At 41.7% G+C, this 72,089-nt stretch overlaps 1 protein-coding gene across 2 annotated transcripts; it reads right to left on the minus strand.

Annotated features, from left to right (window-relative positions):
* Positions 1 to 610: 610 nt before the first annotated feature.
* On the minus strand, positions 611 to 50,484 carry LOC149467580 (dimethylaniline monooxygenase [N-oxide-forming] 2-like). Of its 2 annotated transcripts, none has more exons than XM_089671552.1 (9): positions 50,327 to 50,484; positions 34,549 to 34,695; positions 34,277 to 34,465; positions 29,924 to 30,086; positions 21,880 to 22,022; positions 5,123 to 5,319; positions 2,580 to 2,935; positions 2,405 to 2,477; positions 611 to 1,238 (listed from the first exon to the last, which is right to left on the minus strand). In XM_089671552.1, the coding sequence occupies exons 2-9, from the start codon at positions 34,678 to 34,680 to the stop codon at positions 893 to 895; spliced, it is 1,599 nt and encodes a 532-aa protein (XP_089527678.1). In that variant the 5' UTR covers positions 34,681 to 34,695; positions 50,327 to 50,484; the 3' UTR covers positions 611 to 892. The 2 variants fall into 2 exon arrangements, with proteins under 2 accessions (XP_089527678.1, XP_089527680.1); XM_089671554.1 differs by lacking the exon at positions 50,327 to 50,484 and adding an exon at positions 44,115 to 44,141.
* Between the last annotated feature and the right edge of the window lie 21,605 nt (positions 50,485 to 72,089).

The raw sequence follows: 72,089 nt of genomic DNA on the forward strand, positions 1-72,089 counted from the left end.
CAAGTTTCAATGTGTTGTGCGTTCAGAGATGGCATTTTGCATACCTTGGTTGTAATGAGTGGTTATTTGAGTTACTGTTGCCTTTCTATTATCTCAAACCAGTCTTCCCATTCTGCTCCCACATCAACAAGGCATTTTCGTCCACTCAACTGCCACTCAATGGATATTTTCTATTTATTTTGGACCATTCTCTGTAAACCCTAGAGATGGTTGTGTGTGAAAATCCCAGTAGATCAGCAGTTCTTGAAATACTCAGACCATCCCGTCTGGCACAAACAATAATGCTATGTTCAAAGTCATTTAAATCTCCTTTCTTCCCCACTCTCGGCTTGAACTTCAGCAAGTCCTCTTCACCACATCTAGATGCCTAAATGCATTGAGTTGCTGCCGTGTGATTGGCTTATTAACAATTTGTGTTACCAAGCAATTGAACGTGTGTACCTAATAAAGTGGCTGGTGAGTGTACTGTATTTGTATGGGAATATAATTATAATTATTCATGAAGAAAGCTACAAAGAAGTAACTTAATTTTAAAATAATATACGTTGAGTATAAACAGTGGGAAATATAGGGAAAGTAAATGTTAAACAAATAAATATTCAATACCATATTTTATATTAACAGAGTTTTATTGATTTAAAGCAATACAAATATATTTATATATTGGTTTCTATGCAGAGCCACGCCAGACCTTACATTATCCAGTTTTAGTAAATCAACCCCCATTTTATTGTTTTTTTTACACCAGATTAGCATGGGATTGATTTAGCTCAGTTAGATTGCTGCCGGAAATATTATTTTTATCTCAGTTTGTGTATTTTTTAAAATAAAGTTGAGCCAAACCCATTAAAATTCACATGCTTCCTAATGGACACAACAGTGGCACTGAATTTCAGTCTTTTAGCCAAACAGCTGCAAACAGAGTCACAAAGCAGAAAAACAATAGCATAAATAAAGTCAGGGGTGATTTAGAATTCCTCTTTGGCACTCGTGTTCTTAGTGGTTTTTCAATGCGGTCCCACTGGGTAAGAATGGCTTCACGTGCTCCGTCCCACTTTGCTGGGCCACTTAGACGGAAATGGTAAGAATTGAAGGTTCCAAAGACAAGCTTAACGGCTAAAACTGGATCTGTTAGAAATAGCTTCAATATATTTGGCTTTGCACCTATATCTGAAGCAATGTCATCATTGTACGAAATGTAATTTATTCGTCGAAAATTGTTTTCAGATGTTGCAAACCTTAAATAATAAAAATGGGTTATTTTACTAATTGCTTTTTGTTACCAACATAGACTATATTTTGTGAAGTATGGCATTAACTCACTTAGTATATCTGTTTAGCCTGATATTCTTGACAGTCTCAAATCTTTAGTCATAGAACATGGGAGAAAGAATGCAATAATTCAGGATACTTAGGGCTTCCTTTTTTAAACCGTTCCCCAGAAGGTTAACCTCTTCGCATCGCCACCTCCCGGCCCTTTAAGGGGTTTCTGATGCTTGGTGGCGGAGCGGGGTTTGGAGTCATATGACCGCCATGATTAGCTGTCACAGCAGTCACATGATTGGAAAGGTCCCGATTGCAAGGAGAGATCTGGACCTTTCCGTGGGACATCGACACGTGCTGAGAGCGTGCAGTGCGCGCACTCTCAGCACATGTTTGTTTACAAATGGTACACAAATGTGGCTGCTCGGCATAAAGACCCAGCCACCGAGAGGCCACATATTTAGCACTATCCCTCCCATTTCTTTTGACCACTAGACATCCTCAGTCTTCCCAGTTGAATAACGTCCAGTAAGTGATAGGTGTCATGGACGTACTCCCAGAGGGGGGCATTAAAATGAGGCCTTGCACTCAAACACAATGCCAAGAGTAGCAATAACTTTTTCAGATCTGTGGTGCTCATTATAAAATTTAGGACTGTCCAACATCAGAGAGGAAATGATTAGTAAGAGGAGCCTATGGGGGAGATTTACTAAAACTGGAGCACTCAGAATCTGGTGTAACTGTCCATGGTAGCCAACCAGCTTTCAACTTCAGTTTGTTCAATTATGCTTTGGCAATAAAACCTGGAAGCTGATTGGTTTCTATACAGAGCTGCACCATATTTTGCAAGCTCCAGTTTTAGTGAATCCCCCTCTATGTGTCATGTAACTTGCCTGAAAATTTCAAAACAGGAGAACAGTAAAGAGAGCCAAGAGCATGGTGATTGGCCAGAGACACAGAGAGCAGTACTGTGCTAGAAAGACAGAAATGGACTCCAGATGTTTGGAGTCTTGTACTTGGATGCAACCTACCTGGCTCCCAGAAACATGAGAAGCGGCTTGTAATCCCTTAGCAAAACAACACTTATCACTTATCAATAGTGTATCACAATGTATGTTCATTAATGTACTATGCATCCTACCATTTCTTTCGTAGTTTTGCATCCCTGAGCATGTCTTCTTTCATTCCCTTTCCATCTGGAAGTTTTAGCAAGCCTAAAAAATAATTTGGCATCAGCTGCTGTATAAGGTAAAAGCTATTTTCTTTTAGATGAAATATGACCCATGGTTTTTAACTTACATGTTGTTTGTTCTTACCTTTAAATACTCTGGCGGCCCATCGGCACTGAAGCTCTGCAGTTACCATGGTTGGTCCAATCGGTAGGAGAAATGCAATAAATGCAATTGTGGGTTTTTCAATACCCAAAGGAATTATCTTTTTATATAAATTTCCTGTATTTTCATCTCTCTTGAAAACTGACTCGTCCAAAAAAGGGAAACTGTAGTCAAATCCAGTGCACAGAATGACAACATCAAGATCACGCACTATAGAACCATCTGAAAAATGTGCATCTGTTTCAGTAAATGTTGTCACTCCTGACTTGATGATAATTGAGCCTGACAGAACACGACTTGCAATCTCATCATTCACCAAAGGCTCCTTCCATGCAATTCTATGAATAAATATAAATGTATTTCACTAACACAGTCAGAGATGAATAAACTCCTTAAAATTTGCTCTATCAATAATTCACATTATCCCCTCCCCCAAAATCTGCTTAGATCCACATTTTATGGAATTAATTTTTATCTTGGAAAAGCAAACAAAACAATCCCCTATTAATTAGACCTATCAATAATTTTACAAAATCCAAACAAATAAATTCTTGAGGTGTTAAGATCTACAGCACAGGGATATATTTTTTTAATAAACAATATATTTTATCTAAGAAAGAACAATAATTAGGTTCTAGTCATGTGATTGTGCCTAAGATATATTGTGGGGAAATTATGTCAGCCATCTGCTGATATCAAGAGGAACCAATTATTAGTGTCCCTTCCCATAGCGTCCTTTCACACAGGTGTTGACAGTTCAGTCATGTTTTTTGCTAAGAAAAAATTGAGGCTACATTCACACATAAACATCACGTGTTCAAGTTTTCTTTTTTGCAAGCAGAATTGCAGGTTCTTGCAGCTTTTGTTAGGCATTTTTCAACTAGGCGTTTTTTTATTTCGCCAATGGAAAGGGGCAGAGAGCTGCTGTTTGAGCTGAAAACACATGCCAAAATGCTTGAAAAAAAACGCTCAAATGCTCATGTCGCACAATTCAGGCATCTCCTTTGAGGTCTATGGGGAACAAAATGGTCAAATCTGCCTGAAAAGTAGCTCAAGTACTTTTTTGAGCATCAGGCATTTTTCTAGTGAGAGAATGCTCAGATCTGAACAAAGGCTATTTCCGATTTCCAAGGACAGCCATCCAAAGCAGTGTGACTACAGTGAAGCACACACATCCCGCCCCCTAGTAAAACACTCCCAGCACACAGTTAACCCATTGATTGCCCTCTTGTTAACCCCTCCTGCCCAGTGCCATTAGTACAGTGTCAATGCCGTTTTTTAGCTGATCTCTGCTGATCACTGTATTGGTGTCACGGGGGATGTCAGGGACACCAAGTCAGTTCCCCCCAGTGTCAGAATGTCCTCCGCAGTCCCGCTATAAGTCGCTGATCACCGCCATTACTAGTAAAAATAAAAAAGAACCCCAGTATATATACCGTCATTTGTAAACACTATAACTTTCACGAAAACCAATAAATTTACACGTATTGGGATTTTTTTGAGCAAAGACATGTAGCAGAATACATTTTGGTGTAAATTCATTTTTACTGGGCATGTTTAATAGCAAAAAGTCAAAAATATTGTTATTTTCTCAAAACTGTCATTCTTTTTTTTCTATAGCGCAAAAAATTAAAAATGCACAGGCGATCAAATACCACAGAAAGAAAGCTCAATTCGTGGGAAAAAAAGAACATAAATTTCATTTGGGTGCAGCATTGCTTAACCGCGCAATTGTCAGTTAAAGTAATGCGGTGCCGTAATGCAAACAATGGCCTGGTCAGGAAGGGGGGTAAATCCTCTGGAAGGCAAGTGGTTAATTGTTGCAGAAACCAATCATAGGTGACAATGTATAAACAAAAAAGGTTTCTTGTCTGAAAAAAAAAATGAAGCAGCCTTGTTTCATTTAAAAAACAGACCTAAATGGACACAGATATAGGCAGATGTAAACAAAGAATCATCCATTTACATTCACTCACCCAATGACATACATTGGGGCTCTGTCCGGATCCCCTGAAAAATTGACAGACAGATCAAGGCTGAACACCCGTGAGAAAGGACCCTTGGTCCTCATTCATACTGTACATTGTAAGAAAGTGAGACAGTCCAGCAAAGAGCTGAGTTGTGTGAAACCTTTTAACTCATAGTCAAAATCATAAAGCTTACAGCACAGGCACTCAATTTACAGAATGACCATGCATGGCTAGCAGCACAATAGCAGGACAACACCAAGAGCGGGAAACCGAAATGTTTTTCTTAGTTGATATTTCTGGTTGGGTGTTAAGCAGCAAAAAACTGTCAAAGGCTAGCATAGGAAAAAAAAGACATTATTTTTGTATTGGGAAAAAAGTGGCTAGATATGGAGATATTATTTATGTCAGCCTTGATGTGGCAGTGTGGCATCGCATACGTTATTCGTTTGAATGACTCTCTGAAAATTACTAGTTATTCTCTTAACAAATATATGTACATATGCACAAGAACATTATACTTTTAGGAGTAATGTATAAAAGTATAAGCATTTTTACCCCTCAGGTTGTATGTTGAACAGATCATGGTTAAATCGATTGTTCAAGTATCGTTTCAACATCCATCTGGACACTGATCGTGGTATGGAGTTTTCTATCCAATTGTTAATACGACGTAGCATAAACAAATCAAAAGGGTAGCCATCCTTCCCAAGACGAGGGAATATCCATACTCCTTCTCTAGTTGTAAGGTATACCTAAAAAAAAACGTGATAAATAGGTTTAGAAATACAAGCATATATAGACAGGTAAAATGAAATACAATCTGATCAGCAACAGGCTTGATATATAGGGGTGCTATTCTTTTCTCATTTGTGAATACAGTTAATCAAGAGATCGCATTTCCTTTTTTCTCTTACTTTGGAAAGAAATTAACATAATTCCAGCATGCCAGCCAATGCCCAATCAGATTAAAGAACATTAAAATGAATAAATAGGAATTCATCATGACCATACTAAGTACTTAACTACCTCAATACTGAACACTGTAACCACTTTCCTGATCAGGTAATTTTTATGTTTTCAGTACTGTCACATTTTAAATGGCAGTTACTCAGCCATTGGGCGGAGAATCCCTTGTGACGTCATCACGTAAGAATCACCATTTCTACCGTTTCTTGCGGTTTGATGGTCTATGGTCGTTATACATTTCATGATGCTTGTAAGTGCGTTTTTGTTTACTCAATAAATGTTTTTTTAACTTTCGGAACTATTAGAGGCACCTTTTTTATTTTTATATGAGCGTAAGTCAATCCCACAAGATCGGGACAATTTGAGGAGCCTCTGATGATACATGTAATCTGTTTTGAGTCAAATGAGTCTGGATGGAATTATATATATCAGGCGTTTATTGACCCCCCTATAGTTAAGGGGCCAAAGGATCTGGTAAGCCTCCAATTTGTCATCACAGTGGTGCAACATTCACATTGGTGGTTATATTGGAATGAAGATTTTCAGCTACTCATCATGGAATAAGGGGACTGTTCTATACATCCTATAAGGACTGTTCTATATATGTTAACCTGTTTTCACTTTAATTTCTGGCAGTGGTTCACTATTGAGCACTTTTATCCCTTTCCTTTATTGGATATATATTAATTGTATATCATTTATGAGAATTTTTTTATTTAATTTATACTTAACTTAGCGCAACACTAGAGATTTATTTGGAGTTACTCAGTCATGCAACACTGTACCCAAATGAAATGTTTATCCTTTTTTGAGACAGATAGAGCTTTCTTTTGATGGTATTTAATCTCCACTGTGTTTATTTTTATATTTGACATATAAAAAATACTGAAAATTTTAGAAACAAATGTTTTTCATAGTACAGTTTTGCAAATAAGTAATCTTTCTTCTTAAATTTAGGCCAAAATATATTCTGCTACAATTCTTTGGTGATAAAATACACTGTAATGTCAGGAACACTGTAAGGCCCTTTCATACTGCTGAATTCTTGCTGCTGGAATGACTGGGTTATGCAATCAGCAGTGGCTGCTCAGCCCTTTTAAGTTAATAGTGGGCAGACAGCGGCTGCTGCTGTTCTTATGTAGCCGCACACAGAGCAGTTAGCTTGGATAGGGACAGATGTCCAAGCCTGGACATCTGTCCCAAACAGCTCTGTGTGCGGCTACATGCGAACAGCTGATAGCATAACCCAGTCATTCCAGCAGCAAGGATCCATAGATTCTTGCAACAGGAATCCAGTGGCCACACCAATCCAGCCATAAGAAGGGGCTTAACTGGTGTGGCAGTGATCAGGGACACTGCGACTGGTGACACTATACTGAAAACAAAACATTTTTTACAATTATTATTTTTATTTTCTTACAATTTTTATTATTTTTTTATAATTCTTTTTTTTTAACACATTGTCACCAGAGTAGTGCAGTGTCACCATAGTGACACTGTACTACTCTGGGAATGTGATTGCTTATTACACTACTGATAACTGTAGCAGCAATCATTTTAACTACTTCAATACTAGGTCAATTCTGACACTTCAAACAAAGATTTAAAAATCAGCATTTTTTTTTGCGAGAAAATAACTTAGAACCCCCAAAATTGATATATTTTTCAGCAGAGGCCCTAGAGAATAAAATGGTGGGTGTTGCAGCATTTTATGTCACATGGTATTTGCACCGCGGTTTTTCACACTCAATTTTTTTGTAAAAAATACACTTAATGAATTTTAGTAAATACAAACCAGGGTGGGTAAAAATCAATGATTTTTTTAAAAAAATTAAAAAAAAATTGGATTTTTTTGATTTAAATCGGATTTATTTTATTTAAATCAGATTTTTTTAAATAAAATGCTTTTTGAGGAAAATATATTACTATCCAAAGGTTATTCCATCATGAAATAAAGATTTGTTTTTTAATTATGTAGAACAAGGCTGTATATGTTTAATTTTTTTGGTAAATAAATTCCATGAATCCATTCACAATGTCATGCTCTTCCAGAGGTTTTTGTAAGATTATTGGGCAGTTTCTCTGCCTACAAGATATTATCACAGATGCTTGGATTACTTTTGCAGTTCTCAAAACTGAATTTGACTCAGCGGAGATCACATGTATCTTCTTCACAGCAAAAATGTTATAACATGAACAGAGTTAAGAAAAAGACCTTAATCCTAACTTCTACAAACCTATGAATACAGAATCAACCCCTTCAGTGCTAAGTTTCAAGAAGTTCAGTGAATAGAATAGAAACAATATTTTTCTGATTGTTTGGAGTAGAATAGATCTGCACAAGAAGAAAGTGAAACTAAGTGTGAGGAGGAAGGGGCTGACAGTCTAAGTTTCTTAAAATATATATATTTTGTTTAGCCAAATTAGTTAACAAACATGGATGTTTGTTTAAGCAAATAACATATGCTGGAATGTTATTGTTTCAGTTGAATAAATCTATTTAAATTGTTATTAAGGTAATGATTATTTTTCTCCTTCCTAAGTACAACAGAAAAGTTGTCCAAATATGAATGTTTAACCTATTAAACTGGGGATAAAAAAAACTAATATGAAAAGTTGTTATTCTAAAAATCTTCATCTACTTACATATTAAAGTTATACCAGCAAGATTTAGTCTTCATGTAGAAAACTATGATTTAAATCAAGCCTTACTGACTAGTGATTTAAATCGTGATTTAAATCGTGATTTAAATCAGTTTGATTTAAATCAAATCCACCCTGATACAAACACAATATAATACCCAATTTCTGGTAAAATATTAACAATTATGTTACACTGAATAAATACCTAACATGGTTTCTTTTAAAATTGTGTATACCTGTGGAAAGGCGCCAAAATTCGGTACCTAAAAATGTCCATAGGGGACACTTTAAAAGCCTTCAGGTTACTAGTTTAAGGTTACACAGAAGGTCTGCTGCTAGAATTATTGCTCCTGCTCTGATGTTCACAACAATAGCTCACCTGAGTGGTGTGATCACCATTTACATATGCGTGCGGGACTTACGTTTGCATTCTCATTTCAGCATGAAGGGGACAGAGGTGCTTTACATTTCTTTTATAATTTTTCTTTTTTAAAACCTTTTTTATACAGTAAATTTTTTTTCAACTTTATTGCTATCATATATGAACAATATCCCTTGTGATGGCATGGGCTGTGACATGTGCTCTTTATGGACAGATCTGGGGTCTATTAGACCCTATATCTCTCCTCTGACTTCCAAAGCATCTGATCAAACAGAGATCAGTTAGATCAGATGCTTGTAAAAGCCAACAAAGGCTGATAAATTAAAAAAAAATTCCAATGGGTCACTAGTTCTGGTTACCCTGATGACACTCTGGGATTCCCCCACTTTGGAGGAATTTCTTCTCACTTTGTACTTTGATGAAGTGAAGAGAAATCTCCCCTATGGGACACAGATGGCAAAAAAATGACAGAACTTCTAACCATTGCTTACTCTATCCAAAAATGAAAAAAAGTTTTGCCTTTAGTTACACCTATATAGGTATTACATACCTATATACACCTATATAGGCATTATTTACCTATAGTACAAAGGATTTGCACTATAGGTATGTAATAGGCAAATACAGGTATTGATAACTGTGTATCCTGAGATATCTATAGACAAGCCCAAAGTGTTATTTATAGTCATCTGTAGCTGTCAAGAGTTTTTTAAAAAATAAAAATGGCTGTAATTTTAGTTTGTTATTCATACCAAAGGAATTCAAAGTATTAAGATTATAAATCCAACTTGCCCCTTTTTGTTTTAAGTTGGTGAGGTGGACTAGTGCAACAACTTAAAATGTTCAGCTAATGGACTTTTTTCTTTCTGTGTCAAAATATCATATGCATGTTTGCCTACAGTACATGTATTCTCAATTCATGCTTAGTCTTTCCTATGTACAAAATTGTACATGGACATAATGCATGATCATTTACACTACAAAAGAGGTGAAACAGCTGATAATGACCCAATAGAGTAGGACTAAGCAGTGTACTAATTGGCTATGAGCCAGTATATCCCAAAGGGTGATGGCCTGTTCAGATTTGTCTTATCCCGCAGAATTTTGGTCAACCTACAGTCCAGTATGAGCACTGACCAATGTTTTCTAACATTGTTTATAAATAGTTCCAATATGACCCAAAACCTGTCATGCCAAGCCTATCAGATTTTTCCTATTTTCTTTAAAATTTCAGGATAAATGATCATTACTGCACCAGGGATTTAGCCTTATTCCTTTCAAGAATACAATTAGGGTATCTCCTTACCTAAATCTGTTTTTTTTACTCCCCATTTTCTTTATGATAGAAAAAGTACTAAAGAGAGCAACAGGATTTTAAAAAGGAGGAGATTTTTGATCTGACAGGACGTAGGTGTAAAAATAGATCCAGGTGTATATATAGAAAAAGAACGTCAGAGGTGAGGGGAACATAATTGGATATGAAAAATGTGTTTCTTTTTAGAAGTTCAAAGGAGAGAACAGAAAAAGAAAATGAGATAGACCCAGGACAAGGTAGAAAAAAACAGATTATGATTCAAAAAACTTCTCCCCTCTAGAGATGTCCAGTAGAACATGCAGAAACTGATGTGCAGTCATGGAGACACCAATAACACCACCATCAGATTGACAGAAACAGAGCTACAGTACCTGATGATTACATTTCACTTTTAAGCAAGGACCTGAGCTTCTTCCCCTCCCCACGGAAGTAATATTTTGTATATATATATATTATATATATTGTGTGTATATATATATATATATATATATATATATATATATATATATACACACATATCATACATACTTATGTAACAAGGTAGTACATGTCTATCTATATGTTTTCCCTCTCTCTACGTCCATTCAAAGTCCAGAATTTATAAAGCTCGTTTAGGCTCTGATAAAAAAGGGGGAGGAGAGCTGAAATTACATACTACAGAACTCAGTGAAGAAAGCCCTGAGAGCTGATTGGAGGGAAGAGATATACACCCCTCCAAACCCCCCTCCAAGAGAACTGGGGCTGTCAATTCGCTGGAGGAAACTCCCCGTCACCATTTTTCTCATGGAATCAGGAAAATTCATTAGAAGTGATTTATGCTGATAGCAGGGCAACGAAGCAGCAGACAGAAATGACACTTATTGCTCATAATTGAGACAAGTACACACTTTAGAGCAGCGTTTTTCAACCACTGTGCCGCGGCACACTAGTGTGCCGTGAGATATTGTCTGGTGTGCCGTGGGAAAAATTCCAATTTCATCTGTAACATGTGGCTTCGGCTCACAAATAGACCAATCATTAGAATCTAATGATTCAGTGGTCGGCAAGCCGCGGCTCGCGAGCCACATGCGGCTCTTTACCCAGTCTAATGCGGCTCTTCTGTGTGCCGGGCGCCTGCTCCCCTCCCTCCTCTCGGTCGGCCGCTCCCCTGCCTCCTCTCGGTTGGCAGCCCCAAAAGTCCGCGCGGACCTTTTAATCCGGCTTGCGGATGTGGCTGTCAGGATGTGTGTAGGCGGGGCAGCGTGCCGAACGTGAGGGGAGGGGAGCTAGGCTCCTCTCACAGTCCGCCCTGAAGACCCGAACGGCGCGGGAAGACAGCGAGAGGAACGCAAAAGGTAAGTGAATTGACACGGGGGACTTGGCTTACTAGAAGGGGGGGGGGGGAATAGTACTGTGGGGGATGAAATACTATATGAGGGATGAATTACTTTATGAGGGATGAAATACTATATGGGGGGATGAAATACTATATGGGGGATGAATTACTATATCAGGGATGAATTACTATATGAGGGATGAAATACTATATGGGGGGATGAAATACTATATGGGGGGATGAAATACTATATGGGGGGATGAATTACTATATGAGGGATGAAATACTATATGGGGGGATGAAATACTATATGAGGGATGAAATACTATATGGGGGATGAATTACTATATGAGGGATGAATTACTGTATGAGGGATGAAATACTATATGGGGGGATGAAATACTATATGAGGGATGAAATACTATATGAGGGGATGAAATACTATATGGGGGGATGAAATACTATATGGGGGATGAAATACTATATGAGGGATGAAATACTATATGAGGGATGAAATACTATATGAGGGATGAATTACTATATGAGGGATGAAATACTATATGGGGGGATGAAATACTATATGGGGGGATGAAATACTATATGGGGGGATGAAATACTATATGAGGGATGAATTACTATGGGGGATGAATTACTATATGGGGGATTAATTACTATGGGGGATGAATTACTATATGGGGGATTAATTACTATGCTTACTATGGGGGAATATTACTATACTTACTATGGATGACACATACACATCATTCATCTACTCTTGGTCCGGCCCCCGGGTCCAATTATAAAATACTTTATTATTTCATAATAAAGTAATTATAAAATAATTTCTTTGTGTTTGATTCCTATTCAAGAGAATTACTTTATATATAGTCAATATAGGCACAGAGGTAAATTTTTTTAACATTTTCTAATGGTGGTGTGCCTCGTGATTTTTTTCATGAAAAAAGTGTGCCTTTGCACAAAAAAGGTTGAAAAACACTGCTTTAGAGGGATATGCTTTTTTCATATTTCATGTCTGAGGGTTACAACCACTTTAACTGAAATAGGAAATTATATTTAAATAATTCTGAATTATCTCGAGAGAATCCAACCGAACGTGATCAAAGGGATTTAGATAAATTGTAAAATTTCCAAGACTAAACTTGGTTTGTCACAAATACTATATTAGACCCTGCCTCGCCCTCTGCCCTAAAAACAAATCTGAAAACAATTTAAACATCTGCAGATGCTTCTTGAATGTATATCACTTAAAATCTGTGAAATCGCCAGGGAAATTATAGGCCATGATAACTTGACCCCAGGCAAAAGAAATGCCCTTTGGAAACTAAAACATGTCCATGACATTATTATGAAGTCAAGTGTTAAGTGGGAAATGTTGTTTTACAAAAAAATCTTATACTCTTGATGAGATGTATTAGCAAATAAATGATGAAAGATGTGCAACAAACCAATTTCCCATTTTGGTTAATAATCTCAACTCTGCAGTATGCTTGGCATTCTAGGAGGGTGTTCTAACTACGAATGGGCATAAATATTTTAAAGTGGTTGAACATAATCCCATTTTTATGTTCTACCAAAAGTACATGAAAATGCCCCACCCCGCTTGAAGAATGATCATGTCAGGGATGGGAATTCCTATGTAAATTGACAAAAGAATTAGATATCTTGTGGTGGATATTACATCATTCATTCATGTTAGACATAAATTATGTGTTTCACAGGCTGGAAAATGTATTGATTCCAGAGTAATGCTTCTTCGGAGGGAGGGGGGGTACAGGTAGTAGGTCAGTGGTTGGAAACACAACACCCTGTGGCTGGATCCCATAATATTTCTTTGATTGAACCTATTGAAATACTACTGAATAAGAACTGTTTTTGTATTTAACAACCAATATTTTAAACAAAAAAGAGGTGTTGTGATGGGCGCTGCATGTGTCCCTGAATATGCATGTCTCCATCTGCAACAAGTGCAGGCTCTTTCAACACCTTTTACATCAGAAATTGGTCAAACCATAAAGTTCTTGCCTTGTCACAAAATCCCAAGGGCAGGTGGATTTTGTAATGAGTGCTATAATTTGTACCAATCTAGCTGTTCTTTTAAACCATTCAACTTCAATCCCAAAACCGGAAAAACCACCCACATTACCAGGCAACTATAGACCTATTTCACTTTTAAATTTGAATGTTATTAATTTATGCCCAAATGCTGTCAGAGACTACTGACCATTCTTTCTACCCTTACCAGACCAGGTAGGTTTTGTGAAGGAAACATCAGCTCCAGACAAAACTAGGAGGCTTTATTTAATAAAGAATGTGGAGCTCAGGAGAGAGTCTTCTTTACTCCTGACTCTGGATACAGAAAAGGCATTCAATAGGGTACATGGGCTCTTTATGTGCCAGATCCCAGAGAAATTTGTCATATCAGGAACAATCCTTTTAGCTACAGTCATGGCCAAATATAATGGTACCCCTGCATTTCTGTCAGATAATGCACCACTTCACCCAGAAAATTGTTGTAATTACAATTGCTTAGCCATGTTTATTTCTTTTGTTTGAATTGGTATAACACAAAAAAAGTGGAGAAACAAAAAGTCAAATTTGACACATTCCACCCAAAACTATAAAAATGGACTGGACAAAATATTTGGCACCCTCAATTTAGAATGATGGGCTTTACCAAAAAGCTGAAATTTTGTTTCGTCTGTCCACAGCACATTCTTCCAAAAGGATTTTGGCTTCCTCAGGCAAGTTTTGGCAAACTCCAATCTGGCTTTTTTTTATGTTTCTGTGTCAGCAGTGGGGTCCTCTCTGGGTTTTCATTCAGATGGTGATGTATAGTGCAAGCTGATACAGGTGTACCCTGTGCCTGAAGGTCAGCTTGAATTTGTCTGGAAGTTGACCCTCTTGCAATCTTTGGTTGTTTTTTCTCTTTTGTCCATGTCCAGGGAAATTAGCTACGGTGCCATGGGCTGTAAACTTCTTGATAATGTTGCACACAGTGGACACAGGAACAATAAAATCTCTGGAGATGGACTTGTAACCTTGAGATTGTCCATGCTTTTCCCCAATTTTTGTTCTCAAATCATAAGACATATCTGTGCTGCTGTTTCTCTTTTCCATGCTCCATGTGGCACACAGAGACACAGAGTCAATTTTTCACCATTTTAACTGGTTGCCGGAGTGATTTCTATATTGTCAGTACATGTTAATTGATACAGGTGAGTTTAATTACAAATTACAGGAGCATCATAAACTTGGAATGCAATGATTTCTTACAAGGTGCCGATAATTTTGTCCAGTCCATTTTTTGGGGTTTTGCGTGGAATGTGTCAGATTTGGCTTCCTGTTTCTCCACTTTTTTGTTTCATACCAATACAAACAAAAGAAATAAACATGAGAATGCCTAAACATTTGTAATTGCAACAATTTTCTTGGTGAAGTGGTGCATTATCGGACAGAAATGAAGGGGTACCAATATTTTTGGCCATGAATGTATATTCTCACAATACTGCAATCCCTCAGCCAGGGTAATTGGTAAAACAATGCTTTTTGAAGAACTTAAAATTACTTATGGCTAGATAAGGGTATATGCTATCCCCACGAATATTTAAAATTAGAAAAGATTCAAATAATAGAAAGGGTTACTATGAGGGGATGAGAACATAAATTAGGCATTTTTGCAAACTACATAGTCTAGATCAGGGGTCCTCAAACTAAGGCCACTTTCAACCGCCGAGGACATTTATCCGGCCCGCTGGGCAGGGGCATATCTGCCGCAAGGCAAGGGACTAGGGTTTGGCAGGTCGGGAGAGCTTGGCAGGGCTCGGGCGGAAGGCAGGAGGGCGGGATCAGCAATTCTAGAACAGGGGAAGGTGGGCTCGGCTTATGAACCTGCACCACTCAACTGGACTCTCTGCAGCCAGCCGGCCATCTATTTTGATCAGTGCATGCAAACGTCACGGCCAGAGGGCGGAGCCTATAGCTGACCATGAAGATGGGGAGCAAGAGAGGAGACTCCATCGCTGCATGTCGGGTATCACAGCCACGGACTCTAGATAAGTGCAATAGATGATCGATCTCCTCCCTCTCTCTTTCCCCCATCTCTCCCTCTCCCTCCCCCCTTTCTCTCTCTCTCCCCCCCCTCTCTTTCTCCCCCCCTCCTCTCCCCCCCTCTCTCTCTTTACATTGTACACAGATCTGACCCAACAAGGTGTCCTGCATTTACCGTATATTTCGCGCCATAAGACACACTTGGGGGGAAATGTCTGTGTGTCTTATGGAGCGGCCGGCTCAGTATTCCTGCCACTGTTGTATGTCCGCAGTCTCTGGTCATCTCCTGTACTATGTCCGCAGTCTCTGGTCATCTCCTCTACTATGTCCGCAGTCTCTGGTCATCTCCTGTACTATGTCCGCAGTCTCTGGTCATCTCATGTACTATGTCCACAGTCTCTGGTCATCTCATGTACTATGTCCGCAGTCTCTGGTCATCTCATGTACTATTGCCGAAGTCTCTGGTCATCTCCTGTACTTTCTTCGCATTTGTACATAGTTTTTTTTTTAAACTATAGTCCAGCCCTCCAACAGTCTAAGGAACAGTGAACTGGCCCCCTGTTTAAAAAGTTTGAGGACCCCTGGTCTAGATGGTTACTAACTCCTCATAATTTGTGCACCCTATGATCCCAAAACCAGGAAAAGCAATGCTACCGTCCAGCCACCTACACATGTACATTTGAAGAAATATATTGTGAGCAACAAAGCGGCACATACAGCATGTTGTGCTGATAGGTGGGTATGGCCAGATTGCACTAATGGGAGGGTCTTAAAGAGGCATGATTAAATAAAACCTGAGTCTAACAGACACAAACAACACTCAGTGCAATGAAAACATTTTTTAAGTGAAACACTCCCATCACATACTTTTCAGCCTATCTTAAAGAAGACCATCACACATTGGTCAGAAATATTGCCATTTTAGCTGGCTGTAAAAACATTCCCCCCCAGCATTAGTTGTCAGTGCTTGTATACTGCTTGTAAAAATAACCCTCCCCCTTCCTCAACATTGTCGGTCAGTAGCAGGCTCTAAAAAATAACCCCCTTCCAGCATTGGTTGTCAGTAGCTGGATGGGACAAGAACCATCCACCCCTCAGCATTGGTGGTTAGTGGCTGTCTGGAAAAATAACCCCACCCCCCTCCCCCCAGCATTAGTGGTCAGTGGCTTGCTGGGACAGACACTGCCCCAAGCATTGGTGATTAATGGCTGGCTGGAACAGCCCCCCCCCTTCACATTTGTGGTCAGTGGCTGTGTAGGCAGTAAGTGCACAGGAGGCCCCATCCTTCTCAGGGCCCATGTGCGCTGTACGTACTGCACACATTATAGGTACACCCCTTGCATAATTCTAGCCTACAGGGTATCCCTAATATATGGTGTCAAACACAAACATCTTCTTTCCAATTTTCCTCTTCCTCTCAATCATTTATCAACATAGATCAAGTTATATTCTGGTAATCCCTTACTACTAATAAAATCTAGTCTATCATGGAAAGGTAGCACTAACACTATGTCAATATAAAAGCCTTTCTTTTAGCCCTTTAAGGTGGAGGAAACACCACTTCCATTAGCATCCCCACTATATAAGCCACTAATACAGCCTGAAAAAACACAGATCTTTGCCGATCCTCTATTGGCCCCTTTCAGAAAATCCAGTTACCACTGGACTGTTTGATCTTTTTAATACCAGATCTACAAATCCACACTTTGGAAGATCTGGGGACCGCCACTTTCAGTGATTTATGCTCTGCCATCAGTCAGGTGCATGCGCCGAGGTAACACATGTCAAGCTACAGGCAGCAGTTCCACGGCCAGTGTCTGTGTGAAGGAATCTAGCCAAATAGCACCAGCTTTGTCCTCAGCCAGGCGCATGCACAGTAGGTCCTGCATGCTTCTGAGAGTAGCAGTGTCTTCACTGGCAGGTGCTTGTCAGACTTATTTGAAGCACATTGTATATTCATGTCTGACTGATCCATCTCCCCTGCTGACATGAATTGTGATTAGCATGGAGAGGCGGCGAGGAGCAGCCTGATGTACTTTACATTCCTTACCTAACGTGAGTGCATTAGAATTTGCTTGTAACCATGCTTTATTAAATGATTTTACACTAGATAGAGTGATTGCGCTGTCTTGTTTTTAATTGATCCCATCCATGTCACCACCATCACTGCTGCCACTGATCCCAAACCCACACCCCCACACCTGTGCCACCATCACCACTGCTGCCACTAATCCCATCACCCCCCACCATCACCACCACTACCACTGATCATATCCCCCCAACCGTCAACATTGCTGCCACTGATCCCATCCCCCCCAACGATGAACACTGCTGCCACTGATCCCATCCCCATCTCAGCATCACCTCTGCTGTCACTGATCCCACCCCCCCCCCCCCCACCATCACCACCTCCCACCATCACCACCGCTGCCACCTGTCCAATCCCCTCACCTTCACCACTGCTGTCACTGATCTCATCCCCCCCACCATCACCACCGCCCACCAACACCGCCACTTCCACTGATCCCATCTCCCTCACCATCACCACCACTACCACTGATTTTATCCCCCCAATCATCACCACTGCTGCAACTGATCCCATCCCCCCAAACCATCACCACCACTGCCACTGATCCCATCTCCCCAACCATCACCACTGCTGCCACTGATCCCATCCCCCCAAACCATCACCACCACTGCCACTGATCCCATCTCCCCAACCATCACCACTGCTGCCACTGATCCCATCCCCCCAAATCATCAACACCGCTCCCCCTAATCCCACCCCCCATCACCAGCACCACTGCTGCTACTGATCCCATCCCCCTCACCATCATTGCCACTGATCCCATCCCCCCCTACCATCACCTCCTCTGCCACTGATCCCATCCTCCTCACCATCACAGCTGCCACTGATACCCTCCCCCCCGCCACCATCACCGCTGCTACTGATCCCATCTCCCTCACCACCATCACCTCTGCCACTGATCTCATCCCTCCCTCATCACCACTACTGATACTGATTTCATCCAGGGGCATAACTACAGGGGTTGCATGGGTCACAGTTGAGACCCGGTCCCATGCTCCAGGGGGCCCATGTGACCCCCTGTGCACCTGGATAGGTGGGGTGGCAGGGGCAGCATATAGAGGAACTGATCACTCCATTTCCCTCCTGCAGCTACTGATTGCCCACTTCTCCTCTTCTCCATCCTGCAGGCATTCAGCAGCTGTAAGAGGAAAATGGAGAGATCTGTTCCTCTTTATGCTGCCCCACTTATTCAGCTTCTCTCTGCTGCCCCTGGGCCTTCTCTCTGCTGCCCCTCCGACACCAGTGGCAGAAATACCAGGGTTGCAAAGGTTGCACTTACGACAGGACCCTGGTGTTCCACCACTGGGCTCAGAGGGAAGAGCCCCAGCCCCATAAAAAAAAAAAAGGAACATTCATCAGCTGCTCTTTATATGCCCTAAATGCAGTTAAATCATATAAACAGATAAAAGCAATTAGATGGCCAATGGGCAGATTTGGTGGGACGGCCAGTGGGCAGGCCCTAGAAAATGTTGGTAGTCAGGCCCGGGGGGGCCCAGGCCTAAAGCTGTGTAAGGGGCCCCAAAATTTCTGATGGCTGCCCTGGCTATCACTACTTCACACTGTTTAAAACACCAGGAGCTCTGTCTATACATACACAGATGGGAAAATATAAACTGTCTAAATAATCTAATTCTATCTCACTGCTGTGGTGGACACCATGTGGAGTGACGCCACTGATCTGTATCCTATAGTACTTTTAATCTCTGAGTTGTCTGTGGGGACTGGTGTTTAATTTCAGAAATATTTGGTCACTCAATATTCCTCACAATTGAACTCTCCCTAATGACAATAGGTATCAAAGTAATCAATAAAGACCAAACAGCAATTATTATTCATACTTCGTTATCTCGCAAACTTAATTTTACTAGGTGCTGGAAGTCCCCCACATCTCCTGGGATTAGAGAAATAATTGACAATCTCAACATCCAATCTGCAATAGAAAAAAATTATAGCCTTGAAGAACAGCTCTTATGTTAATTTCTAATAAATCTTGGAATACATGGTTTAGGCATCCTAGTTGTGAACTTTCTTAGACTGACAATCTCATTTTGTACACTTTGGACTGGTTAGCTCATTGTTTATTATTATCTGCTGTTTTCTTCTGTATTTTAGATTATAAATGCATATTACATCGGTATTATGTTCCATTGGTGGAATACAACATTGGGATGTAATGGTGTCGCTACATATCAATGCAACTTAGATGTTTTCTTCAAATATGTCACAGAATATCATGATGGATTGAGATGTATGATGTAGCTTACACTTTCTGAGAAGCTGACAACAGTTGCCAATAAAATGCCAACTTTGGTATTGTTCAGTTTTAATTGGTAAAGCAAATAAAAAGAAATGTTTCTAAAGCCTATAATTTTTGAATTGACTGCAGAACATCAGGATTTGGGAAATGTGTAAGAGAGAATTTCCCTCATTTTGTAGGGGTCTCCTTTCACCTTTTGTTGTGTGTACATGAAAAAATAAGTTAAGAAACATCTCCTGGATTGGATACAGATGGCAAAAAAGTATGGGTTTTAAGCATCCTACACTATCTGAAATAGAAAAAAAATGTGGTTTCAGAAGTCCATGACAATTTTTATAAGCTTATTGAGTTATTTTCTTGCATGGAGAGACTGGCAAGAAAAGTTGCGCTCTGTATGTAAGGAAACCTGAAATTGTTTTATATGCAAAAAATACCTTTTTCATAAAGTATTTGTAAATTTACTTTAGCTGTAAATAATAGTAGGTTTCCAGAAGAGAGAACAATTGATGCAAGACATCCAGGTTTTATGACCCACAAATGCTAAATTAGATGCAGCCCCTTGAAAATTATTATTATTATTATACAGTGTTTATATAGCACCAAAAAGTTTGCTCAGCGCTGTACAATATAGTGGGGGACAGTACATGAGAGAATACAGTAACAAAACAATATACGAGAGGTTCGAGGGCCCTGCTCTTTCGAGCTTACAATCTAGGAAGGAGGGGATGGTGGTACAGGAGGAAGTGGCTGTGGGGGATGGAGTGGTGGGAGGAGTGGAAGAGATCGGCTGTTAGGTGAGGGTGGGATAGGCTTCCCTGAAGAGATGGGTTTTCAGGGTGCACCTAAAGGTGAGGAGGGTAGGTGACAGTCTGATGGATTGGGGTAGTGAGTTCCAGAGGATGGGGGAAGTCCTGGAGAAGTCCTGCAGTCGGGCGTGGTAGGAGGAGACCAGGGAGCTAGAAAGTAGAAGGTCTTGTGAGGAGCGAAGAGTACGGGATGGGTGGTATTTGGATATCAGGTCGGTAAGGTAGTTTGGGGCAGTGTTATGAATGGCTTTGTACGTCATTGTTAGTAGTTTGAATTTAATGTGTTGGGCAATTGGAAGCCAATGGAGGGAATGACAGAGGGGGGTGGCAGATGCGGAGCGGTTGGTAAGATGGATGAGTCGGGCCGCTGAGTTCAGGATAGACTGAAGCGGGGATAGTCTGTGATGAGGTAGGCCGGTGAGGAGGGAGTTGTAGTAGTCGAGTCGTGAGATAATAGGGGAGTGAATGAGTTGTTTAGTAGTGTCTGGGGTTAGGAACGTACGTATTTTGGAGATGTTGCGGAGGTGGAGCCTGCATGAGGTTGCCAGCAACTGGACATGGGGTTGGAAGGACAGATTTGAGTCTAAAGTGACACCTACGACTTTGGCTTGCGGGGTGGGACTGATGGTGGCATTGTTGGTCGTGATGGAGAGGGTGGGGGGGGTGCGGGCTGGGGGGAAAATTAGGAGCTCGGTTTTAAAAAAGGTTTAATTTGAGGAAGTGGAGTGACATCCAGTCTGATATGTTGTTCAGTAGGCAGGTGATTCGGGCAGAGACTGAAGGGGTGAGGCGAAGGGTAGAGAGGTAGATTTGCATGTCATCGGCGTAGAGGTGGTAGTTGAAGCCGTGGGAGTGTATCAGTTGGCCAAGGGAGGAGGTGTAGATGGAGAAGAGGAGGGGCTCGAGGACAGAGCCTTGGGGGACCCCAACAGAGAGGGGCAGGTGGCAGCGTTATAGGTAACGCTGAAGGAGCGTTGGGATAGATAGGAGGAGAGCCAGGAGAGAGCGGAGTCTCTGATGCCAAGGGAGTATAGTTTATTAAGGAGGAGGGGGTGGTCAACTGTGTCGAAGGCCGCGGAGAGGTCGAGGAGTAGGAGGACTGAGTAGTGGCCATTAGCTTTGGCGGTTAGCAGGTCATTAGTGATTTTGAGTAGGGCAGTTTCGGTGGAGTGCAGGGGATGGAAGCCAGCCAAAATAACTCTGAACAAAAATCTTTATACCCTTTAAAGAAATAAAAACCATGTCGCAGGAGTAATAAGGTCCAAACAAAAGCTGCCCATTTCCCCAACGCAGCTCCGTTTTTAAGTTTTACCTGTAATTTACAGTTTACTTTTCCACCAAATCTAAACAATATTAAGTGAAAAAAGTTTCTCTGCTAAAACTGTTTAACAATAAAGGTCATTGACAAGCAAATCTCTTCAGTCACAGGATAAATCTATACCTCTATACCTCTATCTATATTGATCTATACCTGTGAGGCAAGTGTGCACAGTTCAGTTGAGATGTCGACTCCAGTATTACCCATTCCAACAATTAGCACTCTTTTTCCATCATAACCAGCTGGTCTTTTGTACTCTCTGGAATGTAAGACTTTTCCTTTGAAATTTTTAATACCTTATGCAAACAAAGAAAATAATTTCAGAATAGAGTAGGCTGAGGTTACAAACATAAAAAACACCAGATTATCAATCCAAACTGTACTCGTCTCTCTGTTTTTCATATGCTAAATTAGCCTAAAATGTTGGTCATTTTAAACATTGTAAAACCCTTTTTATGGAAAATCAAGCAAAAGTCAATAAACATTGTTGATATTTCTATTCAATTATCCAGCCAACTTTGGATTCAACTTTGCTTTTTGAATTCTCATAGTATTGCTTCACAAAAGGATCTGTAACCACTGAAGAACATACGTTTTCTTGTACTTTTGTTGTCTACTCTGTTGTACAGTATAGTTTGGCTAGTGTTTTTTTTGTTTTGTTTTGTGTTTTTGCTGTATTCACCATTGCTTTTTTGCTTATTATTTTAGGATCTTGTGACAAAATGTAGTGGTATGCACCTTCTGCTCTGTATTCAATAGTGAATGCACAACCTTCAGCTCTGTGTGTACAACTAGACATAGTTCTTGATGCTCTGTGTCCACCACCTGTCTACCTAGTTCCATTCTTTTTTGCACAACTCTGTACTACTGTATGTCCATTCCATCAACTCAGGAGATAGCAAGTGGCTTGAAACCAGCTTCTCTTCCCTCACTCCAGCTATTACACCACACTTGCATTCCCTCTAGAAAAACTGTGTGCATTTGCCTTTACATTGCAACCCCTTTCAGCTACCATACCTATAAGAATGAGTCACAAGTCAAGAGCATTAACACCTCTGTGTTGTCAGACATGCTTTTCTAGCCATCAAAAAGTCCTCTGTGGTCTCTTAGCAAGTTTGTAATTATCACACAGTTGACATAACATCTATTATGACATTACAACATACTCCCTTAACTCTGCAACTGATCACATATTTTAATAACATATATTTAAAAGGGCTTTTTTCTCCAGCACTTCCAAAAGGATGCATGGTTAGTAAATGGGTTACACAGCCAAATTATTTTGTGTGATCCATGTGTGCTAGCGATATTAACTCTGTTTAGTAACAATAAACCATAACAATTTAAAGCAGACCTTGAACTAAAAAAACAAAATCTACTTACTTGCTTACACCTACAGCATTCTTCTTCAAGATCACAGGGAGTGCTGGATAGCCCACAGCTCACTCCAGCTCAGTGCAGGAGTATCTTCTCACAAGATCTGGGCTATTATCAACTATAGGGAACATTACTTTGGAATGCAAGGTCCCAGGGGCGGACTGACCATTTGGAAACTCGGGCACGGCCCGAGGGCCCGGGGTCAGTAGGGGGCCCCATGAGATGCCCCTGGTACCTTTTTCATAGGCTTTTTTGAGTTTGGGCAAGGACACAGGGGCCCCATGATCCCCTATTGCCCGGGGGCCCCATGAGTTGTCAGTCCACCCCTGCAAGGTCCACTTTTATTCACACTCACTATTAAGGGTTGAGATCAATTTCATTTTAATTGTTTTAGGTTTATACCTGTTGTTATAGCTCTGACGTTATTAAAGAAAGAAAATGTGTTCAAACACACTATACACTCCCTTCAAACACACCACAGCTAGCTCAGTTCAGTATAGAGGTAAACCATAGTAGTTGTTTGTAAAGTTCAGTAACCCAGAGCAACAAATCAGATTTCACCCTCAGGTGTTATTGAAAGATGAATTCTATTGGGCATCCCAAACTTTACCAGATATTTCTTGGCTGCACAGATTACATCATTAATCTCTATAATTACTCTATATTTGTATATCTCTATAAATCTCTATACCACAAAATATGCTCCCTTATGGGTTGATTTGGAAGCATTTCTCCATTCCCCAGTTTCTCATAACTCACTCCCATGGCTTCCTCCAAAATCCAGGCCTACATCTATAAGTCCTTTGTTGAGCTATTTTCCAAGTTTGGGACTCTATCAAGCACTCCAGCAACTTAATATGACCTTGTTTGCCTCTCCTTCCTCTTCTGGGCAACCCTATAATTACTAATAGAGACCTTTTGACTCAATTCTTGTTCGAACATATCTGCCACCGTACACATCTTTCTTCCACAATTATCTCTATTATCTACTCACAGCTGAATTAAACTTATGTTTAAGTGGGAACATGACCTTAAAGGTGCTAAAGATAGAGAAGATTGGGTACAAATTTGGACCATGATAGCTTGCTCTATCAACATGCTCAAACTTGAATCTGCCTATACATCTGTCTCCAGATGGTATTTGGTTCCTACCCACCGAGCACACCTTTACCCAAATTTCTCCAGCACCTGTTTTCGGGGCTGCTCCCTTCCAGGAGATGTATTTCATACATGGTTGTTGTGCTCCATGAGCTGTAGATTTGGACAAAGATCCTTAAACAGTTACAAATGTTACTATCCTGCCCTTCTCCTAGCAATCCTTGGTACATCCTATTGCATCTGAAACCTCCAGATCATATGAGGTCCCAGCTTAAACTGGCTTCCTATATTTTATTAGCAGCAAAAACAGCCCGTTGCAAAAGCCTGGAAACAATAGTATGTTCTGTTTTCGGAAGTCCATCGCCACATAGACACCTTTACTAACAAAAAGCTCACTAGCATTCTCCTAGATACATATAATAAATGTCTTAAAACCTGAGCCCCATGGATAGAATATGCTCACCTCTTCATGGCCCCAGTAAGCTATGGACTGCTATAGGCATTGAAGCCCTAGGTTTCTGGTTAGGGTGCTCCCAATGTCCTCTCGTTCTATTTTCAATTTTCTATCCAATTTTACTTCCTTTTCTTTTTTTTTTCCTCTTGGCCCCCAGGCCAGGGAGGCCTTTGTTGATATATTTTTTGACTATCCTCTATATAGCAGACCCAACTCTCAGTTTATGGTTAACTCATGATTTACACCCCCCTTTTATTTCTTCCCTCCACCTTTTTTTCTTTTTATTTGTTCTCCTGTTGTTTGTACAATGTGAATTGTTACCGTAAAACTAGTATAAAACTTGCCATTCTCACTGATCTTTATATTAATCTCCACTATTGTCTCCAGTGACTTATGGATGCATTCTGGAATTCTCCCATATGTTGGTTACTTTTCTATATTTGTACGGGTTCTATTTTGTATCCTATAAAATGTTAATAAAAAACTTATTGACGTGAAAGATTCATTCTAATTGGATCCTATGGATTGCTGCTTTTTATTTGAAAGCATATTACGGGGTACACATTAAAATAGTCCACTTTTTATTTTGTAACAACAACAAAAAATCATGATAAGGGTTTTAAGCCTTCCCTGGGCTACCCAAAACTAAAAAAAGTTTTTGCTTTTGTAAGTAAACTCCAATTAACCTAATAGAAAAATGAGATGATTTAAAGCTGAAGTTTAGTGAACATTGTTTTTTAAACAGCATCAGGGATTACAGCAATGAAGTGTGTCCCATGTGTGGGTGGCTGCTGCTTACAATGGAAAACCTCAGCCCTCTGCTATCGGATAGCTCAGATGAGGGAAATTTTTGGTAATATCAGCAACTGCACCTGTTATAGGTCCCAGTCAGAAGTGCCAAATATGCCGTCCATACTATATTCCCACAATGTAAAGTATTCTGTAATTGGAGGAGGCAGACCTTTCATTCACCTAACCATTCTTCAATCACAGAATGCTTTGCATTGTGGGAATCTATAGTACGGGTGCTATGAATGGAGTCTGGGGTCAAAGGGAGAACATCATTTTTGAGACGTGGCTGTCACAGGCGCAGCCAATGATATTAAACCCCACAGCACTAGAGGATCACCACTGTGGGGGTATTTAGGGGCAAACTAAGGATTGAGGAGACTGAGGATTTCTACTGTAGTACATGAGACACATTTCATTGCTTGCGAGTAGCATCCCTGGTGCTGTTAAAAAAAAAACATTAACTTTAAATACATACTTATTGTAATTGTGTCACCTTTTAAAATTATTATTTCTGTCATTAGAAGCAGAAGTAGTAAAATTATGTAACGGCGACAATTAGTGAATATTGACTATTATATTATCATTTTAACTGATACTGCTTGATAATAGATATTTTATATACTTGTAAGATAAACTTCTAATAGTGTACCTTATATAGTGTACACATTTCATGTAAGGATGAGCAAATCTGAATAGGCTCAGTTCACCAAGGGCTCTGTCCATTTTTTGGGGTAATAGGCAAACTACTGTCAAAATAGGCATGGGAAACTGGGTACTGCCATGGGGGACATGTATTAATGCAAAATACATGTCAGAAGGGAGATGGTCCACATACAGAAGGAGATGGACTTTTCATGTGGTGTCACTGATTTCAGTCTGATTTATTGCATATTGAAGAAAATTCTTTTTCTATGTAGCTTTAGCAGCAACATAAAATAAAAAAATGTATGTGACTTGCGAGCCAAACTATATATTCAATCAAGTGTTTCTATGGATCGCCAACATTTAACACTTAACTCAAACTGTGCAACCTAATGATACATTTATAAATGTAGCGATCCTTAAAAATATATTAATCCATGCTTGTGATTTGTGATAAACGCATAACATAATCAAATCATACTTTTATAGATAAAACAATTATAGTGACATGATTTCAATAAATAAAAATGTCCACATATAAAAAATGTGATTATTACTTTGCTCTAAAAAATATAGTCCCATTACTCAATAAGTGATCCAAAAATCGTGACGTTGTGACTTATTAATCATAAAATAGTGACTTTCCGTGATCCTCCAACCAGTAAGATTGTGCGCTCACCTCCTTCTATGCCTAAAAAGTAGGCTACACATGCTTGTGGTGCACACAACCTGGAACCTGCTGGAACAGCTGTAGCATATCATGGATATGTGATCTTTCCTATGGATACCTCGATAAGCCCCTTATTAGCTGGATATCTTTGCAGGGATTAATCCCTCCTTGATCTGCCAGAAATCACCTGCTTTTCTCCTCCTGATTATCTCCTCCTCATTCGTTCCTCAGCTCCTTCTGTGCCTAAAAAGTAGGCTACACACGCTTGTGGTTCACACAACCTGGAACCTGCTGGAACAGCTGTATCATATCATGGATATGTGATCTTTCCTATGGATACCTCAATAAGCCCCTTATTAGCTGGATAGCAGCAACATGTTTTTCATTAAATAGTAATAGGACTGCTTTGATTGTCTGATAGAAATTGAATAGTAGTTCACTGATGTTCTCATTAGCACAACTGTCCTGTGGCTGGCCAATTTCTAGCACACTCGCATTAAGAATTTAGAGATGGCAAATACTACAGCAGTGTAAATCTAGCCAGCAGCAGGACATTTTTAATGAGGGAGAATTGGCCAAAATGTACAAGGGAAAAGTAATACAGGCAGGTGTTATTCTACAAAAATTAAGACACTGCCAATGACACAACATTGTAAAATTGGCCAGCACTAGGACCAGGGGTGTATTTACCACAAGGCAAACAAGGCATTTGCCTAGGGCGGCATTTTGCAGGGGGGTCAGCACTGCCCCTCGGAAGAAGGGACACATGCGGCATGGGGACTTGGTGGGTCCGGAGACAGGCTGAGAGTTTCATGATGGTTTATGCACAGCCCAACTCTCATTCCCGGGGATATCCGGAGCTGTGAAGGTGAGTGTCTTTCTCTCAAGACTCAGGTGGGAGGCAGGAGTGTTGTTGGTCAATGTCAGGCTCTTTCTACGGGGGGGTGCCAATTTTTGTGTTGCCTAGGGCAGCATAAAACCTAAATACGGCACTGACTCGGACCATTAAAAATAGGGTAGGTCCATATTTATTAGAGACAAAGACCGCAAGCTGGAAATTTGCTATAGGAATAAGGATACTTCAGAAGATAGAGAAGTTTAAAATTGGCCAGCAGCAGGACAGTTTTAATAATGGATAATAGAGCTAACCAGTATGTCTAATTGTTATTTATGGGGATGAGGGGGTACAGTGAATGTAAACAATATAATGTACAGTGATTAAGGTGCACATTGTTCCTCACTTAATTTTTTTTTCCTTCAAACAATGCAGCTATGTACAAAAGGCAGCTCCAAGAACAGATGGTCAGTAACAAATGAATCCTGCACTTTGAGCACCACAAATGTTGAAAAAAAAAAACCCCTACCAACATAAAATAAAATTTCAAAAAAAGAAAAACAAAATAAGAAGAGAACTAAAAAAAACACCTCTGAAACAAAACCCTCAAAGGCACCATTTTTTAAGGGAATCCATGCTGCAAAAAAAAAAAAAGGGTTTAACTTAACCCCTTGATGCCGATCACACGCAAATATGCGGCCTCTCGGCGTCTGGGCCTTGATGCCGAGCGGCCGCATATTTGCGTGCAATTAAAAAATATATATGTGCTGAGAGGGCATGCCCTGCACGCTCCCAGCACATATGTCCGCTACTCCCAGAAAGGTCCCAATCTCCACTTTGGATCAGGACCTTTTCAGATCATGTGACCACCGTGATGGCGAATCATGGCTGTCACATGACCCTAAAACCCCACCCCTCCTCCTGGCTTCTGAAACTCCTAAAGGGCCGGGAAGCACCAGCACCAAGAGGTTAAATAAAGCCCCTATCTGCATAAAATAGTAAACAATATCCCTCCTGCCTAGTAAATGAAAGCTGGAAAAATAAATTTGCAGCAAAAGAAAAGTTTGCAATTGACAGGACAGCAGCTAAAAGTAACTGCAGACCTCAATCAACCACAAAATAAAAGACAAAAATGCCCACAGTATTAATAACAATAGTAGGAGAAGGAAATGCAGCAAGAAGGTTGATTGTCCAAATATTCAGAATTAATGTACCGTATTTTCCGGCGTATAAGACGACATTTTAACCCCTGGAAATCGTCTACAAAGTCGGGGGTCGTCTTATACGCCGGGTGCTGTGCTGAAACCTTACCGTACTTCCGGGTTGACGCTACTGCGCATGTCTTCGGCAGCAGTAGACGATCGCGGATCACCATAGCTCGCAGAACTGCATGAGACGTCGGATGCAGCAGTGCTCGATTGAGCTTGACTGAAACTGTGATATGCAGAGAAGGGATACACAGTGATTCTGCGCATGTCACAGTTTCAGTCACGATCAATCGAGCACTGAACGGCTGCATCCGACGTCTCATGCAGTTCTGCGAGGAATGGCGATCAGTGATCGTCTACTGCTGCCGAAGACGTGCAGAAGCGTCAGCTCGGAAGTACCGGTATGGTACTGCTGCATCCGACCTTGTCCCCTTAACTTCTATGAGATACGGTAATTAATTATTAATATTATAATGTCTGTGGCAGTTCTGTGCAATTTATGGTATCTTGGAGACAGGCAGGGCTGGGCAGGCAGGGAGAGCTGACCCACCCAATCCAAGCAGGCTTTGTATGCAGTGTGCACAGTGTGCACAGAAAATACTGGTACATTGCTTGCCGTGATTGGTTGGAAGAGGGGGGTAGTCTTATACGGCGAGTATAGCCCAAACCCTATATTTTAACAGAAAAAGTAGGGGGGTCGTCTTATACGCCCAGTCGTCTTATACGCCGGAAAATACGGTATACTTTCCTAACTAAGACAAATCTCTCCCTAAACAGTTTATCAACTTTCCCTAGCTTTTCCCTACAGCAACTATAAATACACTTACACTATAACTGCCATGTGCCCACCCACCTACTTGTTATAGAGAGAGAGCTTGCTTATACAAAAGCCCTTCTTGGCCTTTCTAAGCCTACTAGTCATAGTGTAAACGTTATCCTGGGGGAATTTACACATAAATTTGCCACAACCACAAATTGCGAACCTGCCGACACACTTGCAAACTTAACTCTATTGACAAACTTGAACTTCATCCCTAATTGCATGCTGGTCATGTTATGTATAATAATTTGACTACATTCACATGAAAAGATATATTCAGTAAAATCCTTGTACACATTACCTGGAAGACTGTCTATTGGTATCTCAGCATCCACATGTTGACCAGTGCAAACTAAAATTGCATCAAAGATAGCAGTCTTTTTTTCACCATCACTTTCTGTAGTAACATTCCACTGACCATTTACAGGAAAGTCTGGATGTTTCTCAACTTGGCACACTGTTGTCTATGTGAAAAACACAAAAATATATGTCTTCTGTATCCAGTAGATGTCAAAGCATGAATATTAGCTGGTTCAGATGAAGAACAACGAGCAAAATGTATAACTAGTAAAAATGTAGAAATGAAAGAGGCTCAAATCCAAATATATATATATATATATATATAGAGAGAGAGAGAGAGAGAGAGAGAGAGAGATACATATACACATACATACACACACACACACAAGCACATATTGATTGTGATGTTTTTTAATATCACAATAGGTGAGCATCACTTGGTGCAGTCTTTTGGGGCTCATCAGTTCAGGAATGGCTCAATGTAACGAACCGCCCACAAGGAAGCCATGTTACCAACCCACATCGCAAAAATATAATCTATAAATCTATACTAAAGATGACACTGCACATGTAAAACATAATCCGCATAGCTTTACTTTTTTCTATCATGTTCATAAAGGCATTAGCATAGGGTGGTCGACATGACTTCCCATAGCTGCTCCACTCAATTGCAAAACTTGTCTCTTCACGTACAATAGTTATTTTCCAAAACCAAACATAAATGTTCCAGAAAGAATTGAATTTGTTATTTAGTATACATTCCGTTTTCTTTCAGCAAATCTTTCATTGCTATACACCCTTCCATGTGATTAATAAATTGGCTCACCTGAGATTGCAAGACTATGTCTTATCACTAAAAATTCATTGCAGCTCAAATAAAGGATTAAGGTTGATAAGATTTTGTCCAAATGCTTTGCTGTGTCTAAACATACAAAGCTCTAGAATTGTATATGATTCTGGATCTTTGGTAAGTTGTATATTACCAGAGCAATAGAGTGTTGAATATATGCATACTCCTGTAGCTCTTTATATATTTAGATTTTTCACTGATCAATTTGATTTTACACATACATTATGCTCAAAACCAGATTTCCTGACAATTGTTTAAAGGTAGCTGTGTCATCAAACAGTTTCATTACCTCTTTCATATTATTCAGAATCTAATTTTTAAGTCCACAAACGTGCAAAAAACGAAAAAACCCGTAAGTGTTCACAAAAAAAGTGCAAGTGCAAAACACCACACGAAAAAGTGCACTTAGGGGTCTGCTTTGTCCTTCCCCCGAAGGGGATGTACCTCTACCCTGATCCCCCAGGGCACAAAGCTCCTGACAGGGACAAGGTTCCCATTTGGTCCACCTAGCCAAAAGGCCTGGCGGACCCCGTTCCTTGTGGCCAGCCGAAGCCAGCCACTCAGTACTTGGCCAGGGGGTTCTCCCGAAGAGAAAACCCCCTAGGGACAGGGGAGGAAGGAACCAAAAATTGCCAGAAGGCCTGGTCCTGAGGGCGCTGTGCAGAAAAAGTGGTAAACACAGTGGCCATGTGCCTTTTCACACTGTGGGGTCCCACACCCAGGTGTTATTCAGAATCTAATATCACAGCCAAACCACCCTAATCGTCTGGTTTGATTGTCATATCCACTTGGCCACGACTCCAATGCATGTATTTCCTTCTTACCATGGTTATGGGTACATGATCCATCAAGCTATTATTGGTTAACAGATCCTCATCAAATATAATTTTCTCAATGAACATCTCAGCTGGTGGAAATGTAGTAGGTGGTGGCAGTGGTGCATTTTGGTTTTGTGCTGCCCTAGGCAAGACTAAAATCACCCCCCCCCACCCACGCATCTAGATTTGTCCCACTCCTTCCTGTTTAAGATCCACCCCTTCATCTGGAAACTCTACCCCTTCCTCTTTAGGCTCCATCTCTTTCTATTAGAGCTCGGCCACTCCACAGCACCATGGTAATTCATTGAAAACTGCAAGCCAACAGCTGCTAAGGCTTTCGGGACTTGCAGCTCATTCATTCACGAAAGTCCATGAATTCCTCCCACTGACACCAACGATGGAGCACTATTCCTCCCACTGGCACCAATGATGGGAAATTATTCCTCTCACTGACACTAATGATGGGGCACAATTCCTCCCACTGACACCAATGATTGGGCACTATTCCTCCCACTGACACCAACGATGGGACACTATTCCTCCCACACTGACATTAATGATGGGGCACTATTTCTCCCACTGACACCAATGATGGGGCGCTATTCCTCCCACTGACACCAGTGGGAGAAATAGTGCCCCATCATAAGTGTCAGTGTGGGAGGAATAGTGTCCCATCATTGGTGTCAGTGGGAGGAATAGTGCCCCATCATTAATGTCAGTGTGGGAGGAATAGTGTCCCATCGTTGGGGTCAGTGGGAGGAATAGTGCCCAATCATTGGTGTCAGTGGGAGGAATTGTGCCCCATCATTAGTGTCAGTGGGAGGAATAGTGCCCTATCATTGGTGTCAGTGGGAGGAATAGTGCCCCATCGTTGATGTCAGTGGGAGGAATATTGCCCCAACATTGGTGTCAGTGACACCAATGATGGAGTACTATTCCTCCTACACCGACACTAATGATGGGGCACTATTACTCCCACTGACACCAATGATGCTTACATTGCTGACCCCTGCTCCAGCCTGGGCTCTCTTCCTCTCCCATCCACAGCCAGCATATCTGGCTGCAGCAGCACCCTCTGCTCTGCCAATATCCCGGCCACACGGCACAGACACTTACCTTACCAATCAGACACTTACCTTACCGGCCGCTCTCCTCCTCTTCGCTAGCTCCGGCCAAACCCTCACTTTCCTTGATCCTCGTGTTGCCGCTCGGCTCCTCCTCTCTGCCTGTGTGCTTTCCCTAAGCTACAGATCCGGTGGCCAATCACCGACAAGGAGGTGGAGCTTGCAGAGGGAGAGACAGACTGCCATAGGCCACCCAGTGATCCTGGGGGTGTGGCCAGATGAGTGGGGCAGCATGTCACCCAGAAGGAAAATTCCCGCCCACATTATCATGCAATCAGTGCATATTTCTTCATGCTTTCAACAATGTCTTCTGCTTTAGATTCATAAAATAAAAATATAATTTTATAAAATAATTACAAATTCCAGGTGCACATTAACCACTTTAGCTCACACGCTTGTACACACCCTATGGACTGGAGTCATTTTTACATTTCTGCTATGGACCTGTGTATTCTGTCTATGGGCCTCTCTGTGTAATTTTAACTTTTTGATTACTTAATATATACAAGGTAATATATTATTTTTTAGAACAAGCAAAACCTTCTTTTGATGGTATTTTCTGGCAAAAAAATTTTATTTTTAATGTAATCCACAAGATTATAAGAAAACAAAAAAAACACACTTTCCTTCAATTTGATCAGCGCTGGTTTAAAAAATAGTGTTACTGTATATAAAAAAAAATATATTTTATTTTACAGTTCATCCTGTTTACAATGATGTAAAAATGTGGTTCAGGTGCAAATCATTGCAAAGGTATTTACAAATGAAATAAAGACTGTATCCAAGCCTTACATCACCAAGTGTAATGCAAAGGGTCGGATCTAGTGGTGTAAAGCATGCTGCCACTGGACTCTACAGCAGTGGAGACAAGTTCTCTGGAATGACAAATCACGCTTCTCTGTCTGGCAATCCGATGGACGTGTCTGGGTTTGGTGGTTGCCAGGAGAATGGTGCTTGCCTGACTGAGTTGTGCCAAGTATAAAGTTTGCTGGAGGGGGGATTATGGTGAGGGTTTGTTTTTCAGGTGTTGGGCTTGGCCCTTTAGTTTCAGTGAACGGAACTCTTAAGGCATCAGCATACCAAAGACAATTTGGACAATTTCATGCTCACAACTTTGTGGGAATAGTTTGGAGATGGCCCCTTCCTTTTCCAACATGACTGCACACCAGTGCACAAAGCAAGGCCCCAAAAGACATGGATGAGCGAGTTTGGGGTGAAGGAACTTGACTGGACTGCACAGAATCCTGACCTCAACCCGATAGAACACCTTTGGGATGAATTAGAGCAGAGACTGCAAGCCAGGCCTCCTCTTCGGAAATCAGTGCCTGACCTAACAAATGCGCTTCTGGAAGAATGGTCAAACATACCCATAGACACACTCCTAAACCTTGTGGACAGCCTTCCCAGAAGAGATGAAGCTGTTCTAGCTGCAAAGGGTAGGCCAACTCAATATTGAACCCTACGGACTAAGACTGGGATGCCATTAAAATTAATTTGCTTATATATATATATATATATATATATATATATATATATATAGTATAAATGTATGTATATCTTACCTTGAATTGAATGTATTTTGTCAACTTAAAATTTTCTGCATATAACTTGATGTATTCAAAGTATTTCCGATTAGGTAGGAAATTGGGAAAATCTGAGGGCATTGGAAAATCACTGAAACACATAGTTTCTTTGGAAACATTGGTAACCAAAGAGCTATAGATGCTGGCTCTTTTATCCTCCAATTCATCCTGGAATATATAGAGTTGATTAACATAACATTTGTATAAACATTCAATACAAAAATGTTGTAAAACTATGGAAATTAACTCACTGTAAACCTCCAAAGACCTCCAATATCACAACTTTTTTCAAAACATGTGGGTTCCAATCCTTCTTCCAAGCATGCTTTGATAGCAGTCAAGCCACTAACTCCTGATCCAATTACTGCTACTTTCTTAACCATTGTGTTATCTACAAACTAGAATAATGGAAATGTCATTAATAGTCAAATTTAGTAATAAACACATACTGTATATGTAGTTAGTATTTTGAATTGCACAGTAATATTTGTTTACTGTAGATAAGCATTTGTTCTCCAAGTCACTGTCAATTTATTTTGTTTCTGCATGTAGCAAGTCTTCTTATTGTAGGATGGAGCTATACAAGAAGGTTTTCAAATACTGGTTAAAAGGAAAACCCATTGAACTAGTGCACTGTGTGTAATAGTATGTCACTCTAGATCTGTTCTGACATGCGCTCCTAAACTAGGGCTGCTAGAATATTTAGAGGCACTTGGTCTTGTAGTTCATGGTAAATCTTCTGCAGCTTCTTCTTATGCATATACAAGGTTTGAGTAACATATTTATGTGAATTAGCTTGCTGAATAAATGTAAACGATCCTGTGCTTTAGCCATGTATGTTCTCATTTTCCCCTATATACAGTTGCAAGAAAAAGTATGTGAACCCCTTGGGATTACGTGGAGTTTTGCATGAATTGGGCATAAAATGTGCTCTGAACGTCATCTAAGTCACAACAATAGAAGAACACAGTCTGCTGAACATAATACTACACAAACATTAGATGTTTCCGTGGTTTAATTGCACATAACATGTAAACATTCACAGTGCAGGGAGGAAAAAGTATGTGAACCTTTGGACTTATTAACTGGTTGACCCTCCTTTTGGCAGCAATAACCTCAACCAAACGTTTCCTGTTGTTGCAGATCAGACCTGCACAACGATCTGGAGTAATTTTGGACCACTTCTCTTCACAAAACTGTTTCAGTGTAGCAATATTCTTGGGATGTCTGGTGTGAATCGCTCTCTTAAGGTCATGCCACAGCATTTCAATCGGGTTGAGGTCAGGACTCTAACTGGGCCACTCCAGAAGGCGTATTCTGTGCTGTTGCAGCCATTGTTTTGTTGAATGACTTGTATGCTTTGGGTCATTGTCCTGTTGCATCACCCATCCTCTGCGGAGCTTCAGTTGGCGGACAGATGGTCGTACGTTTTCTTGCAAAATGTCTTGATAAACTCTGGAATTCATTTTCCCATCAATGACAACAATCCGTCCAGGCCCTGAGGCAGCAAAGCAGCCCCAAACCATGATGATCCCTCCGCCATGTTTTACAGTGGGGATGAGGTTTTGATGTTGGTGTGCTGGGCCTTTTTTTCTCCACACATAGTGTTGTGTGTTCTTCCCAAACAACTCAATCTTGGTTTCATCTGTCCACAGTATATTTTGCCAGTAATGCTGTGGAACATCCAGGTGCTCTTTTGCAAACTTCAAATGTGCTGCAATATTCTTTTTGGACAGCAATGGCTTCCTCCATGGTGTCCTCCCATGTACTCCATTCTTGTTTAATGTTTTCCTTATTGTAGATGTGTCAACAAAAATGTTAGCATGTGCCAGAGATTTCTGTAGGTCTTTAGCCGACACTCTGGGATTCTTCTTTACCTCATGCAGCATTCTGCGCTGTGCTCTTGCAGTCATTTTTACAGGATGACCATGCCTAGGAAGAGTAGCAACAGTGCTAAACTTTCTCCATTTGTAGACAGTCTGTCTTACCGTGGACACATGAACATCAAGGCTTTTGGAGATACTTTTGTAACCCTTTGCAGCTTCATGCAAGTCAACAATTCTTGATTGTAGGTCTTCTGAGAGCTCTTTTCTGCGAGGCATGGTTCACATCAGACAGTGCTTCTTGAAACCAGTAAACCCAAAACAGGTGTGTGTTTTTTAAGGGCAGGACAGCTGTCAGCAACACATCCAATATCATCACACTGATTAGAGTCAAGGTTGGCTCACTCCTGGCTCCAATTAGCTCTGGGAGAAGTCATTAAGCCAGGGCCTCACATACTTTTTCCTCCCTGCACTGTGAATGTTTACATGTTATGTGCAATTAAACCATGGCAACATCTAATGTTTGTGTAGTATTATGTTCAGCAGACTGTGTTCTTCTATTGTTGTGACTTAGATGACGTTCAGAGCACATTTTATGCCCAATTCATGCAAAACTCCACGTAATCCCAAGGGGTTCACATACTTTTTCTTGCAACTGTACATACAATACTTTCTTTAACTTTCTTTCCACTCTATGTGCATTCAGTCCCAATGTTTTAATAAGGGTGCCACTTTTTAGGGTAAAACTTTTTAAAGCCAAACTTACATTTTTCCATATTTGCTAAAAAAGAAAAAGTGGAACAATTTCTGAACCACTATAGAAGTGGTGCTTGTTTAAAAAATGTGTTTTTTTAAATCAATAGTATTTATGGATTTAATTGTTTGTTTTTTGTTTTTTTTAATGCAGGTTTCTGGGGCAATTCAGGCTGAGTATGTGATGAAGAATACACAGATTATACAAACACAATAAATGGTAACATAAGTCAATGCACTAAGGCCGATATCAAATATGTGTTGTTTTCTCTAATTGTTTTTGTTTACAAACGATTTTATTGTACATGAGTAGACAGTAGAACAACAGCACACTTTAAAAGTGATATAGTCAGCAAAAACAAGGCACTTTTGAAAAGTACAATACATAAAGGTATATTAACATAACAAAGAAGATAAGAAAAAAAAGAGGAAGTTACAAGTGCATGAAGTACGTAAACGACAAAGTAGGTTAGGTGATACACCTGTCAATAGTACATGCCAGCCAACTTTTACTGGGGATGTTATTAAGCATGTAATAAGTGTCTGCAATCTCTCCATGACTCCCATTTTTTATCGTATAAGTGCATCTTATCCAGTAGGGTATAATGAATGCGTTCCATAAGCATTACAGTGTCAATTCTGTGTAAAACGGAGTCCAAGGGTACAACATTGGACCTCCAATGTAGGGCAATAGACCATAAAGTGGCAATACATAATGTGTGTATCAATCTCAGATTGGCATCAGAGACCCCTGGGATATGGGCCCCCAATAAACAGGTCTGCATGGACAATCGTATCGGGGCACCCGACAATAAGGCAGCGACCTCAGAAATCCTACGCCAGATCAAAGATATGGTCGGGCAATCCCAAAATATATGAACCAAAGTACCCGTGCAGTCACAGCCCCGAAAACATAGAGGGGACGTTTTGTGGAAACAGTACATGTAGTCTTGACGGGGTATAATACCATCTGGTTAGAACTTTAAGGGCCGTCTCACGAACCGAAAGAGATCTAGAGCTCTTGCATATATTATCCACCATGGAATCCCAATCCTCATCCGAAAAAGTGACGCCACAATCCTCCTCCCATTTTCGTCTGTACAAAGGGGGAGCATGAAAAAGACAGATCAAAAATTGGTGATAAAGATTTGAGATAAGACCCCTACCCCTGGGAGAGTCACGGCTGATACGTTCAAAAAAGGAAATCGGAGAGGATGGGGTAAGGCCAAAGTGCGCCTTAAAAAAGTGCCTAATCTGTCTATAACGAAGGTACTCACGAAGAGGAACATCAAACAACACGCGCAGCATATCAAAGGTAATATAAGATCCTCCTCTTTGGAAATCAGATAATCTGATAAAAGATCGATCATACCACCAACGAAACATATGAGGGGAAGAAAAGGCTACAACAAAAGTAGGATCCCCAAAAAATGACACACCTGGGGGAATAGAAGAGACTAAACCCAATTTAGATTTGTGTTTGGACCAAAGCGTCAGTGAGCGAGTCACTATGGAGTTATGAAAAACAGTCGATCGGGGGGAGATGTTAGACCATAAAATTCCCGGTAAATAAAAAGGACGTATCGACTGAGACTCAAACTTGATCCACGGGATTTGAGAGTTAATAGTAGCCCATTGTGACAATTGCGCAAAACGAGCCGAGAGATAATATAGCCAAAAGTTAGGAAGACCGAGACCTCCCGACCGTTGTGAGCGATACAAAATGGATGAGGCAAAACGTGGATGCTTATTTCCCCAAATAAAATTATTAATAGTCCGCTGAAAATGATCCAAAAAGGTTTTTGAGACCGGAACTGGAAGTGCTCTAAAAAGATAAAGCAATTTGGGCAAAATATTCATTTTAACCGCCGTGACTCTACCCAGAAAGGAGATATGATAACCGTGCCAGATCTTCAGTAGAGTAGAGAGACGCGATACACATGGTGGATAATTAGCCGCAAATATATCCGAGTATCTGGGAGTGAGGTTAATCCCCAGATAGGATATCCTGTCCTTGACCCAGCGAAATGGGAAAGAACTACGGAGAGATGCACTTAGGGAGTCAGGAACATTAACAGGCATGACCACAGATTTGGTAAAATTAACAGTGAGACCGGACACTTTGGCAAAATCGTTCAATACAGCACACAAGTTAGGTAAAGAAGTCAACGGGTTAGTAATAAAAAGCATAACATCATCAGCATACATGCTCAATTGAAAATGTGAAACTAATAATGAATAGCCAGAAATATCCGAATGTGATTTAATCGCCAATGCCAAAGGTTCCAACACCAGCGCAAATAAAAGGGGTGAAAGAGGACAGCCCTGGCGGGTACCTCTACCGAATGTAAAGAAGTCAGAGTTACAGCCAGGAAGCCTAATTCTCGTTTTAGGAGAGTCATACAGGGCATGTATGCCTGCCATTCTCTAATTGTTTTATCTAATGTACAGCTACAATATAACATCACTTGTGATATGCACACTTCAGGTTAGTGATGCTAACATTATTGAAGACAGGAAGAGAAGGGCAGCTAGCATCTTCATTATCAGGTCAGCATTGGCAGTCCACATATTTCTCTCAGTACAGATTTCCTTTAAAAATACTGTGTTGAGGGATCTTTGTTAGTAATACTTTGACTTTATGAACATTATATAGTGCAAACACAATGAAACTGATGTACTAAATGAATACATTTTTCACTTAACTCAGTCTGATATAAAGCTTCACCCCAATCGCCTGGTCATGTGAAAAAGGAATTTCTATTTATTTTCATGTTGCTACACAGGACAAGATGTTTATAGTGAACATAGGATCACTTGGTTAAATAAAAAATATACTCCTTTCGTAAATCAGCTCCAGTGTGCCTGCCTTTTCTAGGAACAGAAAATACTGTAACAGGAATTATAATATTATACAGTATACGATTATTGGACCTTGCAGAAATATTCTCATAAAGTATATGTCTGCTTATAGTTTACAGTATAGTTACAAAGTCTAAAAGTGATTATTTTTACTGTAAGCATAGAATGAGTATAAACATGATGATTTGAATGTTGAGTCATTTTTTACTGCTTCCAAACGGGCAAAGGATAAGCCATAACGATGAAAATTGAATATCTTGACTTTCGTTCAGGAAAATCAAGGAATTACAAACTTCTACATTTATTTATTCAGTGTTATCTAATACAAATAGCATTAAGGTGAAAGGAAAACAGAGAACCAATATCTAAACATAGACAAAATGTTCAAAATGTAAAAGAATATAAAAATACAATAACGGATAGATTCAAGATACACTTTTATGAATAGAATTAAAGTGGTTGTAAAGACTGAAGGTTGTTTACCTTCAGCCAGTGAGGAGGAATCGGGGGCAGGGGCGGATCTGTGCTCTGTGTGTCTTAGGCCTCATGCACACAGGGCATTTTTGCAGCCACTTTTAGGGGCGTTAAGCATTTGTTTTTTTACTGCTTCCAAACGGCCCTCTATGTTATCCTATGTGTCCATGTACACAGACTTTTAGAAGCATTTAGTACCCATAGTGCTTATTAGCAGGAAAACAAAAACCCAGAGCCAATGTGTCCAGGAGCAGCAGCGTTTTGGCAGAAAAAAATTCTGACGTGGCTAAACGCGTCTAAATGCACCTAAACATGTCTAAATGCTAGGCGCGTTTAGCGCTTGAGCATAAATTAATTTCAATGGTCAGAATAAATTATCATTCTGGCCAATCAAATTAATTAACATCTGAGCACTTGACGATGGTAAACATGCCTAAACGCTTGTAAAAGCGTAGCTACTTTTACAAGCATCAGGCATTTTTTCTGCAAAAACGTTGCTGCCAGGAGGACAGCTATTTTTTTAATGTCCTGTGTGCATGAGGCCTTATGGACACACAGAGGGGGGCTCAGGAGCGAGCATGCACGAGTGCCCCACAGCAAGCAGCTTGCTCTGGAGGCACTCAACAGGTGGGAGGAGCCAGGAGCGCTGGTGGGGGGACTCGAGAAGGGGAGTATTGGGGCTTCTCTGTGAAAAATCATTGCACAGAGCAGGTAATTTTTTTTTTTTTAATTAAGCCTTTAGTATCACTTTAAACGGTTATTTTAAAAAGTTTTACAAGCATAAATGTCTTCATCTTGTAGATACTTACAGTTAGTCAAAAATAAATTTCCTAAATTGCATTTCCTTTTATTGCTCTGTGTTAAAAAGAGTTATAATGGAAATTTTCAATCCCTTTGAATGAGAAGATGAACTTCATTCAGATGAAAAAATTACCCAGACTTCCAGGAATGTAGTTACCAAAAGCTTTTTTGCCAATGAGCTTATGAAACTTAGTTATGAAATACCTATAGATCATAGCAGTATGCCAAAAATTCTCTACCTTACCAATTTTGGTTGTCCAGCAGCTAATCATGTAGAAAAATAAAGCAAAAATATAATTTTCCTATTGTGACCAAAAGCATGTAAGTACAGTCTTCCAAGACTGGCAAATAGATGGGTTAACTACTGATAAATTATTAATCAAAAAATTAAAAAAAAACAAGAAAGATTGGTAATATAGGGATCATGAAGATATAGAAAAATAGAGCCTGGCAAGCTTTTTAGAAATGTATTCCAGCTCTGATTTGCCTGATTTATCTTTGAAATATGTGCCAAGTTCAAATTACATGTCCTATGAATTGGTATTAGGAATAAATATTGTGTTTTTATGGGTGGTTGTGATTTGTGTGGAAGGGAGTTAAACCTTTTTTAACCTTACACATGTAGTAAAAGAAGTAATTATTGTCTTGCTCCAGGACACATTTTGTAGTCTCTAACACGTAGGTATATGTCAAGAAATGTCACCCATCCCCTGAGTAGGCCTTCACTTATCTTTCCACATTGTGACTTGCCCATCCCTTGATGGGAGTTTCCATTTTCCCAAAGAGGGAGAGAATAGATCATCTGTGTCAGACACTCTGTACCATTACTGCCCAGGACATTAAACTCAAGGCATAGAGATGACTCATACCCAGAGGATGTGTCCATGGCACCTTGGACTTACATGAAGTGGGTTGAACGATGCTGGACATCATTTAACCTAGATGAGTCTTTGAGGGATTGTATTAGGAAGATTATGAGTACTGCATTTTTTACTTTAGTAACAACTGGCAACCTAATTTAAGAAAATCTCTGGAATCATGGTTTAACAAAGGTCACCCAATTAAATCCTGTGTCATCCCAAACAGCCCCTTAATTCCTGCAAAAGGATTTGACTCCCGAAACATATTATTAGGGGGGTTTAGTATAAAGGAACAACTCTGGACTTTGAAACCATTGTTGTGGCACTCCTGTATTTAACTTTTAGATGGCATTTACTAATTTGTATGGAGCAACCAGTAGCAGTAGGTGTATAGAGTATAGCCAAACTCACATTAAATAAAACACATATCATAAAGACACCACACTACCCACCTCAGATCCAACCGTTTATTCCAAGTATCAACTATATTCTACAAGCATGTTCACACTGATGTTATACAGTTGCAAGAAAAAGTATGTGAACCCCTTGGGATTACGTGGAGTTTTGCATGAATTGGGCATAAAATGTGCTCTGAACGTCATCTAAGTCACAACAATAGAAGAACACAGTCTGCTGAACATAATACTACACAAACATTAGATGTTGCCATGGTTTAATTGCACAAAACATGTAAACATTCACAGTGCAGGGAGGAAAAACTATATGAACCTTTGGACTTAATAACTGGTTGACCCTCCTTTGGCAGCAATAACCTCAACCAAACATTTACTGTAGTTGCAGATCAGAGCTGCACAACGATCTGGAGTAATTTTGGACCCCTCCTCTTCACAAAACTGTTTCAGTGTAGCAATATTCTTGGGATGTCTGGTGTGAATCGCTCTCTTAAGGTCATGCCACAGCATTTCAATCGGGTTGAGGTCAGGACTCTGACTGGGCCACACCAGAAGGCGTATTCTGTGCTGTTGCAGCCATTGTTTTGTTGAATTACTTGTATGCTTTGGGTCATTGTCCTGTTGCATCACCCATCCTCTGCGGAGCTTCAGTTGGCGGACAGATGGTTGTGCGTTTTCCTGCAAAATGTCTTGACAAACTCTGGAATTCATTTTCCCATCAATGACAACAATCCGTCCAGGCCCTGAGGCAGCAAAGCAGCCCCAAACCATGATGCTCCCTCCGCCATGTTTTACAGTGGGGATGAGGTTTTGATGTTGGTGTGCTGTGCCTTTTTTTCTCCACACATAGTGTTGTGTGTTCTTCCCATACAACTCAATCTTGGTTTCATCTGTCCACAGTATATTTTGCCAGTAGTGCTGTGGAACATCCAGGTGCTCTTTTGCAAACTTCAAACGTGCTGCAATATTCTTTTTGGACAGCAATGGCTTCCTCCGTGGTGTCCTCCCATGTACTCCATTCTTGTTTAATGTTTTCCTTATTGTAGATGTGTCAACAAAAATGTTAGCATGTGCCAGAGATTTCTGTAGGTCTTTAGCTGACACTCTGGGATTCTTCTTTACCTCTTGCAGAATTCTGCGCTGTGCTCTTGCAGTCATTTTTACAGAACGACCACGCCTAGGGAGAGTAGCAACAGTGCTAAACTTTCTCCATTTGTAGACAGTCTGTCTTACTGTGGACACATGAACATCAAGGCTTTTGGAGATACTTTTGTAACCCTTTCCAGCTTCATGCAAGTCAACAATTCTTGATCGTAGGTCTTCTGAGAGCTCTTTTCTGCAAGGCATGGTTCACATCAGACGGTGCTTCTTGAAACCAGTAAACCCAAAACAGGTGTGTGTTTTTTAAGGGCAGGACAGCTGTCAGCAACACATCCAATATCATCACACTAATTGGAGTCAAGGTTGGCTCACTCCTGGCTCCAATTAGCTCTGGGAGAACTCATTAAGCTAGGGCCTCACATACTTTTTCCTCCCTGCACTGTGAATGTTTACATGTTATGTGCAATTAAACCATGGCAATATCTAATGTTTGTGTAGTATTATGTTCAGCAGACTGTGTTCTTCTATTGTTGTGACTTAGATGACGTTCAGAGCACATTTTATGCCCAATTCATGCAAAACTCCACGTAATCCCAAGGGGTACACATACTTTTTCTTGCAACTGTAGTATCATAAATGCAATAACAAAACTTGTGCTGTATTAAAAAGATCCAGTTGTAGCACCTAGGAGAAACAAGAGGAAAAGCCTGCAGAAATGTAGGTTACTCACAGACTGTTGTCAGCCGAGAATCCACTTCTCGGCTGACAACAGGTAAGCCGAGAAGTGGCTTACCTGTTGCAGGTAATGCAGAAGAAGAATATTATTTTCTGGACCAGAAATACAAAATGCATTCAAATATAGCAAAACCAAATATGTGTCAGAGAACTGCATGCAATGATTAAAAAGCACTGTAATCTGATAGAGTAAAAGAAAATGCTAAAGCAATGCTCTATACACGTATGTGGTTCAATGTCTCCCTCTAGTGAGAAAAATATATAATGCAACCATAAAGAACACAACCACAAAGCTTAATTTAATGAGCTGAAGTTAGAAGCTGATTGGCTATCACGCACAGCTGCATCAGATTCTGAGTGCATAATTTTTTGTAAATCTCCCCCAGGGAGTCCTTTCTTAGAATGAAATAAAGATGGGCACTAGTCACTGCATTTTATCCTTTATTGAACTTGATGATTTTTTATTTTTACAACATTTTGCACAATACAGAATATTATATTGTATCTATATGGCTGTACTTCATTAAAAAGAAATTGGAAAAATATGAAATATTGAGTTTCTGCCAGTAGCGACCAATCATATGTTTCCATTTTCAAAGAATTAAACAAACCTGGTCACCACAGGGTCACTTTTATCCAAGAGGTCACCTGTAAAAGAGGTGCTTATATACTTACCTTTCTGGAGGCCCAAGTATTGAAAAGCCTCTGCATGTCCACATCTCAGCTGCTGCCAGTATTAGATTGCTGGATGAGCTGAATTTCTGCTCCCCCTGCCAGCCACTGTGTTTTCTCCTACCGACGTACAGTATATCCTGTAATGATACATGAGTCGGTGGGAGGAACCACAGCAGCCAAAAGGGGGAACAAGTAAACTACACCCAGAATTGTAAAAAAATATTTGCAGTGGCAGGGGAGCAGAAATATAGCAGCTTTTTATGCCACTGGAAAGGTAAGCATATAAAGTTATCTTTTAAAGGTGACCTCTAAATTAAAGGTGACCCTGTGGTCATTGGTCAACAAAGAAACAAGTTTTTCATGTTTTTCCTGCCCTCATCACTGTTTGCTACTATGTGTTTGTTTTCATAGTCTCCAAAAGCTATTTATTTTTATAAAATGCTTCGATATTAAAATTCAATATGACATTTTACTGAATTTGCATAGTCCCAAAATTGTATTGAAAGAACACAATAATAATGCCTGTTCATCTAGCTACCCTAAAGTTCCATAGTCCTCAGTTCAACTAGTCTGTGCAGATAAACCAATTAAACTCTAAATTCTAACATTTAGGGTTTTATGTTCAGAAATGTGTCCAAATTTCATCAAATATGTTCCCAAGATTCTCCAAAAATCCTTTCACCCTAAATAAAAAGCCAAATAAGTGAATATTCTTCCAGCATTCACCAAGTGAAAATTACAGTACATTCCCTAACATTTAGCAACATTAACAGGAAAATGTCTTCACTATAACATTCACCCTAAACACACACACACACGCATGGCTTTTGAACTATGGCCAGCAGGGTTTGAAGGACCAGTAATTGAGCTTTTGGATAAGCCAGTCCCTTTACTATAAAATCGGAAGAGTAGGGCACACAGCAGTTATTCATCCTTTGAAAGTGCATGTACTGTATATTCATTCTATGTGAATGGGGGCAAAATCAAATGTTACTGGTATATTTTCTCTCCAGGTGGAATGTTATTCTTTCATACAGAATAGTGTGAATCAAAAAAATACTGCATTGCGGCCACTAGACAGAGCTGGTGATGATCATAGGAAACAATTATTTATTATAATCATCAGTAATATCTAGTATTCATAATGCAATATTTTTCCGAAATACTTTTTTTATTTAATGAACAACCAATCATATGATCACTTAATGATAAGCATGTGCTGCTTTTAAAACTACCTGTAAAAAAAGCCTTTTTTCATAATTGAATCAAAGTGAGGTGCTGCTGATGTATGTAATCCAAGCTCATGTAAAGAAAAAAAATTACTTCCACAGCCAAATATGTGCTGACAGTGTACGCTGTCACTGAAACTGTCTGTAAAAACTATACCAAAACACCACATACAATCCCCAAGCAAGTTTTTTGGAGGATTTGTGTATTTTCAATGTTACCTTCAAAGCCAGTTAAAAAGACCCCTTTCCCACCGTGCAGAATTAAAAAAAAAAAATGTTTTGCATTGGCACATGTCCTCCATGGCAGTGCTCAGCTTCCCATACCTTTTTTGACAGTGCCCCCCTCCCCAACGTCTTTAATAGGAATGACAGCAAAGTGTGAATTTCAAACTGGATTTGCTGAATCTTTGGCAAATCAAACCAAAGCAGATTCACTCATCCCAAAATATTCAGCACTTTTAGGGTTCATTTTTTACATGTAGAATAATTTACCCAGCCCAGCTTACCAGCCAGTGAGCTTGCACCCTGCCTGCTATGTGGGGGTATTATTGATATCAGCCTAGATACTCTTCTGCATTCTCCCAAAAACAGAGGTTCCCTTCCCAAAGCACTGGTTCCTGATGCTGACACCCACTATGATATTTAGCACTTCTACTGCCTAGAACTGGTTGTCAGCAAGGATGGGGGGCTTCTGTGCTACATACCGACCCTCGGTAAGGGTTATGTAGTTGGTCATTTCTTCCCTGGGAAACTGGTTTAAGGGTTCACTTGGACCACTAACCAGTTTACCAGCAAGTACGGGTAGGAAATATACCTTGAAAAGACAGATTCTACCAGTGTTCAACCAAGTCTGAGAGTAAGTCTTTTCCTCCTTCCAGCGAAGAAAACACATCCTCTCCTTCTCATTACTCAACCTCCAATTAAGCAATAAAAAGGTTTTTGCCAGTGACTGTCAGGGCAGGGGCCGAGGAACGGACAGGCAGGCCTAACAATGTAACGCACTGGCTGACGACAACCACCACCCACAGACCGAAGTCCCTCAGGGCGCGGAGTCTAAGTCCCAGGCTGCCCTTCACCAGGGTCCCTGATGGTGGGGATGGACATGACGCAGCCAGGAACCAGGTCGCGGCCCCCGAGACACCTCAGCTGCGGTAATGGCCGCCGCCAATGGCGTGTAGCTGGTGGAAGAGACAAAAGAGTAGTCAGACAGGCCGGGTCAACAACAACGGGACAAAACAGTACAGGACAGCAGACGAGAATCACAGGTCACGAGCCGGGTTCAGCAACAGAGGGTCAGATCAAAGGAGAATACAAAGAATAGTCGAGTAACAAGCCGAATCAGATACCAGGAGAGTCACCAGAGTCAGAACAAAGTAATAGCAACACAAAGACACAAGACACAAGTGCAAAGAGCATGTGCGGACCACAGGCTTATATGTCATCAGCCACACCCCTCTGGGGGATGGACCTCAGAGACCTGAAGGCATAAAAGGATTCCCACCATGCACAGCAGAAATCCAAGATGGACACCAGCACATGGAGTAACATAACCTCAGGGAAAAGGTAGGACCTTGACAGTGACATAGTTTCCAGTTCACAGGAAATTATGGGGTGGGGTTTTTTGGGGCTCTCTGTGACATCATTAGCCATATTTGGACTTAGTCCAAACATAGCCAAGTGCATTTCCCATATTTGGACAAATACAGAATATGGGCCGTGATTTAACCTAGAGCACCGCTGGAACCTGGATGGAAAAAATAATAAAGTTAAAATCAATAAGGTATTTTTAAAACTGTATGGTGTTTTGATTTATTTACATTTATGTAGCACTCTCCAAGTTTAGCTAGGGAGAGCTAGACCCTGGTGGCTATTCAGTCAGAGGGGTCAAATTCTGTCCAGGACTGAGGGACTCTGCAGGCCAGCCCCTCTGGAACTTCTCCCTGCTCTGAGGCTTTTGGAGGATTGCCTTGGAGGCAGTGGGTGGATCTGAAGAGTGGTTGGCTGCACTTTTGAGGAACCTCAGCCAGTCTTCAACAGGAGGCTAGGCTAGCAAAGGGGCTGGACTCCCTTAAAAGGTGTTAGAGCCTGCTCAGTAGGAGAGTAGGGTGGAAGGAGAGAGGAAGATGTGAAGTTGAAGTGAAAGGCCGCCAGGAGGCCTAGTGGGATGGGACCTGCCTGCGAGCCTGGAGCTGGAAAGTAGGAAAACTCAGGACTCACTGGCCCCTGGAGAGAGGACCCCATGTAAGTAAAAAAAGGAGCAGCCCAGCTGATAGGACTGGTAGCAACAGCCATTCCGCAAACGGTACAGGAGAGGATCTGACCTGCAGGATCGCGCATGCTAATTGCTGATGGGAAAAGATATTTAACAGTTTATATTTACTAAAATAATTGCACTTCCACGTTCTGTGTACTGTGGGAGACCAGATATAGTACATGCAGGGTCCTGGGTTTAGTAACACTTTAATAGAGAGGTTTATTGTACTACTAAAGCATGGGCTTCTCTGGTCTGTTGTATTTTTTGTTTAGATTGTCCACAATCTTTGTTTTGGCAATTCAGAGGATGTCTGCAAAGACCCTGATATAGTAAAGGCTGCAACACTGGTTTGGAGCCTTTTTGGCTGGTCACACCTGAGCGCTAGAGCGGGATTGATGGTGATTTGGTTAATAGAATGTGATTTTTGTGATTCTGATTAAACAGTAGGTAAACATCCAATGGGGATTGGTCCCACAGAAAATGACCATCTTGATTGTTGTTTAAAATCTCCATTATGCTATTCAAAATAAAAAAAAATCTAAATTCTGAGCCATTTCATTATGGCCTGTGACCAGTTACCAAATATTTTAAGTGGCCCTTGCTCTTCAAAAGGTTGAGCGCACCTTACATACACAGTTTCAGCTCATCCTAACTTAGGTTGCCCATGTCAAACGTAAAGAAGAGTCCCTCTTAGTAGTTTCATATTCCACTTTGCTACCCCGACTGGTTATCCCAATAAGGAGGTCTCGTGTTTCTGGCTGGGTTGCATGTTACAGCATTCCTTCCTCACTGGTCCCATGTTGAAAAAGCTCCAATAGACTTCCTCCTCTTGTATTTATTTCCCACCACAAGGGGGCAGAGCCATGAACACCTGGGAGTAGGCAGACTTAACCCCTTACTACCTACTGGGCAGCATTCTTGCACAAAACAATGAAATAGACATTCAGCAGGTTTACCAATGCATGTCTCACATTCCCCTTGAACAGTACAGTAAAAATAAAATACACTACTTTACACCACACACCTGTAAGCACCTGCCTACAGTAACTGTCTGTCTGTTCCCAAGAGATGACAGTTAGGAACACATCAGGGGTTCATCAGCTTGCATTGGTTTTCCTCTTCACGGTATTCTAGTTTGCAGACTAAGCACAGATTCCTACAGTGGATGATTAACTGCTGCAAAGCTACAGACCTGACAGCTTTACTGTGGCTTTCCTCCTCACTGCATCTATGCTTTTCATTTGCAAACCTTTAAATGGTAAAACTTGGAATTTAAAGCATAACTAAAGTAAAACAAAAATGTATGCAGACAGGTTCTTTATTGCAGAATACACATGCTATGTCTCTCCTGCAAAAGACAAACATACCTGCCTGTTTAAAATCTTCTTTAGAATTTGCGCTGAGCTATTCATGCGCAGATCAACGTACATTCTCAACATACCTCGGTGCTGAACTGACCATGTGCATGCAGTCTTGCCAGTCAAGACGGCCAAAGACCCCACACCCAGAAGAAGCGTGGGAAAAGATGTCAGTGCTGGTGAGGAAGCGTGCGGATATAGTATGGCTGGAGAGAGGTGAGTACTTTGAACCTAAAGGTGGCCATAGGTGTCTTTTTTTTTTTTCAATCAACCAACAGGCTGTTTGAAAAAAAAAAAACAGATTCCCCCATCCACACAACTGATGTGGATGGAAGAATCTTACTCATTGAGACATTGGGAGAGATTTAGTAACAATAGAGAGTGCAAAATTTGGTAAGGCTCTGTAAATAAACCAATCAGCTTTCAGCATTTATTGCCAAACCTTAATTAATTAAACAAGCTGAAATTAGAAGCTGATTGGATACCATGCACAGCTGCACCAGATTCTGAGTGCTTCAGTTTAACTATATCTCCCTGATTGTATTTTGACAATGGGGATGTTATAAAAGTTCTTGTTAACACACTTTTCATATACAAGTATCTTACCACCAAACAGAGCAGGACTTTGTACACTGAAACTCGCCTAATGCATGCTGTACACTATCATGGAGAAAAGAGAGTTTTACTTTACCTGTTAAAAAGCACTTCAGTGACGATAGTGGACAGTGGTCATCTCACAGGATGGTCGGCTGTTTTAATATGAATAAACTGCATCTGGATTTTCTGTGAATATACTGAAAAACAGAAGCCAAAGCCCAGAAATTCAGCAATTAGTATTCCTTCTTCCTAAAGAAACAGCAATTTACAAGTATTTTATATCCTCCACTCAAGGCCACACACTCCTAGAATGGGAGGGACAAAGGCTATACATTAGGTTATCTAGAAAGCATGTGACAGTTTGCATGTTAAATGCCTTCTTTTACGATAACACACACAAACGTGTGTACAATATATATACTATATATACACTCACGAGCCACTTTATTAGGTAAATATGAAAAATTTACTTGTGAACCAATAAGGTGTATAATAAACAGCTTCTATCAATAAGATCGCAGGCTATCTTGCTCACCCTCATAAATGTCAGTTATCAGTGCATACAAATGAAGAAAATATAGATGCCGCGCTCTATCAATACCTATTACCTGTATATAGTATAAAAACTGGATTTACATTAAATCTCTAATAGCTGCATGATCTCTTATGTGTAACCATACATGATTGTAATGCCAATCAATACCCAAAATAAATCCAGTTTTTATACTATATACAGGTAATAGGTATTGATAGAGCGCAGCACTTTATTAGGTACACCCGTTTAACTGCTTGGTAACATAAATTGCTAATCAGCCAATCACATGGCAGCAACTCAATGCATTTAGGCATCTAGACGTGGTGAAGAAGACTTGCTGAAGTTCAAACCGAGCATCAGAATGGGGAAGAAAGGGGAGTTAAGTGACTTTGAATATGGCATGGTTGTTGGTACCAGACAGGCTGGTCTGAGTATTTCAACAACTGCTGATCTACTGGGATTTTCATGCACAACCATCTCTAGGGTTTACAGAGAATGGTCGGAAAAAAAAAAAAAGGAGAATGGGAAGACTGGTAGCTGCAACATTCAGATGGTAGGGTCAGAATTTGGCATAAACAACATGAAAGAATTGATCCATCCTGTCTTGTATCAGCAGTTCAGGCTGGTGGTGGGGTAATAGTGAGGGGGATATTTTCTTGGCACTAACAAAGTGTACCTAATTTTTACACATATTGGCTTGGACCAATGTAACTATGTATATACTGTACCTGGCCAATGCCTGAACACAGGAGGTTGGCCACTTGGCATGGGCACCATGCAGAGAATGCTTTGCATTTTCTGAATGAACGCAAAGTGTTCTCTGATTGGACAAGGTGAGGTGGGGTGGTGCTGTCATGCATTCTACCACATCCAATCAGAGAAAACTTTGAATTCATTTGAAACTGGACAAATGTAACTACGTATAAATATACCATGCCTGGAATTCATCTTTAACCCTTTTGTTGCCAGAGCCCCACAGACTCCAGCATGCACCGGGGCAGCGCTATAAACCTCCCAGGTGCAATGCATCCTGGGGAAACTTGCTTCGTATTGCAAAAAAAAATAGTAAACCGGGGCATTATTTTCAATGGATTTTCATTCGTAAACCAAAAGTTAACTGAGGCACCACTGTGTGTGTGTGTGTGTATATATATATATATATATATACACACACACACACAGTATATATTCCCAGCAGGTAGAGGTCTGAGCTTTTTTTCTAATGTTTAGCTGTCAATTTATAACTAATCCATTTAAAATAATCCAGAGCCCAACGCTGAACTCCAGGCTTACCTTCCATCTTGCATAGTTGTACAAGCTTCTCTCCTCTACTGAAATTGCTTACTTTGAGAACATTGTAACTTTTTCTGTGCATTAGAAGCTGCAGCAAGTCGTATACAACCTGCCTGGAAGACAGCCAACATCATCTATCTCTTTCTTCCCCAGCCTTATTATCCCTGGCCCAACCCTTTTATTCATTGAACATCAACACATTCAATCATGAAAGCATTACATGTGAGCTTTACCACATCTTCCTGTTTTCATAATGCTCTATGCAGCACCCTGCTGGCCCCTTCCACTAGCCTTCATCTGACAGTTCAATGTTCTGTTGGAGATATTTACCCTCATTTCCTGTCCTGTCAACGGTGGTTTCAGCATACAGGAAGTGAAGGAAAATCTGCAACAGGGACACAGTCAGCAGTGCAAATTGTTCTAGCCTTCCCTCAGGCTTTTTTTACTTTCTGTCTGTGTTGCTGTTGCTGAGTTCCTCTTAGGCTGGCCATACATTATACAATTTTCTTGAAATTTTTGGTTTAGATTTACCAAAAACTATATAATAGGAGGTCAAACCTAACAACATTGTATCCAATTAGGCAGGCTCTTGCACTACATAGTTGAAGGTAACTCTATAGGAAATTGGGCAGAAATTGGACAGAATATATAGTGTATGGCCAGCCTTACTTTATGTCCAGTAAAATGTCATCAGGACAGGAAGTGATTGTAAATCTCTCTAATGGAGCACCAGAGAGACGTAAAACCTGACAGGGGTTCTAACCCTCCCCCACTCTATCCAATACTAGAAAAAAATTTGTTGTTTTTTTTGTTTTTTTACTTGACTGCTCACATAGTACTGTATGTAGTTTCAATAAACAATATACAGCCTAAAAGCAAACATCTTCTACTTTGTTTTCTCTTCAGAAAAATGCTAATGCTCTGTGATACAGTTCTAGGTGCAACCTTTTCAAATGTTTAAGACTCTCCTATTAACTTCTTCACGCCAGCCAAATGCAAATGTATGGCCTCCCGGTGTCTGGTACTCACAGAAAGGGCCCGATCTCCTCTTTCAATCGAGACCTTTCCCGATCATGTGACTGCCGTGACGGCGTGTCACGGCGGTCACATGACCCTAAACCCCGCCCCGCCTCCTGGCTTCTGAAACCATTAAAGGGCCGGGAGGCACCAAGGGGTTAATCAGTGTGGTTATTCAGTCATTTCAGTTTAGACTAACCCACACTTTGTGTTGCTTTAACTGAAAGCCAGTAAATTATATTTAGTTGTTTGAATGCTTTAGGAATATGATTCCTCTTTTCACCATCAATGGACAATGAAGAGATTGGGAAAAAAAGTGAATGCAGGCTGAAAACCAGCCTGTGAGTTGCTTATTCTTTGCAAAGTGCAGAAACTGTATAGCTTTCTATTTATTAGTTTTTTATTTAACCACATTGCCCTCCAAAGGATTTACCCCCCTTCCTGACCAGGCCATTTTTGTGCTGCATTACTTTTACTGACAATTGCGCAGTTATGCAATGCTGCATGCAAATTAAATTTATTTCATTTTTTCCCCCACAAATTGAGCTTTCTTTTGGTGGTATTTGATCGCCTCTGCGTTTTTTATTTTTTTGCACTATAAACAAAAAAAATTACAATTTTTAAAAAAAAACACAATATTTTTGACTTTTTGCTATAAAACATAACCAGTAAAAGAATTAAAAAAATCAAATTTCATCATAAGTTTAGGCCAAACTGTATTCTGGTACGTCTTTGCTAAAAAAAAAATCCCAATACGTGTAAATTAATTGGTTTACGTGAAAGTTATAGCGTCTTCAAATGGTGGTATATACGAGGGGCGACTGAAAAGTTCTCAACCTACCCATGAAGCATTTGCCTTAGCCCAACTGTATTTTTGCTACTCATAGTACATATCTTTGCAAGGTTCCATACCAAATTTCTCACAAATAGCTTTTTCTTTGTTTCAGTTATTGAAGACTGAAGCGAAGAAGGTCATCATTGTCTGAAGATGGAGAAAGTGAGCAAACGTGCTGTTATCCAATACCTGCTGTCTGTCACGTTTGTTTTCAAGTCAACATTCTCGGGACCCACCGACTTGACACCTTGTGCATGTGCAGCACTACTGTTAAAATGTGTCCAACATGTTCCTGGGATATGTCCACTTTCTCTGCGATGAAACATTCTGTCACTTACCTGTCTGCCATTACAAGATCCTGGATTGCTGTGATGTTTTCCTCCGTACAGGCAGTTGCTGGCCTTCCAATGCGAAAGGCATCTTGGACAGAGAGGTTCCCCCTCTTGAATTCCGCCACCCACTTTTTAATGGTGGAAGAAGAAGGGGCATCCTCCCCTAATGTTTCCATCATGTCCTTGTGGATGTCCTGTCCACTCATTCCCTTTTTCAGCAGGTATTGGATAACAGCACGTTTGCTCACTTTCTGTCAGGGCAGGAGCTGGGAAACGGACAGGCAGGCTTAATATCAATGTAACGCACAGGCTGACGACAACCACCACCCACAGACCGAAGTCCCTCAGGGTGCGGAGTCTAAGTCCCAGGCTGCCCTTCACCAGGGCCCCTGATGGTGGGGATGGACTTGACGCAGCCAGGAACCAGGTCGCGGCCCCCGAGGCACCCCAGCTACGGTAATGGCCGCCGCCAATGGCGTGTAGCTAGTGGTAAAGACAATAGAGTAGTCAGACAGGCCAGGTCAACAACAAAGAGACAAAATGGTACAGGACAGCAGACAAGAATCACAGGTTACGAGCCGGGTTCAGCAACGGAGGGTCAGATCAAAGGAGAACACAAAGAATGGTCAGGTCACAAGCCGAGTCAGATTCCAGGAGAGTCACGAGAGTCAGAACAGAGTAACAGCAACACCAAGACACAAGGGCAAAGAGCATGTGCGGAACACAGGCTTATATGTCATCAACCACACCCCTCTGGGGGGTGGACCTCAGAGACCTGAAGGCATAAAAGATTCCCACCATGCTCTGCAGAAATCCAAGATGGATGCCAGCACATGGAGTAACATAACCTCTGGTAAAAAGGTAGGACCTTGACACTTTCTCCATCTTTCAGACAATGATGACCTTCTTCGCTTCAGTCTTCAATAATTGAAACAAAAAAAAAAGCTATTTGTAAAAAATTTGGTATGGAACCTTGCAAAGATGTGTACTATGAGTAGCAAAAATAAAACTGGACTAAGACAAATGCTTCATGGGTAGGCTGAGAACTTTTCAGTCGCCCCTCGTGTACTGGAATTTTGCTTTTCTTTAAACTAGTAATGGTGGTGATCAGCGACTTATAGCAGGACTGGGGGGGAACTGACTAACTGTCACTGACATCACCACTGTCACTAATACAGTGATCAGTGCTAAAAATAAGCACTGACACTGTACTAATGGCACTGGGCAGGAAGGGGTTAACATCTGGGGCAATCAAAGGGTTAACTGTGTGCTGTGTTTTACTAGGAAGGAATGCTGTTTTGTATTGCTCTGCTATGCAAAGCAAATGGAGCAGTGATACTTGTCGATCGCTGGGTGTCGGCGGGGAATCTCCGGCCGGGACCTGGTAATCGACAGCTGTGGCCGCCACCCCCTACCCGGAAATACAAAATCACATATGTATACGTGATTTTGCGCAGCCCTGCCGCCCTGTAGCAGTAACACATTTACAGTATAGGCACTTAGGATTTTGTGAATAACTAACAAAATATATATTTTTAGTAAAGTGCAGAAATTGCTTTGTTTAGCCCTGCTGTAATAATTTCTTCCTCTGATAGTCTAACTGAATAGACTATGGCTACCCAGAGTAGAAAATGCTATGTCTATAGACAATGTGTGAGGTTTGGAAGAAGAGTCGTTTAAAAGTCCAAATGTTTTAGCTGTTCTTTTGAGAAATTATTTACAGAGTTTAACTGGCTTTAAATTAATGTTTAGCTCAAACAAGATTTTTACTTCTTGTAAAGTATCCAAAAAGTAACGTGAACTTTGAATAAGCTTTGGCTTTGAATGTATCTACAAAGTTTCTGCAAATAAATCATATATACTGTATACTGTTAGTGCATTGTGTTCTCTAAAACAATATATTGCATAACTGAATGCAATAACTGCTAAAGCAGTAGTAAAGCTTTGAATTTAAAGCAGTTGTAAAGGCTCAAGGTTTTTTACATGCATTCTATACATGAAGGTAAGCAACCTTCTGTGTGCAGCATTGCAACCAGCCCCCTCAATACTTTCCTGAGCCCTATTGAGATCCAGCGATGTACACGACAGCCTCATCTGCCCTGGGTCTCTGCCTCCTCATTGGCTGAGACAGTAAGCTGGAACCATTGGCTCCCACTGCTGTCAATCACAGCCAGTCAGCCAATGATAAGAGAGAGGGGGCAGGGCCATGTGAATGGACACACGGAGCAGTGGGTGCCTCCATAGCTAGCTGCTTATTATGGAGGCACCCGACCAGGGACGGACTGAAAACTCATGGGGCCCCCGGGCAATACGGGATCATGGGGCCCCTGTGTCCTTGCCCACACTCAAAAAAAGCCTATAAAAAAGATACCAGGGGCATTTCATGGGGCCCCCTACTGATCCCGGGCCGTGCCCGAGTGCTCGAATGGTCAGTCCGCCCCTGCACCCGACAGAAAGGAGGAGCCAGGAGAACCTGCAGGGGACCCAAGAAGAGGAGGATCTAGGCTGCTCTGTGCAAAACCACTACACGGAGCAGGTAAGTATAGACATGTTTGTTATTTTACAAAGAAAAAAAATTAACCTTTAGCATCGCTTTAAAGAAAAACTTTTCCCATGAACATTAATGTCATAATATGCTAGTATACACCACATACTAACACATTGTGACAGACTTACCTTAAAACAAAGCCCTCCAGTGGCGAGCTGTCACTGCTGCCGGGGCTTCCAGCTTCCTACGGTTATCTTTCTGCATTCATGGGCTCCTGCCATTTGAATGGCTGATGACATCACTTCCATGCATGCGGAACCCACAACTGCAGCGCTGCACTCTGGATGGACAGCACCTGTCTATTCAGATCACAGTGCACATGCACTGGTGAGGACACTGGCTGCTACACATGGGTATATCTCGTAAATCAGGGGTGGGCAACTGTGGCCCTCCAGCTGTTGGTGAACTATAAGTCCCATCATGCCTCTGCCTTTGGGAGTCATGCTTGTAACTGTCAGTTTTGCAATGCCTCATGGGACTTGTAATTCTATAACAGCTGGAGGGCCACAGTTGCCCACCCCTGTCCTAAATGATTAAGAGATATTCTTTGTACCTACAGGTAAGCCTTATTATAAACTTACCTATAGGTACTATTGATCAAGCAGTGTCTACTACCATTTTAAAGAGCTAATCAAATATAAACATACTAGGATTGCACCGATACCGTTTTTTTATTAGTGATTACGAGCAGGGGCAGACTTGCAACTCATGGGGCCCCATGGGGCAATAGGGGATCATGGGGCCCCTGTGTCTTTGCCCAAACTCAAAAAAAACTATGAAAAAGGTACCAAGGGCATCTCATGGTACCTTGGGCAGTGCCTGAGTTTCCAAATGGTCAGTCCGCCCCTGATTACGAGTACCAATACTTGTACTCAAGTACTCGCCAATACCAATTACCGATACCTTTGTAGTGTGATTTGAGCCCATACAAAAATGAGTAGGCTCAAATCACACTGCAAAGAGTCGCATGCAATTTGAACAATTTGACACAAATTATTCGAATCACATGCGGTTTCCCTACTGATGCGGAGTGATCTGCAGTTCGTTTTGGGCCAGTCATTTTGTATGCCTGAAATCACACCACACCCACATGGAAACAGCTTGTGATTCAGACAGGAATGGCACTGCATTCGTGTTCAAACCACACGCGATTCTCTGCATTTTGTACGGGCTAAAATCACACCGCAAAGGTATCGGTTTTAGGTATCGGTTTCAGGTATCTGAGCATTTGCACGAGTACAAGTACTCGTGCAAATGCTCAGTATTGGCACCGATACCAGTATCGATTCAACCCCTCATGCACACTTGGTGTTTTTACAGCTGCTGTTTTTGGCTTTTGACGTTTTTTCTATAGCCATTAACCCCCCCCCCCCCAGCATGTTATCCTATGTGTTCATGCACATAGACTGCAATCAAATTTTTTTGGCTGGAAAAAAAAATGCTCTAACACTGAAAAACGTGGTAAAACGTGGTAAAACACTTCAAACCGGCGTTTTTGGACTTTTTTTAACCAAAAAAAATAATATTTTTTTAAAAAACACTAAAAACTGCAAAGCGGCAAAACACAGGCAAATGCCGCTAATCGCGGCAAAACGCTGCTAAAAGCTGAAAAACTCTCATTTTTTAACATGACTTTACACGTTACCTGCATTATCAAAACGCCCAGTGTGCATGGAGCCTAATAAGTACTGTTGTAATGTGAGGAGCTGCTGAAAATGCAATCAACACTCAACAACCTTTGTACCTGGTTTCCTTGCAAAAGGAGAGCAGGTAATATTTAGTTAATTATCTGACATCCTATTCTGTGTCCTCATTCTTTCTTTTCTAGATAATGCTGATTGATAACGTGGCTTAGACAGTATACCAAAAAAAGCCAGTTCAAGCCATGGGACCAGTGCTTTTTCCAGATTTAGACCTATGTATGAGCCAGTTGTTAAAACAGTACTAAGGGGGGGGGGGTTTCTAAAAATCAAAATATTTTTTTACCTTAACATATTCTCTGGATTAACCTCCCTAGCGGTCTGTAATTTTTAGGAATAACTCACTGAAATCTGTCCGAACAAGAGTCTAGTAAACATCCCGGGTATAATAAAATTTTAAACACGAAATCATACATTATAATATAATAAATAATCATAAAAAATAATAATAAATTTAATTCAATAATATAATCAAACCAAAAACACTGAAATTTGAAATAGAGCGCCAAGTTCGCACATCACTGAGCTCGGTCACAGAATCGTTTTCAGTGTCTGAAGACAAATTTCCCCACAAATCATTACACAGGTCTGCGACTAAAAAGCTGTTTGATTATTTTCATCTAGTTTCCATGTATTTTGGTGTGCTGAAAACAAATAAAATATTGCAAAAACTCCTAGACGTCATGATTTGCCACAAAATGCAAAATTGTCTTCAAATTTATAAAAAAAATTTAATTTTTGGTATTTTTTTTATATTATGGGTTTTTAACCAAATTTAAAGTCCAAATTACTATTAATTAATTCACATAAGTGCATTTAAGATATAAAATGCCAAAAAAACATTAAAGTGGTTGTCCGAGTTATGTAAAAAAAAATATAGCACTGTAAATCTGATGGTCAGCAATATATACATAAGCTAAGCAAGTTTTAGGGAAAAAAAATTATATTTCCTTATTTCCCTAGTTCTCTTCTGGCCCTTTGTTGTTATTTGCAGGTAAACAATCTCTGCCTCTCCCCCCCTGCAAAGGGGGTGAATACAAGTATGTGAAAAAGGTATAGCGAGCGCTACAGACAAAAAAGCACAAGCAGCTAGAACACCAAAAAAGGCAACCAACCCACCTTACAATAATCAATGATAAAAGAAAAGTAGGTGCAGCGCTCAAATCAAAAATGCAAATAATTCTCTATAAGATAAATATGTGAATGTCAGTAGTCAAACAGATATGACACAATGGTAAACAGTGCGTTAATGAAAATGTTGAAGCACACATAAAGTCCTCGTCCCAAATTAATGGTTGTAAAGAGGTGAAAAAAATCCTAGGAGCAGATAGAGTGCGCACTCACCAGAGGTGCGTTAAAATAACGCATGTAGAGAAATAGTTTCTGCAAGATCTCTCCAGCATCAGAGCTCTGGTCAGATCGCACTGCGTCCTATCCTCTGTCTCACCGCGAAGAGCAGTAGCCAAGTTGCATCCAACCGTGTGGGCGTCAAGGAACTCGTTAGTCCAGAGAGGCACTGTGGGAGATGGTGCTCTCAAAGAGAGCCCAATAAAGGACGCCACATAGTGTGATGCTGTTTGACTCAAGTTTAATGGTCAAAAAGGGGTGAAACAAACAAAAATACTGACCATAGAATGTTGGCCACATATAGTGGCTAGATGTCCATAAGCTGTAGCCCCCCCTGACGCGTTTTGTGCGATGCACGTCCTCAGAGGGTCAGGGCTTACAGCAGGACATCATTCCTCATCTATTTATACAGAGAAATGGCAATCGCGCTAGTCTGTTCATGGCCAGGTGGGAGGAGGATGTCATCTATGCCAGAGACTGGCCCGAACTCTCCTTTTATAGGAGATACATAGATGACATCCTCCTCATATGGAATGGCAATGAAGAATCACTTTTAAATTTTTTTACCACTTTGAATTTTAACTCTCTTAACATTAGTCTTACTTTTAATTATAGTCATGAGAGCATCAATTTTCTAGATCTAACTTTGCTAAATGTGGAAGGAAGAATTATAACTGAGTCATTCTTCAAGAAAACTGATAGAAACAGTTACATTCCCTTGGAAAGCTGCCACCATCCGGCATGGTTGCAAAATATACCAAAGGGCCAGTTTACCAGAATTAGACGCAATTGTACTGATGTCAATACATACTATAAACAGGCTGCCACCATTAAAACCAAGTTTCTTGAGAAAGGTTATGATGAAAATACTCTAACACAAACCATGATAGAAGTAGGCAACTCTAACAGAGATGTGATGTTGCAGAATAATGATAACAAGAGACCTGAGAGAGTTTGTCCTTTTGTGACAAACTATTCAACTCAATATAAATCTGTCACCAGGATAATTCGCAACAATTGGAAGATTCTGATGTCAGATCCAGTTTTAAGACGATTTTTACCAGATAAACCGCAGATCGCTTTTAGGAAAGCCACCCCGCTTGGGAATAGAATAGCCCCAAATGTTCTTGACCCCCCTGTATATACTCCTTTCTTTCCACAAATGAAAGGTTTTTATCCATGTAGAAAGTGTATGATCTGTACTAATAGTAAGTTTACAAGCAGACATACAAGTTTCAACTCTACAGCAAATGGCAAGACCTTTAAGATTGACGATTGTATTACCTGCACAAGTAAATATGTTGTTTACCTAATGCAGTGTCCCTGTCATTTACAATATATTGGACGAACAACTAGACGATTGAGGGATCGTTTAAAAGAACACGTGAACAATATCAGAAAGGGCTATAAGGATCACTCATTATCCCTGCACTATAAAACGCATCATAACCAAGATCCATCGTCATTATTATTCATGGGTATAGGAATGATAAACGCACATTGGAGAGGCCAAAATAAAAAAAGAGCTATCTCACAATTAGAGTCCAAGTGGATATATGACCTTGGATCCTTATATCCAAAAGGTCTCAATATTGAATTTGACTTGAATTGCTTTATTGATGACAGTTAATGTGCGTTTACATTACCCTGAAACTATTGATATTGTTGCCCGGATATTTTTGCCCTGTATTAATAGATGTGGTTGACAATACCTCTCTTCTTTTATCAACACTAACATCATTTGTCATTGTGAATTCTATCCTATTCTATTCTAGTTCATATATGTTTTTTAGGTATTTTTATAACATATTACTTTTATGTACTATTTTTATGTATTATTATTGGATTTTATGAGTGTTTTTTCCTGACCATATGAAATATACTATACCGTACTGACCTATTTTAAAATATATACCTAATAAAATTTATTACCGTATTTTCCGGCGTATAAGACGACATTTTAACCCCTGGAAATCGTCTACAAAGTCGGGGGTCGTCTTATACGCCGGGTGCTGTGCTGAAACCTTACCGTACTTCCGGGTTGACGCTACTGCGCATGTCTTCGGCAGCAGTAGACGATCGCGGATCACCGTAGCTCGCAGAACTGCATGAGACGTCGGATGCAGCAGTGCTCGATTGAGCTTGACTGAAACTGTGATATGCAGAGAAGGGATACACAGTGATTCTGCGCATGTCACAGTTTCAGTCACGATCAATCGAGCACTGAACGGCTGCATCCGACGTCTCATGCAGTTCTGCGAGGAATGGTGATCAGTGATCGTCTACTGCTGCCCTAGACATGTGCAGAAGTGTCAGCTCGGAAGTACCGGTATGGTACTACTGCATCCGACCTTGTCCCCTTAACTGCTATGAGATACGGTAATTAATTATTAATATTATAATGTCTGTGGCAGTTCTGTGCAATTTATGGTATCTTGGAGACAGGCAGGGCTGGGCAGGCAGGGAGAGCTGACCCACCCAATCCAAGCAGGCTTTGTATGCAGTGTGCACAGTGTGCACAGAAAATACTGGTACATTGCTTGCCGTGATTGGTTGGAAGAGGGGGGTAGTCTTATACGGCGAGTATAGCCCAAACCCTATATTTTAACAGGAAAAGTAGGGGGCCGTCTTATACGCCCAGTCGTCTTATACGCCGGAAAATACGGTAAATTTTAAATGTATTAATATTACCTACATCTATTTATCACAGCAGAAATGGCTATCGCATAAATATTTTATAACCATTTACACTTATAACTTCTTATTTTTCAATTAATATTTAACTTTTATTAACTCCTTTTGCTGAGCCATCAGTGGGCAGTCACTGATTAACTATTGACATTTATATTGTAAAATAAAGCAAAATAATGGAGCAATCTCCCCCAACTTTATATTATATAAATTCTGCAACAAGCATCTATATGCATATATATATATTATTTGAATATATCGCAGTAAATCATCCAGTCCCATGTTGATATGCTCTTCCTGGTATGTAATCAATGTCACTGGATAGCATAATGCTCCTTTTAGCAATATTACCTAGGTTTATCTTTGTCAGTATTTTTGTCAGCAGTTCGTTTGCTGTTTGCCAAAGATTTTGTTTTCTTTTCCCACCTATATCATGGCGCCTGCCTGGTATACACTCTACACAATAGGACACTAGGAGAATAAGTGTATTCCCCGTAACGATCTACGGCAAAATGGCGCCGATCAACTGCGCATGCGCGAGACGCCGGCAAAATGGCCGCCGCGACTAGCGCGATTGCCATTTCTCTGTATAAATAGATGAGGAATGATGTCCTGCTGTAAGCCCTGACCCTCTGAGGACGTGCATCGCACGAAACGCGTCAGTTGGGCTACAGCTTATGGACATCTAGCCACTATATGTGGCCAACATTCTATGGTCAGTATTTTTGTTTGTTTCACCCCTTTTTGACCATTAAACTTGAGTCAAACAGCATCACACTATGTGGCGTCCTTTATTGGGCTCTCTTTGAGAGCACCATCTCCCACAGTGCCTCTCTGGACTAACGAGTTCCTTGACGCCCACACGGTTGGATGCAACTTGGCTACTGCTCTTCACGGTGAGACAGAGGATAGGACGCAGTGCGATCTGACCAGAGCTCTGATGCTGGAGAGATCTTGCAGAAACTATTTCTCTACATGCGTTATTTTAACGCACCTCTGGTGAGTGCGCACTCTATCTGCTCCTAGGATTTTTTTCACCTCTTTACAACCATTAATTTGGGACGAGGACTTTATGTGTGCTTCAACATTTTCATTAACGCACTGTTTACCATTGTGTCATATCTGTTTGACTACTGACATTCACATATTTATCTTATAGAGAATTATTTGCATTTTTGATTGAGCGCTGCACCTACTTTTCTTTTATCGGTGAATACAAGTGCTGCTCTGAGTGACATGTCTGACTACTGGGATACTCAGCAGCATGCTGTATGTGTAAGCCTCAGCCCGGAGTCTGTGCTTCTAATGGTAGAAGGGGTTAATCTTTCCTCAAGAATCCAGTGGGTGGGATACCAAATACCCTTGTTTTCTGTGTCTATGGGACAGTCGAGACCAACAAAATCACCGGACCAAGAAGAGTTGGCAGCCGAGGGTGCTAACAGTCGGTGAAAAAAATGTCCTCTGAGCAACTTTGGTACCTTCCCATAAAGTTCTTCTACCACCTCTCCACATAAAATTGGGATTGATGAAGCAATTCGTAAAATCACTTCCAAGAGATGGAGAATGCTTCAAATACTTGGTCACTAAGTTTCCAGGCCTGTCGGAGACAAAATTGAAGGAAGGTGTGTTCGTCGAACCAGACATTAGAAGGCTTATAGTTGATCTTGAGTTTGTCAATTCCATGACGGATCCTCAAAAAGAAGGGTGGATTGCATTTAAAGAAGTCGTACAGAAATTTTTAGTCAATAACAAAGATCCTCACTACAAAAAGATCATCGGACGAATGCTGAAAGCATTTCAAGCTTTAGGTTGCCTGATGAGTTTGAAAGTGTACTTCCTCCAGTCCCACCTTGACTACTTTCCTGAAACTTTGGGAGCTGTCAGTGAGGAACAAGGTGAATGATTCCACCAAGACCTTAAAGAGATGGAAAGGAGATACCAGGGAAAATGAAGCATTACAATGATGGCAGACTACTGTTAGATGCTTCAGAGTTGTCATGGAGCGAGGAGCCAGACACACAAGGAGGTGCAATTAAAGGTAGGTTTATTTATACAAAACAAGACAAGAGTCTATGCAAGTCCGACAGCAACAGCGGATGACTTGGTAGGACTGACGTACTCCTGCCGAGGTCATTTTCCAGGATAATCCAGTCGAGAACCAGCGGGAATCGTAGCCAAAGGTGGGGTCAGAAGCCAGGAGGAATGGTCGCCAGAGCCGGGGTCAGAAGCCAGGAGGAGTCTTTGCTAAAGCCGAGTCGGTATCCAGGAGAGCAATGGGTTAACTGAGCAGGAGTTTGCTGCTGTGCAAAAGACAGGACACGAATGCAATGGACAGCTACAAACAGCAGACTTAAATGTGATAAGCCGCCACCTCCTGGGAGGAGCCGCAGAGGGCTAAAAGCATAAAGGATCCCACAATGCTTTGCAGACACCTAAGATGGATGCCAGCACATGGAGCAGCACAAGCCCTGAGGAAAGGTAGGACCTCGACAAGAGCGACATTCCAGATGCTACTCACAAGCGTAAATGCACCAAGAGGAGCCTCACAGGGAAGAAGAATCGAGTTTAGTGTGTGTAGGTGACCTCATTTCAGTTCAAAAAAGGATTTTTCATAAAAAAATTGTAATAAAACTTTATTTTATAAGTCTATTTCCATTTATTTTGAGGTATTGCCTTATTTAACATAGTTACCTAAATTGTCAGGAAACGTGATGTCTTATGACAAAATGGAGGTCATTTTCGGATTCAGCACACCAAAAAACATAAAGATTACGTGGAATAACCAAAACAGCTCTTGAAAAAAAATTTTTTGCAGACCTGTGTTATCACTCAATTCTGCAAGTGGTTCTAATTTACTATCGCTGTTCTCTAGCTGCTTTTGACCTAAAGCAGCGGTTCTCAACCTGGGGGTCGAACGACCATTTCCCAGGGGTCGCCTAAGACCATCGGAAAACACATATTTCCGATGGTCTTAGGAACCGAGACACCGCTCCTCTGACTCAGTCGATGTGTGGGCGGGATGACACGCTGCCCTGTCACCTGGCCACACCTCCGGGATCCCTCAACAACTCCGCCTCCTCGCCGCTGATTGGCCACCGGAACTGTAGCTCAGGAGAGGCACACAGGAGGCCAATCACCGGCGAGGAGGTGGAGCTTGGAGAGGAGGAGCCGAGCGGCAGCGCGCGTAGATCTAAGAAGATCGAGGGAACTGCCGGAGTAAGTGAAGAGGAGAGCGGCCAGAGAAGGAAGACAGCTGACAGGTAAGTGAGAGAGCGAGCCCAGGCTGGAGCAGGGGTCAGCAAGGTAAGTATCATTGGTGTCAGTGGGAGGAATAGTGCCCCATCATTTGTGTGACTAATACCAACAATGGGGCACTATTTCTCCCACTGACACCAATGATGGGGCACTATTTCCTCCCCCCCCCGCACTGACACCAATGATGGGGCACTATTCCTCCCCCCCACTGACACCAACGATGGGGCACTATTCCTCCCCCCCACTGACACCAACGATGGGGCACTATTCCTCCCCCCCACTGACACCAACGATGGGGCACTATTCCTCCCCCCACCGACACCAACGATGGGGCACTATTCCCCCCCCCTGACCCCAAAGATGGGGCACTATTTCCCCCCACCACCACACTGACATCAATGATGGGGCACTATTCCTCCCACTGACACCAATGATGGGGCACTATTCCTCCCACTGACACCAATGATGGGGCACTATTCCCCCCACTGACACCAATGATGGGGCACTATTCCCCCCGCTGACACCAATGATGGGGCACTATTCCCCCCGCTGACACCAACGATGGGGCACTATTCCCCCCGCTGACACCAACGATGGGGCACTATTCCCCCCGCTGACACCAACGATGGGGCACTATTCCCCCCGCTGACACCAACGATGGGGCACTATTCCCCCCGCTGACACCAACGATGGGGCACTATTCCCCCCGCTGACACCAACGATGGGGCACTATTCCCCCCGCTGACACCAACGATGGGGCACTATTCCCCCCGCTGACACCAACGATGGGGCTCAATTCCCCCCGCTGACACCAACGTTGGGGCTCTATTCCCCCCGCTGACACCAACGATGGGGCACTATTCCCCCCACTGACACCAACGATGGGGCACTATTCCCCCCACTGACACCAACGATGGGGCACTATTCCCCCCACTGACACCAACGATGGGGCACTATTCCCCCCAATGACACCAACGATGGGGCACTATTCCCCCCACTGACACCAACGATGGGGCACTATTCCCCCCACTGACACCAACGATGGGGCACTATTCCCCCCACTGACACCAACGATGGGGCACTATTCCCCCCACTGACACCAACGATGGGGCACTATTCCCCCCACTGACACCAACGATGGGGCACTATTCCCCCCACTGACACCAACGATGGGGCACTATTCCCCCCACTGACACCAACGATGGGGCACTATTCCCCCCACTGACACCAACGATGGGGCACTATTCCCCCCACTGACACCAACGATGGGGCACTATTCCCCCCACTGACACCAACGATGGGGCACTATTCCCCCCACTGACACCAACGATGGGGCACTATTCCCCCCACTGACACCAACGATGGGGCACTATTCCCCCCACTGACACCAACGATGGGGCACTATTCCTCCCACTGACACCAACGATGGGGCACTATTCCTCCCACTGACACCAACGATGGGGCACTACTCCTTCCACTGACACCAATGATGTGGCACTAGTCCTCCCACTGCAAAATTACAGTTATGAAGTAGCAACGAAAATAATTTTATGGTTGGGGGTCACCACAACATGAGGAACTGTATTAAGGGGTCGCGGCATTAGAAAGGTTGAGAACCACTGACCTAAAGGAACACTTTTTGGACGCCATGGACATCTCTCAGTTTCCAGGCAGAAAGAACAGTAAAAATGCAGGTGGGGCACAGGACAAAGCACTAGGGATAAAATGTGTGTGAAATAGTGTGATACAGTAGTTTTATTATGTGATACTTAGTGAATGTCACTTGTTAACATTTTTAAATTTCCCACCGGTTCCGTCCCCAGTACGTCCCAATGCTGGCAGGGACCGGAACCCGGAAGACGGATTCCAGCATCGGCCAGAGGAGATGGCCGGGGATGCTGCAGGGGGGACATCTCAGGAGTGAAGGACAAGGTAAGTGCTGAAGGGAATCCCTGAGCAACGCTGAAGAGTAATCCTGAGTGTAGCTGGGGCTTACCGCTTTCGGTACTGAAAGTTAACCGCGAGTTACACTCAGGAATACCGCCAGGGAGGTAAGGTAAAAATCTCCTCTCTACCTATCCTACCCCCTATGCCTAAAAACTTACCTGACTCATCTCACCAGTGCTCCTCTTTCCCTCTCTTCTTAGTTTCACAGGAGACACTGAGAGCAGTGGGAGTCATGGGTGCCCGCTGCTGTCAATCAATCTCCTAAGAGGAGGGAGTGGGGGAGTGGCTTACTGGCGCTGTGTGTGTCTATGGACGCACACAGATCACACACTGGTGCCCTCAGAACACACAGTCTGCTGAGGAGACACTCAGAAGAAGAAGGCTTGGGCAGACAATATCGTTGCACAGAGCAGATAAATATAACTTAAGACAAAAAAATGTAATTTTAGTATCACTTTAACTAATCTGTTTCAACCACAGGTTGAAAATAGAGGCTTTGATTGTATAATGTTAGCTGCAAATACATGTGAAGGCCACACTGCCACATCAAGGCACCTCTGAAAAGTGGAGTCCCTAATGCTGGCCTTACACCTGTAGGATTTCATTTGAATGTTTGGAGGAGAAAGTATAAAAACTGCTCACCCCAACCATTCGATAGTGCCTTCATAAACTCTACTAATTTTGGACGACTTTTGGTTTGAGTACCATGTCAATGTCTTGATTTTCATAGTACAAATGTTCCACTTTTGGATTAACTTTAAAAAGTGCAGTCGCATAAGACTAGTTATGGTTTTTCTCGGCCCGGAGTAAATGTAACAACTATAAATTTGTTGTTTCCCATTAGATGCAATAGAAAATTTTCATCCTGGTGCGTGAGATCTCCGGCGCACACATGTCCGCCTGAGGCTCCGCTGCAGAGCAGCAGAAGCAGCCTCGTCCACACCGCTCCTGACCCACCCTACCTCCACAAACGTCTCCGCACAATAAGCAGCACCCCTGGGACCGGGCGCGATGGTCTGGGGAACCGCCAAGCCCAAGCACCAACCGCAGGCTACACCTATAAAGGAAGCCCTAGCACGGGCCACCTCCAAGATGGCCGCTGGCTCCAGCACTTCCAAGCAGGCACGCTCCCTCTCCTTCTCAGCCCCGCAGAGGGATCCGGACCACAGCAGAGGGTGTCAGATAATGACACTGACCTGAGGACACCTAGCTCACCACCTACAGCTGACCTCCCTAACCCTAATCCCCCTCTTGTACAACATGACCTTCTTAAACAGTTTGAAAGGATGCCACACAGGGCGTTAACCTCCCTGGCGGTATGATTATTTCAGATTTTTGGTGCTGAAAGCGGTACCATTTTTTTGCATGGAAATATGTATTTTTTTTATTGTAGGCTGTAATTTTTAGGAAAAACTCACTGAAATCTGTCTGAACAAGAGTCTAGTAAACATCCCGGGTATGATAAAATTTGAAACACAAAATCATAAATTATAATTTAATAAATAATCATAAAAATAATATAAAAATAATAAAAAATTTAATTCAATAATATAATCAAACCAAAAACACTGAAATGTGAAATAGAGCACCAAGTTCGCACATTGCTGAGCTCAGTCGCAAAATCGTTTTCAGTTTCTGATGACGAATTTCCCCCACGAATCATTATCACTCAATTCTGTAAGTGGTTCTGATTTACTATCGCTGTTCTCTAGCTGATCTAAACCGCTTTTGACCTAAAGGGACACTTTTTGGACGCCATGGACATTTCTCAGTTTCCAGGCAGAAAGAACAGACAAAATGCAGGCAGGGCGCAGGACAAAGCACTAGGGACAATATGTATGTGAAATAGGTTGAAACAGCAATGTTTTACTGTGTAAAATGAAAAAAAAAAAAAATGACATTTTTTAAAATTTTTAAATTTCCCGCCGCCGGCGGCGGCGGCGCCCGTACGTCCCGACGTCACAGGGACAGGACACAGAAGCCGGATGCCGGCATCGGCCGGAGGAGATGGCCGGGGACGCTGCAGGGGACACATCGTGGGAGCGCAGGGTAAGGTAAGTGAAGAACACATGCCGGAGCAGTGCCGCAGGGTAAGCCCGAGTGTAGCTCGGGGTTACCGCTTTTGGTACTGAAATGTTACCCCGAGCTACACTCGGGAATACCGCCAAGGAGGTTAAAGCAGACCTCCGACCACATCACGGATAAATTATCTAAAGAAATCCGTGCCCTTGGGGTCCATACATCCGAGCTTGAATACAGGGTCGACAATCTGGACGCAGAGGTTCATACATACTCAGATGAACTTGAGGCGATGTGCGATGAACGCTTCAGTCCCACCTTGAAGATTTTAAGAATAGGGCCCGCCGCACTTATATTGAATCCGTGAACTCCCTGAAACACTGATGTCCTCTCCACAACTACTGCCCTGCTCCAAGAGCTCGCTCCCTCCATCCCGATTGAACATCTCGACCTAGATAGGGTACATCGCGCCCTGGCTCCACGTAGACCAAATGGCCCACCTCACGACATCATCGTGAAATTTCATTACTTACCCACAATACCTGCACCTTAACCTTCCAGGGCCACTCCTATAAAATATTTCAGGATCTATGCCCTGCCACCATTGCCAGATGCCGAGCCATGAAGCCCCACCTGCAACTCCTCCAACAACACGGCATTGCTTATTGTTGGAACTTTCCATTTGCCGTTCGCTGCTCCCACCAGTCCCGCGACTACATCTGCAGATCCACTGATGAACTTATCGACACGCTCCGCCATCTCCAACTTCACCCTCCCGCGGATGCTCCTGAGGGACCGCGCAGAATATCTGCTTCCTGCTCACCTCAGAAGGTCAAGCACTCCGCTTCAGCAACAGGCCAAGCCACCACGCACAAGCGTGGACGTTTCATCTCTCTGGCACCTGTTTCCCAGGATACCATGGATTGAACTCCGCCCCAGCTGTCTTCTCCCTTTCAAGTTCTGTTTCGAACTCTGGTAGTCTCCGGGACTCGGTCATCTTGACCTCCATTTTGCCGTGGACTCCTGTTCTCCCCACGTTCCGCACCTGAGGACCCTACTGCTGACTCTTTTCTCTATGGTGGCCACGTTCACAACCACCCTTTTGTCGTTCGGCCCATCTGGCCCTCCTTCCCTCCAGCACCCATTTGGCCTGTTGGTTTCCAGATCCGACCCACCGGTCCTAAATGGAGCTCCCCCTTGTTCCAGTGCCTTTCTTATCTAGACATATCGTTATTACAAGGGTTTTTTGTTTTCCTCCTCCATGCTCTCTCTACCATATTGTGCTTTTTTTAATTAATCTTGATACTTCTCTCCTCAGGTCGCCTGTTATTGTTGGCTCAGTTTGTGGAGGCCCCTCATAGCTATTTGGGGATTTTGTCTCTGACCGCACTCGATTTGTTGCCCTTCTCCAACACCATTCTTCCTATTCGGTGTATTTTTTCACCAGCGCAGTTGGATCTCCAATCCCCCTCTGCTATCTAGGGAGCCCCAGGCAACAGTTCCTATACTGGTGTCTGTTTGTTTGTTTCTTTTTATTTGTGCTGCTTCTCCCCCTGTGCTAGCCACTGTGCGCTCCTTATCAGCCCATGCGGTACTTTTTTCAGAACTGCTCGGGCTGTTTCTGACCCCCTGGACTGGTCATTTTGCTCTAGTCTCGGGGGCCAGACCGTTATTCTCAGTTGCACTTCTCTTCTCTTCTGCACCGCCTTAGTCTTTTTTTCCATTCTCTTTTTTCTGCGTAACCCCCCCCTCCCTCTCCCGCTTCGTTCCCCTCTTACCCCGCTCCCCCTCCCTGGGACTGTCCCCTCAGTGCTCTGCTTTAAACCCAATTTCCTTTGACAGCTCCCTTCCATCCACAATGGCACCCCTAAACACCCTTACCCTGAAGATTCAGGGTCTTAATATCCCTCAAAAGCGAAACAAAGCCTTTTTCTTCTTTGCGTCTCAGAAGGCGCATATCATCTGCCTCCAAGAAACTCATTTCACCCCCACATCAACACCTAAATTTTTTGGTCCACTCTACCCTCAAATTTTTACCGCCTCAACGAAAACCAAGTGTAGGGGAGTTCTCATTGCCTTTCACCGCACAGCCCCTTTCGTGCTCCAAACTCAACTTGGAGACCCATAAGGTCGGTACCTCATCCTATCGGGATTGCTCCTAGACACTCCTGTTACAGTCATCTCGTACTACGCTCCTAATCAAGACCCCCTCCCATTCCTATCCAACTTGTTGATTACTATAGACCACCACTAGGCAGGCTCAATTGAAGGAAGCCCTTTCCAGCAACACCTCCGAAGCCTAGACACCATCTTTACAAGGCAGCTGAAGACTTCCAGT

This window comes from Staurois parvus, unplaced genomic scaffold (genome assembly GCF_062004578.1).
Source record: "Staurois parvus isolate SC_StPar_1 unplaced genomic scaffold, SC_StPar_1.0 ptg000106l, whole genome shotgun sequence".
In the NCBI taxonomy this organism is placed as follows: domain Eukaryota; kingdom Metazoa; phylum Chordata; class Amphibia; order Anura; family Ranidae; genus Staurois; species Staurois parvus.

Coding starts and splice junctions, on each gene's coding strand:
- LOC149467580 (XM_089671552.1), bottom strand. CDS start 34,680: ATGGTTAAGAAAGTAGCAGTAATTGGATCAGGAGTTAGTGGCTTGACT. Junction 34,466..34,548: donor GAGGTCTTTGGAGGTTTACA/GTGAGTTAATTT, acceptor TATATATTCCAG/GATGAATTGGAGGATAAAAG. Junction 1,239..2,404: donor GCAAAACTACGAAAGAAATG/GTAGGATGCATA, acceptor TTATTATTTAAG/GTTTGCAACATCTGAAAACA.